General features: G+C 31.2%; 6 protein-coding genes across 7 annotated transcripts in view; 4 read left to right on the top strand and 2 right to left on the bottom strand.

Moving 5' to 3' along the window:
- The first annotated feature begins 6,935 nt into the window (after positions 1-6,935).
- Positions 6,936-12,387, top strand: CCD7 (carotenoid cleavage dioxygenase 7). The gene is made up of 7 exons (XM_088091530.1): positions 6,936-7,734; positions 8,556-8,684; positions 8,797-8,928; positions 9,197-9,472; positions 10,246-10,328; positions 11,149-11,463; positions 12,075-12,387. The coding sequence occupies exons 1-7, from the start codon at positions 6,972-6,974 to the stop codon at positions 12,216-12,218; spliced, it is 1,842 nt and encodes a 613-aa protein (XP_087947656.1). The 5' UTR covers positions 6,936-6,971; the 3' UTR covers positions 12,219-12,387.
- A 14,867-nt stretch (positions 12,388-27,254) lies between these two features.
- On the top strand, positions 27,255-38,038 carry EMB2766 (structural constituent of nuclear pore). Of its 2 annotated transcripts, XM_047303238.2 has the most exons (9): positions 27,257-28,928; positions 31,859-31,952; positions 32,982-33,060; positions 35,194-35,316; positions 35,426-35,503; positions 36,615-36,718; positions 37,145-37,232; positions 37,307-37,405; positions 37,847-38,038. In XM_047303238.2, the coding sequence occupies exons 1-9, from the start codon at positions 27,353-27,355 to the stop codon at positions 37,937-37,939; spliced, it is 2,334 nt and encodes a 777-aa protein (XP_047159194.1). In that variant the 5' UTR covers positions 27,257-27,352; the 3' UTR covers positions 37,940-38,038. The 2 variants fall into 2 exon arrangements, 1 of the variants encoding a protein (XP_047159194.1); XR_015786868.1 differs by lacking the exons at positions 37,145-37,232; positions 37,307-37,405; positions 37,847-38,038 and having other exon boundaries at positions 27,255-28,928; positions 35,194-35,326; positions 36,615-36,677.
- A 1,752-nt stretch (positions 38,039-39,790) lies between these two features.
- LOC124829680 (uncharacterized) lies at positions 39,791-41,969 on the bottom strand. Its single transcript, XM_047303237.2, has 4 exons — positions 41,745-41,969; positions 41,082-41,199; positions 40,627-40,720; positions 39,791-40,175 (listed from the first exon to the last, which is right to left on the bottom strand). The coding sequence occupies exons 1-4, from the start codon at positions 41,933-41,935 to the stop codon at positions 39,919-39,921; spliced, it is 660 nt and encodes a 219-aa protein (XP_047159193.2). The 5' UTR covers positions 41,936-41,969; the 3' UTR covers positions 39,791-39,918.
- An 8,219-nt stretch (positions 41,970-50,188) lies between these two features.
- On the top strand, positions 50,189-55,124 carry LOC124829682 (putative polygalacturonase At3g15720). The gene is made up of 7 exons (XM_047303239.2): positions 50,189-50,332; positions 51,371-51,508; positions 53,053-53,235; positions 53,450-53,657; positions 54,235-54,316; positions 54,401-54,509; positions 54,792-55,124. Exons 1-7 carry the CDS (start codon positions 50,189-50,191, stop codon positions 55,122-55,124), a joined length of 1,197 nt encoding a protein of 398 aa, XP_047159195.2.
- A 3,704-nt stretch (positions 55,125-58,828) lies between these two features.
- LOC148197746 (uncharacterized) lies at positions 58,829-60,557 on the bottom strand. The gene is made up of 4 exons (XM_088115624.1): positions 60,553-60,557; positions 60,164-60,469; positions 59,484-59,675; positions 58,829-59,261 (listed from the first exon to the last, which is right to left on the bottom strand). Exons 1-4 carry the CDS (start codon positions 60,555-60,557, stop codon positions 58,829-58,831), a joined length of 936 nt encoding a protein of 311 aa, XP_087971750.1.
- Positions 60,558-63,113: 2,556 nt separating this feature from the next.
- LOC124829679 (Translation elongation factor EFG/EF2 protein) overlaps positions 63,114-72,089 on the top strand; it is a 16,014-nt gene continuing 7,038 nt past the window's right edge. The window contains exons 1-10 of the mRNA XM_047303236.2: positions 63,114-63,538; positions 64,526-64,747; positions 65,425-65,546; positions 65,638-65,788; positions 67,024-67,095; positions 68,451-68,546; positions 69,705-69,793; positions 69,914-69,980; positions 71,624-71,662; positions 71,817-71,877. Of these exons, the coding sequence (XP_047159192.1) occupies positions 63,149-63,538; positions 64,526-64,747; positions 65,425-65,546; positions 65,638-65,788; positions 67,024-67,095; positions 68,451-68,546; positions 69,705-69,793; positions 69,914-69,980; positions 71,624-71,662; positions 71,817-71,877 (1,309 nt within the window). The 5' untranslated portion in view covers positions 63,114-63,148. The remainder of the gene's footprint in view (positions 63,539-64,525; positions 64,748-65,424; positions 65,547-65,637; positions 65,789-67,023; positions 67,096-68,450; positions 68,547-69,704; positions 69,794-69,913; positions 69,981-71,623; positions 71,663-71,816; positions 71,878-72,089) is intronic.

The raw sequence follows: 72,089 nt of genomic DNA, 5'->3' as shown, positions 1-72,089 counted from the left end.
TTCTTGCTATGTGTTTTACTTTTCCCTTATTTTCTTCATACGGTGGAGGATTTCAGATATATTATAATGCAAATTGTAACTTTTTCTCGTCAACCCTCATAATTAATTTGAAGAGTAATTATGTTTAGCATGAAAATATTTAACAACAAAATCAATGAATTAAAATGGCATGTAGCAAGGTTGCTCATTCTTTTATATATATATATATATAACGAAACTTACATTGAATAAAAAAACGGTATTTAAGTTTTAAGACTATTTTAGTTAATAATCTTCCAAGTTAAGTTCTCTTTATGATAAAATTCTAAACTGAAGTTTGTTTTTTCTTTTATTAAAAGTTGAGTTATAGAAAATATTACTTGTAGAATTAAGGGGAAAATTAAATATAACTGAGTAGATTTTGAAAAAGGGAAAGAGTTCCTAGGCATCGTGTCAATGAAATGAAAATCGTTATTAATTTCAATTTGACAATATGAAAGTTTTTACAATAAGTAGTGTATACTTAAATCTTATCATAGATTAAACTCATGAAATTATAAATTATTCTCTACAGTATCTTTCACTGCACTTTTTTCTTTATTATATAAACAATATTTATATTTCTCTTTTAACTGCATAATTATTATATGAATATATTGTTTAAATACAATTTCTTTCCTAAATATATAATCTCTACTCAACTGCAATTCTCTAAGTGTATAACTCGAAATTGCTCTACCAAGGAAGATTAAGGAAAATTATATTTTGACAATTTAGCACACCCATGAATGATTGGCATACGACAATCTTTTAATAATAAAAATATACAACTATAACTTCTTAGATAAAAGAAACTACTATAATTACTTTTTCAATTAAAAAAAATTATAAAGTAGTTTAGGGTGTAAAATTAAAGACTCTCAACTCATGGAGCACCAAACTAGTGTCGTGAACATGAGCAATTAAAAAAATAAGCTAATTGCAAAGCTATCCTTTGCCTTAATTTTCTTGATGCCGTTACCGTAATTTTCAGGGAGAGTTTTTCTGCAATTTCTATTATAAAAAATTACAAGAAATTAATTTGTTTGAGATTTTGGTTTTAGATTTTTAAAGTATAACAAAATCGTCATGGAAAAAATTTCATAAAACATAAAAAATTCTTATAATATGTACGTGGAAGAGTTGAGATATTATAATGCAAATTGAACCCTTTTTCTCGTCAACCATCATAGTGAGAAGGAAAACTAGCAGGAACATATGTAATACCAAACTAAACATGGAGTTACAATGGTCATGCATCATGATGAATAGACAGGAATGTTCATCTTCCTATTACATAAATGATCATGCAGCAGCCTCATTTTAGTCACTAATTTTTTTCCATCAAAATTATAGTTATGTTGCTTATATATAACACCTTTCTATAATCATTTATGCACAACATTTTTTTTCAATTTTTTTATCTTAACAATCATTTAGTTCCACACTTTCTTTATATTCCCTTCCTTTCACTCTTTGTTAATGGTGGTTTTGCTCGAGGTGTTCAGTAAAATGAAAGGTTGTCAAGTGTTAGGTTGTTATTTTTTAATAAGAGATCTCTAAATTTAAAAAATAAAATTTTTAATAAAAATTAATAAAAATTTAAAAAAATTGTAAGATATAAAAATTGAGTTAATATTTTTTATGATATTTTATAATTTATTGGACCATGAATAAACATATAAAAATATAATAAACAAACTCTGTAACGTCCCGGCAACTCACAGGGACCGTTGACTGCCCCCACAGACCACCACCAGGCTTTCCAGTGTGCTTTGTCCTCACTCGCACACTTTCCGAGAAAACTTCCCAGAAGGTCACCCATCCCAGAATTACTCCAGGCTAAGCACGCTTAACCATGGAGTTCTTATGAGTCAGGCTACCGAAAAAGCAAATGCATTTGGTGATATGAGTAGTCAAATCAATTCCTTTAAGCTATCCTTCAACCGTATAGTCCCATACCTACACAGTCTCCAGATCCCTCTCATTCCGGTGTATGTTCGATTCATTCATGTACCCCTTCCACCGGAAGCCTTGCCAGGAGCCGCTCATTGTCTGTGCCCCCTGCACCATGCTCCCTGCACCGGCGTCACTCCCCGCCCTCGTCAGTGCCCGGGTGTCACATGCCCACCAACTTCCGAATGGTTCGTCCTCGAACCACACCGTACTGGGAGAGGCTAGGCTCTGATACCATCTGTAACGTCCCGGCAACTCACAGGGACCGTTGACTGCCCCCACAGACCACCACCAGGCTTTCCAGGCACACTTTCCGGGAAAACTTCCCAGAAGGTCACCCATCCCAGAATTACTCCAGGCTAAGCACGCTTAACCATGGAGTTCTTATGAGTCAGGCTACCGAAAAAGCAAATGCATTTGGTGATATGAGTAGTCAAATCAATTCCTTTAAGCTATCCTTCAACCGTATAGTCCCATACCTACACAGTCTCCAGATCCCTCTCATTCCGGTGTATGTTCGATTCATTCATGTACCCCTTCCACCGGAAGCCTTGCCAGGAGCCGCTCATTGTCTGTGCCCCCTGCACCATGCTCCCTGCACCGGCGTCACTCCCCGCCCTCGTCAGTGCCCGGGTGTCACAAACTCCATTGCAATCTTTATTAATATTTAAATTATTATTTTCTATGAATATATTTGAGCTTTAAATTATTATTTTCTATGAATATATTTGAGCTGTTAGAAAAATCACAACATCGTTTAGAATATAACCTACTCTCATGTATATAGGAGAGTATCGGAATTATCCAAATTACAATTGAGCACGATTGGGTTGGGTTGGATTTGGGTCCAACAAGACCAATTCAACACAATCTGAATATAATATTTGAAATCCATATTTGACTATGTCCTTTTAGATCCAATTAAATGTGGACGGATGACAGGTTATCTAGATGAAGGTAAGAAAAAATTGAGACGAATAAGGAAGAAGACGAAAATATTCATTACCTTACAACCATGACTTCCTCAAACTTTTCCATTGTTCTCGCTTCTCTTCATCACCATGTCACTGCACTACTAAGTAAAATTGTCATTATGTTGCCACCTACGACATAGATCAAAGAAGATTAGTTCGTTGTCACACAATTGTCCGCCGTGCGTACTTTCCTAAGACGCGACCTTCAGAAATGTGACACTTGTTGCTAATAACCATATGAATCATATGGCTGTTGAAGATATTAATCATATTTCATTTGAAAATCACATTGTTGATTATTTTCATATGAAAAATTATTTTGCATTTTTCAAGGAGGTTTTCTGAAAAGAAATAAACTGAAAGCTTGTTGAGTAGACTTCCAAGAAAGATAGGTGCGTCTCAACAGACAACTTGAGCACCTTATATTTTCCAAACTAGTTTTGCAAATTTCTCAACAAAATTCCTCAAAAAAAAATTATGAAGAAAAACAAATATACTAAATTAAAATAACTAAAGAAAATAAAATAAACCATAGGTAAAAATAAAAAGTTAGTGATAAACAAAAATGACAAAAATAAAATTAAAATAAAAAAAACAAAATAAAAACCAAAATGATAAAAATGCTAACCATGTTTCCTGGCAATTGTGTCAAATTTGATAACGTTGTGGTTAACACGATCAAATTAATACTACTAAACTATAACAACTTTAGTATTGCTAAGATAGTAGCCAACAAAATAGAAAGGGTAAATTCAACCCTAAGTCGGCTCCCAATGAACACGAAATTGATTCTTAACAAACTAGTTTTTTCTAAAAATTACACAAAAAAGTTTAGTAAAACAAAACAATAATGAAGATAAAGATCAATAGAAAGAAATAAATTTATAAAAAGATTTGAAAAGATAAAAACAATGATAAAAAATAGGTTGATTTCACTATTTTTTTCAAAATAGGATTCATAATTGGTTATTTAAAGATTATTGTTCAATTAATTTTTGTCTTAAGTTTTCAAATTAATCAATGTAAGATCTCAATTAATTTATTAGTATTCTCACTCTTAACCAAAATACATTATCAATTAAAAACAAGAACTTTATAGATTAATCATAGTAGATTCAATCAAAGTACATTCTCGATTAAATATTACTATGCTTAATCATGTTTATTCTTTTACATCTTATATCAAGTAAAAAACAAATGAATTTACCAAAGTACATTCTTCATTAACTCTTGTAAAAGTTTCTACCACTAATCAAAGTACATTATCAATTTTTGGCAAAAACTCGTTCAATCACGTGAAAGTTTCTAACTTTAACTAAAGTAAAAAAAACCTTGGACTCATATGATTGATATGTTAGGTAGATTTAACATCATGCTAACTTACTATAATTTAAAAATAATTACTTTTACTTGATTAAGAAGAAAAAGAAATAGATAAAAATAAATCATAAGAATAAAAAAGAATAAACAAATTTATTCATCTAACCTCAATAAACAATATCAAATAAAAGATCTTAAAATATATTTTTCCTAATTACCTTTAATCATAAACATTTATCAATTATCAAAGCCTTTCTATTACCGCAAGATCCAATTTTTGTTACCTGTTCCTTTTTTTGGCTTAGCCAAATGTTTTTACGTTTTCATGCTATGCTTGAATTGACTTCTTGTGATCTTGATTATTTTCTATTTTTGGATTTATCTTTAAGGTGTCATGAAACTTTAACCAATTTATTTTCACACCTCAATGAGCTCAAGCTACACTTACGCACTTCAAAATATCCAAAAAAACATTTATGCAACTAAAAAATTATTTTTAGCATGTTTTTATATCTCATGCTAAATAAACTTAATTATAACAAATTCTAATTAAAATATTCTATTAAAGTACAAAAACCAATTAAGAATCCAATATTAAAAGTTAAATGAAGAAATAAATATGCACTCATCAATCACGCGTCAACGACCTCCGCAACTTTTCCCTGTGCACTCGCCAGAGACCGTCACAAGCTTCACCATGCACCACTACACTTCACTGGAGATTGCACTTCACCTTAGGTCCACCATGCCTTCAACTTTGTCCTATGCACTAGTACAAAAATAGCGTATAACGTCACGCGTTCAACGTCCAACCACAGAATAACCAACGTTAAAAATGAACGATGACATTTTTGTAAATAAATGCAATTAAACGTCGTTTAGAATTGTAATTCGATGTCAAAAAGTTAGTGAATTCAATAAAAATTTGAGCGGGAGATTGAAAATTCATTCACTTTATCTTAGCGCGCGATACCCTCTTCTTTTCTCAAACTTTTCTCGAACGACGAGCATCACATGTAATCTTTCTTTCATTTGATACAAATGCATGTTAATTAATTACTTTATGTATGATTTTTGTTTGTTTTAACCGATTATTTTCGTGTTCTTGTCCTTTATAGGCGCATTCTGCTTTCTCTCTCACTGTGACGAAACTGTATTCCGACGAACCTACCTTTTGAAGGTTAGTTTTCGTTTTCGTTTTCGTTTTGAAGAACTTATTTGTTAAACTTGTTTGTTGTTTGTTTAGTTGAACTTGTTTGTTGTTCACGTTCATAGTTCATGCTTTTTAAAATACCAAACACTGAAATTTGTTTTTTTTTCTTTTTCAGGTCTCGTAGAGTTGTAAAAAAGGATCAGAATTAATTAAAAAAAACAAAAAAAAATTATTAACGTCGAATATTGACAAAATTCGGCGTTCAGTTAACGTCATATATTGATAAAATTCGACGTTGTATTCTGATATGACGTCATTCACGAATTCGCTTTTAAAAGTCCAAAATATTCGATGTTGTACGTGATTTTTGTACTAGTGATGACTAATAGAGTAGTTCCCATTGAAGACAAAGAAGCTATTGTCCTTAAGGTAAGGGCTTGGTGTGAGTAGAAAATGAAGGCACTGTGATGGTGGTGACTATGGCCATAGAAAAAAGTAAAGTTGGGAGAGAAGAAGAGTAGGGTGTTAGCAAATTAGTGATTCCGGGTCGGGTCGGGTATTTAGGAAAATTTAATTAATTTAGTATCTATACTCTACCTTTTCTATTTGCATTTATCCATATAAGTTTATCCATTTAAGCCGAATCCAAATACAACTAACCAAATACTTGTTTTTCTTTTCGAGTTTTATGATTAATGACCACTTTTAGTGACTAAAAATAATTAGTTAATATAGTAACCAATTTAGATATACAAGTTTATAAACTAAAAATTATTAATAATTAAAATAGTTTCTATTGTAAATAAAAAGTTATAATTAGTATCTAAATTCGTAACTAAAATATTTCTATTATGAATTAGTGTTTAAATTGGTGACTAAAAAAATTAAACTTTAAATTAGTCTCTAATTAAAAATTTGGTCTTATTTTTTATCACTAAATTTAAAAAAAAAATTGACGGTTTGAATATTTTTCCCCAAAGAATTTTCTTATGGTGGACGGTTTGAATATTTTTTTCCCACCCCTAATCTAGTAGTTTAAGGCCGTGTATACATTTATAATTAATATTCTCTTCTAGACATATCTTCTGCACTATCATTTCTCTAAATGCACAAAGCTGTATTGCGGCTCTTGTATAATAATGAAATGGCTCCTTCCAATGAGAAAAATAATAGTAGGAGAGGGGAAAAGATCTTGAACTCATGATGCACCGGTCACGACCCAATAAAAATAAGGTAAAACCAAACAAGACAAATTAAATATGTAGAACCAGAGAAAATCAAAATGCTTCATGTCTGCCACTTGAAATACAAGAATTTTGGTGTCCACCACACTTTAAATAATGCTGCCATATACACATACTACCCCACATGAACATTGATCCAGCACAAACCAAAATAACCATGCAAAAGACATTATGGCAAATCTGTAATTAAAGGAAACTCACAGTGCAATACCATACAACAACTATTCCATGTACACATTTATATATAGCACACATTCTTTTCCACCTTCAACAACACTTTCACCAAAGCCATAGTCACTCCCAAAGATGCAGACCAAACCCATCCACAACACCCCAACATACATTCCTCCACCCATTAGGCCATCGCCTCCGGTGCACCAAACCCCCTCCTCCACACCACCGACCAAACCCCGTGCAATATCCATTTCCACACCCAATATTCCGGTTGCCATACCGATTCCACCAACTATTGAACCTGATGACTCCATAGCCGCATACTATGACTACCAATTCTTGTTCATGTCACAAAGATCCGAAGCAACTCGACCCATTACTCTGAGCACCGTGGAAGGTGTGATCCCGGCCGATTTCCCCGCCGGCACGTACTACCTAACCGGACCGGGGCTTTTGACCGATGACCACGGCTCCACGGTTCATCCTTTGGATGGGCATGGTTACTTAAGAGCATTCACCTTTGATAATGTTACTAAGAATGTCAAATACATGGCTAAGTACATTAGAACGGAAGCACATGTAGAGGAACATGACCCCGAGACCAAGAAGTGGAAATTCACACACAGAGGACCATTTTCGGTGTTGAAGGGTGGGAAAAAGGTAGGGAACACTAAGGTCATGAAAAATGTGGCTAACACTAGTGTACTAAAGTGGGGAGGGAAACTCCTGTGCATGTGGGAAGGTGGGGAACCGTATGAGATCCAAGCTGGTACGTTGGATACGATTGGACAATACAACATCATGGATGCTGTTGATTTGGAAAATCATCATGATGAGAGTAGAGGTGGTGATGTTTGGGAGGTGGCTGCCAACATACTGAAGCCTATATTATATGGTACGTATTCATTCACACTTTCTAATTATTACATGTACCTGCATTCGAGACTTTTCTTTCTGCAATATGTAATGAAAGAGATTGATCGGTTGAGTTTAATTAACATACTTATATGATTCAACTTTAGAACTGTTTATATGTATAGTTTTAATCACAATAAGTTCTATTTTATTGAATGGTTTAAATTTTGATAGTAAATGTACACGAATTTAGTAGGGCAGTGGCATAACCACGTATAGTGTAGAAACCTGAACTAAAGAGTTTGAATCGTCCACAGAAAATGTATATGACATGACAAGATGGGCACAACCAAGGTGAAATATTTTTCCATTATTATATTACGAGACACAAGAAAGGTGGCCATGCTGTGTGATTATGGTGTTGAATAATATAGTAAGCAAGTTCAAACTTACCAAAATTAAACAACTTGGGTGGGAATTGGCGGTTGAATGGACATGCAGTAGCAGTATGGGACTCTTGTTAAGCAACTCATTATAGTGTTTCCAATACTTTCCAGCAAAATTTTAAAGAAATGAGATTTAATGACACTTTCATTTGTAATTAAGTTTTAGTGGCACAAAAAGGAATAAGTTTCCAAGCTACACGTTAACTGGAGTACTTACAAGCCGTGAGGCCCCAAAACTAGTTTATTATGACGATAATTCTAGTTGCCGAGGGGAAATTAAATATATATTTTTTCCTGTCACCTTGACATAATAAGCCATGTAACATTGGATTTCGTACAATACTATATAGTCATAGGTTTTATAATATTCTATGATACTAAAATATTTGATTTGTCTTTACTTTATGGAATAAAGGAGTGTTTAAGATGCCCCCAAGGAGACTCTTGTCTCACTACAAGGTTGATTCTAGAAGAGACAGGCTACTCACTGTGTCATGCAATGCAGAAGACATGTTGCTTCCACGCAGTAATTTTACATTTACGGGTAAGTAATAATCAGAAAGACAAATGATTCTGAAAGGTTAAGGTGTTTCTGTATGTTTATCTAGTTTTGGTTTTGCAGTTAAATTTTGACCTATTCTTTGTGTTCTCTGTAGAGTACGACTCAAATTTCAAAGTAGTGCAGAAGCAAAATTTCAGAATCCCAGATCACTTGATGATCCATGATTGGGCTTTCACAGATACCCACTACATAGTGTTTGCCAATCGAATAAAACTCGATGTACTAGGTAAGATCTGATTCGAAAATCTACACAAGATTTTCAAATTTTATATACTTAAAACAGGCCTATATCACAAAGTAATAAATAACAATTTCCTAATTGATATCAATAAATAATTAATGATAAAATCTTAAGCAACGACTTTCAATATGACTAGGTACCCGATATAGTACGTGCAGAGGTAAACAAAATCATTAGAAAATGAAGATCTTGTGTTTGAGGTTATGTGAGATGTTATATGTGAAACAGAAGCTCTAAATAAAATATTTTTCAGGATCAATGGCAGCAGTGTATGGGATGTCTCCAATGATATCAGCATTAAGAGTTAACCCAAGTAAGAGCACATCTCCTATATACCTGATTCCAAGGTTTCCAGAGAAGCAAAAGGGCAAGGAGAGAGATTGGAGAGTACCAGTTGAAGCACCTTCACAGTTGTGGTTCCTTCATGTTGGCAATGCCTTTGAAGTTAGACATCAACATGGGAATTTGGACATCCAAATACAAGCTGCTGCTTGCTCTTACCAATGGTTCAATTTCAGCAAATTATTTGGTATGTCCTATTACTTCCTCAATTTTCTAAAATAATACTATTTTTTTATTTCAAAATACTCTTATTTTTTATCCAAAAATGTCTCTAAATATAATTAAGAACATGAATGTATACTACTATTCTACAGAGGTTTAGAAAATAAATTATAGTGACTAATTATTTTTAGTCATTAAAATTAATCATTGTTTAAAAAATTTCCTACAATGATAGAATATAAATAATATTTTTATATCATTTATATTTTTTCTTAATAGATATATTTATGTTGAGATTAATTTAAATTTTGTTTGGAGATTCCTTTTGTATTTTGTTATACAGGTTTAGTTTGATATCTCTATATAATTTATTTTTGTTTTAATAAATTTATCCATATCAAAGCACCATACCTAATATGAATTTAATTTATAAAGAAAAAAAAACAAAAATAAAATATTGGAAATGTTTTTAGTATAGAAATATTTTAGTTAATATGTCTCAACTTTAAATTATTGTTATTTTAAAATACACCCACATGTGAAAGCAAGGATTAGGATATACTCCAATGTAGATCTGTAAATTTTTAATCTCATCAATAAAATATATTAAAAGATAATATTTAATGTATTCCACATCCAATTAACGTGTACACGGACTCGTTATTCTCTTAATAAATAAATAGTTTTTTTCCCTGGCAAATATCCTTAATGTGAATGGGATGTTCAATAAAATAAGTAGATTTGTTAATTATAAACAAAAGTGTCTCTGATAAAAGCACTATTTGGGCTAATTATCAGGATACGACTGGCAAAAGAGGAAGCTAGACCCTGCAATAATGAATGTCAAAGGTGGAACTGAGTTATTGCCTCATCTTGTTCAGGTATATTAATTAATGCTCTCCTTGTTCCTATTTTTAATAAATAAAAACAATATTAAGAGAAAGAAGATAAAAACAATCCAAGGTATAACCTTAATAAATAAAAAATAATATGAAGAGAAAGAAGGTAAAAACAATATAAGGTATCAGGTTTAGATTCCTTCTGTCTCCCTGTATATTAGTTTCTTACCAAATATTTCACGATTTTTAATATGGAAAATACTACTGACAAACAAAAGTATATATATACCCACTTTAATAATACAATAATATGTTTTAGATTTTAAATTAAAAATAAATAAAATATTATTAAACTTGAGTTGTAAAATGAGTGTTCTTTTTAAGTATAAAAAATACGCTAACTTTTTTCTTTTATATTTTAGTTATATCAACCAAACAAAAGTTTATGTAACATGCCTAAAGGAATATTACGCACCCCATTAATTTCAACCCAAGGGATTTTTATTTTTTTTAATATTTTTAACGATCAAAAGAAAATAGATTCTTTGAGCTATTAATTACTTCACATTTTGTGTAACATTTTATGTGAAACCTAATAATAAAATTATTAAACGTGCAACTCTTTTGAAAATAAAATAAATTAGATCATATAATTATGAAAATTTACTTACAAAATTAGTGAAACTCATTATATGAGATATACTATATATGATATATTTATTCATTAAATGAGAAGGTAAACTATAAGATGCATTCATTAAAATCCACATAAACTTCAGTCAATATCATAACGCGTTGAAACATGTTCACGACATTTAATTGTGTTGCTCTTTTGCACAACATGTTGTACAACATGATGCAGGTATCTATAAAATTAGATTCAGACTACAATTGCCAAGAATGTGATGTGAAGCCCATGAAGAAATGGAAGAAATCCTCAGATTTTCCGACGACCAACCCAACATTTTCCGGGAAGAAAAACAAATATCTGTACGCAGCAACAACTTTAGGATCTCGAAAAACATTACCATGTTTCCCTTTCGACACTGTAGTGAAACTAGATCTAGACAATGATTCTGCACAAACTTGGAGTGCTGGAAGAAGAAGATTCATTGGTGAACCCATTTTTGTTCCCAAAGGTGACGGAGAAGATGATGGCTATCTTCTTGTCGTTGAGGTCAGTATCAACGTTAATTTGTCGTCTACGTTCTTTACTTCATATGGGTATCCATGAATGAAATATTCTCTTCAAAAACGGTTGATAATTATAAAAACGGTTGATAATTATAAATTATAGATGCCTAGTATCACCATGAGGGAATATACCCTAGACATGATTAATGAGAAAGACAAGATGATTTTTTTATATGTACTTAGTACAACATGACATAGAACTTTGTCTCCATTTAAAACCTTGTCAGTTATATATATTTTGTTAAAGAGGTTTAATTAAATATTGAACTGATTTGGGTTTTGGAAATTTAGATTTATGTTTCAAATGTAAAAGTAATCATATAACTACGTTTGACTTGATGAACTAAATATTCAGTTAGTATGAAGAAGTTGTGGGTGGTGTTTTATGACAAAAGGTCTTGCAAGATTTTTATTTAAAATATAAATGTCAAGTCACGTGAAATGAAACTTTTGCATATGTAAGAAAGTATGTTAAATATAGTGAAAGAGAGAAAAAAAAAATAGGGTTTTAACATGTCTCTTTCTTCTTTCTTCAAAAATGATTAGGAATTTTTTCTGATGATGACATATTGACATTAATTGTTTGTTTTGCAGTATGCTGTTTCAATGAATAGATGCTACCTCGTCATCTTGAACCCAAAAAGGATAGGATCAGATAATGCCCTTGTTGCCAGGATCGAAATTCCAAGTCACTTAAATTTCCCTCTAGGTTTTCATGGTTTCTGGGCAGCTAATTAGATAAAACCCTAATTACGTTATTACAAATTTTCTTTTTATATTGAAAATTCAGAAATTATATTCCATATTGATGCAATTGATTGTATAGTTTCATGATACGATTATTTATTAATACGTAGTTGTAAGGTTTTATCTAAAGTGAGCTAGTCATGTAAAGTTGTTAGCAATCAATAAAATATGTGTACAATTCAATTAGCAAGTTTGTCTCCAAATGCATTATGAGATCTATAAAAATTTAAAAAGAGCAAATATCTAAATATTTTCTTCATCTTGCATGAGGATGCTAAGGGACAATATTCTGGTCACGAAAGGTTTAGGGGAAAATAATAGAGTCTCATAAGTAGAGTTGTCATTTGAGCCCCTGGCCCATGGGTTGACCCTGACCCCTTCTAAAATCAAGCCCCAATTTTATAGCTCACTTAATAGGGAGCTTTTTAAAAGCCCCAACCCCTAAAGCCCCACATAAAGTGGGCTGGGGTAGGGTTATGATGGGGCTAGCCTCCAAACTAACTTAATTCACTTTTAATGTTTTTTTAGTTATTTCTTTTATTTACTTTACAAGTTCAATAATTTTCAAAATTTACATGATATTTAATATCTTTTTAATTAAATATAAATGTATAAATATTGATTTTATAAAAACTTATTTAAAATAATTTTTTAATTATAAGTATATTTTAAATATATAATTTTATTATTTTGGAAAGTTAAAAAAGAAACTTTTTATTATTATTTTTATTTAAAAGAAAATGAAAAAAATTTCAAAAAAGAAATTATAAAAGTAACAGTTGAAAATTCGATTTTTCAATAATCGAATTCTGATATCTATATAAATATTTTGAAATATTAATTATGGATAGATTTTAAATTCAAATCTACTGATTGGATGAATTTTTAATATCGGTGTAAAATTTTTATTTTTTATAGTTTGTCATATAAAATTCTTTTGTTGAATGTTTTGTATAGATATATATACATTAAAAAATTAAACCACAAACTTTGTAAAGTTTAAAATTAATTTCACGTAATAAAAGAACTAACTTTTTAGTAAAAATCTTTGTTAGGCAAAATTCTTATAAATATCATATATGTTAGTATACAAGATCTAGATGTAATCCTAGTGGTTATAAAATCAGATTTTTTTTTCTAACCTTTTAGATTAAATTAATATTTTAAAATCATACTTATCTTTATCCAACAAAGATCGTTTTTATTGAATTATTTATCATAATTGAGCCGATTGTAATAAAAAATAATTAAATAATAGATACAATATTTTTAAATAAATATAATGTTATAATTTATAATACTAAAATTAAAATTATTATTGTATTTAATTATTAACATATAAAATAAATAAAAATTATAATAATTATAATAATAAATAAATTACATCAATGTCTCTTAATAAGAAACTAATAAAAAAGACAAATGAATATAATATAAAATATATGAAAAAGACATAAAAAGATATAAATTGATGTAAATGACTAAATTATACATTTCATAAATTTTTTTTTAAAAGAATTATATAACTTTGTAAATAATAAATATTAATTTTATTAAATTTGGAAAATTAAAAAAGTTAAAAAGTTATTAAGTCAAAATTTTAACATGTTCACACCAATTAAAAATAATGTAATTTTGATCACAAATCTTAATCGAATGATATTGATTTAAACTAGTGACAAAATAGATTACCATCTATAAATAAATTCGTTAGTCCATCAAAATTTTACAAATTAAATTAAATTTTTTAACTTTTAAACCTATTTTATGTAGATATCCCTGAACAGTCAAATTTACAAACCAAAATTAAGATGAAAAAATTATCAAAACAAAATTTGGAAATTAAGAAATAATTGTATAAAAGCATTATTATTAAACTAATTAATATAGAAACAGTTATGAAGTAGAAAATTAATTTTATTGGTAAGAAAATATAATTACACATGAATCAATTATGGTTATAAGTTATTACTAACAAAGATAAAATGAAAGCTGGATAAAAAATACACATGATTTGTGATTACTTGTATGATGATATTATGTTTCTGGACGTTAAATTTTGTAAAAAGGAAAGCCCATGGGCTGGCCCTGGCCTATAGGGCTTTAGGGGTTTTTAGCCCTGTGGAATTTTTTAATAAAGAGTTTTTTTGGCCTTGTGGGCTTTTTTGGCCCCAACCCACATGGGTTAGGGCCAAATCTTATTAAAGGGGCTCATTTGACAGCTCTACTCATAAGTGATTAAAAACCAAGAATTGTCGTCGCGAGTCCTGCTTTAAGAGTAGATATAATCCCTGAAAGCATAATTCATAAGTCCAAAAACTATTAAGAAAAACCTATTTAGAATCTCGAAACAAGTCATTACATGAAGCTTAACATGGATTACCTCTTAAAGGCTCCATTCGTGTTATATTTGATACAATTATGCTAACAGAAAACATTATTATTCAAGTAAAATGGATAAAGGGTAAACATATATAACGCACATGTAATTAGTGAACAAGTTGGTAGTTCATCCCAAGGACTACATCTAGTTTATATTTATAAACTATAAAGGATTTCACTAATTAACTCCAACTAATTACAAGTAGTATCACTATTACCTCTCATTTATATGAGTACATAAATTCACTTTTTACTATCCGTTACTTTTCCCTTAAAATTAAACATTGTACAACATTGATAGAGAATGCTCTTTCAACAAGTGATGAAGCTCCATGAAAATGACATGATGTAGTAAAAGCAATTGAAGAAGAGATGATGATGCTTGGATGTTGCGGATTCAATAAGGTTTCCTTGAAGGAGGTTGGATTAACCTTGAAGGGTAAAGAAAAAGAGGTCTAGGTAGAAGACAACTCCTAATGAGAATTTAAGAAAAGTGAGGCTTGCAATTTTGACAAAGTTTTTAGTATATTCAATCAAGTTCTAATTTTATTACAATGGGTGCCTCTCCTTTTATAGGTGAAAAGGCTAGAGTTCATATATTCCTAATTAAGGAGTCTAAAAACATTAAATGAAGAGCCTAAACATTAAATGAGGAGCCCATGCTTGTAACTGATTAGTCAAAGCATTATTCATCTTTAAAGGAGGAGCCTATGCTTGTAACTAACTAGTCAAAGCATTAAATAAGGAGCCTCCTTTGATGTTGACTCCTTCCGAACCAAAAATGAAACTGATTTAGGCACTAATTGCCTTATTAAGGCCCTAATGATGCACTAAGCTACTATTAAGGACACCAAGCCTTCTACACAAAACTAAACAATGTTCTTGGCCAAATACAAGGCCTAAAATGAAACTATATTACATATTTATAAGGTTTAAGAGAAAACAAGATCAAGCTTAAAAACACCATCTTCCACAAGAGTGGAAGTCCTTGAAATTCTTCTTCCTCTTTCATTCTTCAAGCCCTAGCTTAAGTTGATGCTCCCTATAGATAGTTCTCCATTAAAGCTTTGGGATGGTTTCCATCATAAACACTCCTCACAACACCAAATTAGACATACAAACTTAGCAATGTGTGTATTTGTTAGAATCCATCATAAACATCAATATTTGTTTTTGTATTGCATTTCTAAAATTTTTATAAAAGAGTATCAATCTCAAAAAACTTTTGCAATCACACAAAGAAGATTTATACAAACATTTTCTAAGATGAAAGCATAATCATTAAGTGCTCTCAAAGATTTAAAGAATTCTAAAAGTTTGTGTTATGTTGTGATAGAGTTCAAAGTGTTTCTAATGTGGTAACTTCTTTTCATTTGTGTTTTCTGGAATTGTTTCCACGTTTGTGGTCGTCGTATAAACTTTTGAGTGTTTCAGTAATGGGGTTTTGGGTTGTTGGTTATAGAGTAGATAAGGCTAGACTTATTGAATAGTTAAAGAGTATAAAAGGCCAAAATCCTCTTGGGATGAGGCAAAAAGGGATAGGAATGAGATCCTCTTTTATATTCACTATAAGATTGAGGCCGATATCCTCTAAAGTCTAGTAATTGTTATCTTGCTTTGTACAAATTCTTGTGCTAATAAAGAAACCAAATTTTCTTGAGGAAAAAATTGAGATTGGATTTAGGATAACTAATTATTTGAACCAATATCTCTATCACCGTTTATTGCTCTTCGAATTCTTGTATCAATTAGATTTCAAGAAAGTGCATTTTGAGTTTTTGAAATAAAAGAAAAATTTTTGAAACAGTGGACCTTATTTTAGAAAAGTTTTAAAACCAATCCCCCATCTTGATTAAACAAAGCCTACCTCTTTTTCTAACAATTAGCCTCAAAGTTGGGTTTTGAAAGTTATATAAAAATAAATATCCTAATAATTTTTACTTATGGCTTTGCTAAATCTATTTTCATAGGAGTTTGAAATCAAACCACTTTATTACGTGAGAAAAAAATTTAAATTGGAAAAACTGGACTCCTTTGTTTAATATATTGGCTACAAGAAAATGAACAATATAGTTTCTAATATTTTGTAGAGGAAAAAACACCTAGATAGAAGTATATCAAATCATAAAGTGACCAAGATCATTGGATAAGTGATCAAATAAATCTAAATGTTGAAGATTGATGTTGAAGATGATAAAGTGAATTGTGTTGCAAGTCTCAACATTACTTTAAGATATTTTGACTGAAGATAGAATAAGGAAACAACTGATAATTGAATATATTATTGAAACATATATTTGAAGAATACTAAGAATGTTGATTATGTATCTAATTATCCAAAAAAGGAAATATTTCTAATTCCTCTCTAATTGATTATTTTAAAATATTGTCATATGAATATCAATCAATCACGACACAGGAAATAAACTCTACAAATTGAAGACTATAAGAGAAACTTTAGATTATTGAAACCTCAACGTTATGATATTTGAAATTCAAAGTGTTGAAAGGTTGAAAAGGAAAGAAGAGATAATTCACAAGAAGCAATAAACTCTTATTGATTATCAAGAACTTCAAGACTGAAGAATGATGAGAATAGTTGAAGATATGAAGATATACATAATTAACTATGCCTTAACGGTCAAGTGATACAAGTGTAACTAAATACATCAAGACCTAGATAAAGAGGTACACACAAGAGAAAAGAAAGAAAAGATGAAGTGTTGAAACATTATCAAATCCATGCTTGAAGAGAATAGAATAGAGAGATACTAAAAGAGTTTATATTGTCATCTTTATCTTTGTTAGAGAGTGTCATTGGGTTGAGCGAAACCATTTTAAATCCTTCACTATGTAAGTGAACCCTGCGAGCTTTATTATGACTCTCCTACGTAAGAGATTATCATTTTGATTGTAATTTAAGAGTTGTTAAACTTGGGGGAAGATTGAGATGTGATATCAATGTTGGTACTCGTTGCAACTTAGAGTGGTTGATAATCATACTAGTCAAAGCTCTTGATTAGTGAATTTTTCAAGCAGGTGGCTTAAGATATTAAATGTAGTCTCAGGTGGAGGTGAACTAGTATAAATCCTTGTATGCATAATTTTTTCCTTACTCCTTACTTTGATTATATTTGTGATAATATGTCTATGCAGAATGATTGTCAAATGTCTACAAGCCATATTGAAGCCCCCCCCCCCCTCCCAATTCTTCTCTCTCTTCTAGAGTCACTTTGCACCAACATTAAGGATTTGTATATACATAGGTATGGGTTAGACATTTGGAGAAATATTTTATAATTTGCAACAATTAATTTTCAATTTTCTGTAAAAACAAAAGAAAGAGCAATTGAAATTGTTTGGAAAATAAAATCAAAACCTTTAAAAATAAAATATTTTTCACAATTGATTTGAAATCAATAAATATTTCATATATGATTTTTGAAATAAGGAATCATGGTATGTAAAACATGTTTGAAAAACTAAGTGCTAATAGTGAAGCAAATATTAGTATCAATCTAGATCACAAATGCATTTCTTTGATGCAATGCATGGAGTTACAAAAATGACATTAAAAATGTGATAGGTAAAGTGTATATGAATGTCTAATGCATGTATATGCATCTAATGCTCATCACATTGCATTAATCATTCATTCACAAGAGTCATGCCTAAAAAAAGGTTCTCATGTGTCTAAATCTCTCTTCAACGAGAGGTTTTGTGAATATATATATATATATATATATATATATATATATATATATATATTAGTTGATCATCTATTGAAACAAAGTTTAACTCAATAATTCCCTTCTAAACATAATCTTTAATGAAATGATGTTTAATCTCAATGTATTTCGCTCAAAATGCAAGACAAGACGTTTTGTTAAGTTTATGGCAGCATTATTGTCACAAAGTATAGAAATGTTACTCTCATTTATATCCAATTGGTTTTATATCCAAAGGATTTGTGAACAACTGTTGACAAATGTTATATATTATGCTTCAGTAGTTCATAATACAATTGTTGACTTGCTTTTTGTTGCATGGTGAGACTAAATTCCCACCAATGAAGTTACATCATCCACTAATTTTTTTTTTTCAATCTTATCCCCTACATAATTAGCATCATAGTATCCCTATAATGTATAACTTTCTCACTTTTTGTAGCAAAGACCAAGGTTAGTAGTACCTTTTAAATACATAAAAATTATTTTAATAACTCTTAAATGTACTTCTCTTGAATATGCCTATATCTAGTGTGATATACTAACTTGGAATCCTTTTTTTATCCTAGGGATGTATTGGGATGCATTGGAGTCTTCATTTCCTTTACATCTTCCAAATTAAATTTCTTAAGGATTTCTCTTACGTACTTGGTTTCATGGATATAGATATGATCCTTAGTTTGTTTTAACCCTTACGACTAGTCTGAGTTTAATCACTCTTGATATACAAGTATTATAACCACTTCTGGTGTCAACCCTAGAGAATTGTTTAAACTATTTAACTCAACTGAGTTAAACACCAAGTATTCTAATTCTCTTCAAAATGTACAACACAATCAGTGTTAAGAGCAAATACAAATTGGTAACTCTCAAAGAAAGGATAAAAATAATACAATGAAATATGAGATTTTGCTAGAGCTGTCAAAATGGGTCACAACTCGGCCCACCACGGGTTCGAGACGGGTTAGGTTTAAAAGAAATGTTTTTTTTTTATGCGAGTCAGATTTCAACCCGGCTCATTTAAACCCGGCTCATGCGGGTTGAACCTGTGGTGGGCCGGGTTGGCCCACCAATCCACCTACCTAGTTTTATTTTATTAAAATTTAATTTTAATTTTGTAAAAAAATATTTATTATTATTTTTTGCTTGAAAAAATTATTTAAATTTCTTATTTTCAAAATTAATTAAACACTCATGCTGGGAGTGAAATTTGGGAGTGAAATTTGTTTAGATTTCAATTATAGAAAGTTTGTAAAAAACATTTATTTAAAAAAAAATTAATTAAGTGAGCTAGTGAGCCAACCCGTTTACCCACCAACCCGTGGTGGGTCGGGTCGGGTTCGAATTTTTCTGACTCGCTAATAAATGAGTCGGGTTGGGTTGGCTCCTTAAGTGACCAACCCGTGGTGGGCCGGGCCGGGTGGCCCGTTTTGACAGCTCTAGATTTTGCAAAGGTTTTTTCTCTTAGGGTGTGTTCTTTTGGGGGTATTTGGGGGAGTAAGATTTCCAAATGTTAATCTAAACAAAATTCACGTCCACAGTTTCCCTTTAAATTAAACAAGATCTTAGACTCAAATCTTATCTCTCGTTACCATTGTTCTGAATATTTTCAATTGCCAGGGCGCAGGCACAAATCTTTCCGAGAAACAAATTTTGTACAAGACCTATTAACATTTTTGTCTGACGACTATGCTTCTTGTTTATATCCTAAACTAAACTATCTTACATTGCGGAATCACCCTTGTGTTCTCATAACTATCAACTTCTATCTACCCATCCCTTACTGAACTCTTCTCTATCAGGTATTGATCTTCTCAACTAAGTCATCTAGTATCCCTTCAACTAATGATTCAAGGAACCACAAGCAAGATTGACAACAGTTTGCAGCAGGTACCAGAGGAATAGCTGCTGGCAACTAATGAAAGCGTAATTAAACTCATTCAGATTTCAGACCGCAATGGAAAAACTCATTCAAAATATTATTCCATTAACTTTATTTATTTTAATCACCCTCAATCACATTGACCCTTCTATTGTGACGTGCAGCATCAAAATCTGCCAAGTCAAACAATAACCAGTGAATTCTACTTTTTCAGCAAATTTCAAAATGCAAACCTCCTTAATGGTGGCTGAAGTAAACAAACAGGTTATGCAGTATGAAAATCGTATGATAAACTAATCTTTTTTACAGTGATTGTTTTAAAAATAATTTCTACAAGAATTTCTGATTACACCGAGAATGGATAGAAAATAAACTTCAAGAAATTCTGAATACACCCAAATTAGGAACCCTAATCGCGAGTTCATCGCGAATAAAAAACATCCAACCCTCTCGCGAAAATCACCCAACCAAGATTCGCCATCAGCACATCAAACTCTTCGAAACTGCAAGCAAACCCTTCATCGCCAGTCTTCATCACGCCATCAACATCTGCATCTTCTTCAACGCAGAGCAAAGCACCCCTACCCTCTGTCAAATTTTTTTTTTTTTTAAATTTAAATTTTACACGTCATTTAACCTCACACTGCTACGCAATGACATAAACTAGACACGTCATTATGTTTTGTCCAGGGTGGCAGCTCCACCGTTAAAAATTTGACGCCGTAACTAAAAAGGATTAACTTGAATAGTTTTTTCACAAGTTGGGACCCTTTTTAACTTTTTAAAAAAGGTAGGACGAATTTGAACATTCCCTCTCTTTCGAGGGACCAAAAGAGGTATTAAGCCTAAATAGTAGATGGCAAATCTACCCATCTTAGTGACATGATCTCGAAAACTGATCTTATGCAAGAACGTTTTGGAGGAGAGATGTTGAAGGATTTTTTTCATACTAGTATTCGTAGACAGTTTTGATGCATGGCCATTATTGAGTATCATGGTTTTTACTTAGAGGATTTGGAATCATATGTTTGTAGGTTAGTTATTAATTTGATGTACTTGTACTGGAGGTTGTATAGACATTGAAATTTGTTTTGCATTATGAATTAATTTCCCTGTGAAATGTGCGTTCATTAACTTGCACCCTCTTGTCCCTAGTTTAATTTTATCAGGCAGCGTACAATGTTTGGAATTAGTGTAGTTCCATCTGTTCTGTTAGCACTTGGGATGGCTATTTCTCCTGAAAGTTCTCGGTGGCTTTTTTAGGTTGTCCGGTAATATTGTACATTCTCTTAGACCAGCAATCCAAGATTAATAACTCTGTTAAATAATATACCTTGGATTATAGTCTCCTATGGTGTAACTTTTCAAACTAACCATCAACATGCATGTTATGTTATGTTTTAAATCTCTATAGACATTATTGAGATCCTTAAAGCTTTTTAAATAGGTTACTTTTTCCAGTATGGTGGTCATGTATAATGTTAATACCAATACCAAAGATGATGTGTAGTTTCGTGCTAAGTTTGTCATTAATAATTAGTGAAGTTGCAGTAATTGTCTTTGTGTGTCAACTACATCTCATCATTTGATCTTGATTTTTGCAGACAACACCTCATTTCCCACTTCGTTAGGCTTTATAATGTATTACTTTTACAGCAAGCTAACTGAACAGCAAGCTACAGATCCTAACAAAGGAACCTAATTGTTTGACAGCTGTTCAACTTAGTGAAAATGTAGTAGCACTGTGAAGTGATGCCAACTTATCATTACAAATCAGAAATGCAAGAAGAGAAATTCTAAAGTTGAATATTAAAGACCTAATAACATTATGTTGGAAAGTTAAAATTTTTGGCATTGTACTTTTAGACCCTTCTGGTTTTTGTAATGTTTTTGTTTCTATAATGTTAGCTGAACTTGAATCAACAAATACGTCTTGTAAATAAATAAATATTTTAAGTAAAATTTTGGATCTTCTTGTAATGGCAGTCAACTCAATAACCATAACTCTGATTGAAGTAGCATACTAGAATCTTATGCCAACATGCCAAAATTGTTGAAATTGTAAGTGCAGTTTGTGATTTTTGTGTTTACACGTACGTTACCATTTCAAGGAGTGCAGCTGTGGAAGCCTTTATTTTAATATATTGTGAATACTGATTTAAGATTCTAAACTTTTGTGGTTTCTAGTTCATAAAACTTTCAATTAGAAAGAAACTTCCAAGATGCTTAAACTATTAAGAAATACAAATATATTATTCTAAATACTATTATTACATGGATTGCATATGATATATTATTGTCATACATGGCGGGCCTATATTTTGTTAGACTCTGACCGCTGAAAGTGAATAGTTTAGCACTAAATAATCATGTAGGCTATTCCTTTAGGAAAAATTAAAAAAAAAAACCTTTTTTTTATTATTTAATTTTGATGTTATTTAAGTAAAATTGTTGGTTGTAGCAATTATGGGAAGTCGAACTGTAAACCTAGATGATCGAACTATGTACATATCTTAATATTTTAGAGAATTTTATAATTTGCAGCGTAATTCTGTTACATGGACCTCCTGGGACTAGAAAGACATATTTATGTAAAGCATTATTAGTCCAAAAATTAGCAAATCGATTCAATTCAAGGTACATTGATCTATTATCACTACTTTGTTTAGTATCCTAAAATTTGTGACCATGAAATTCTAAAGAAAGTAAATATAGTATTATTTTTGTTAGTAAAAAGGTTGTTGTTTCTTATCACGTTTCTTGTAATTCTCCTACAACCCTTGTTCCTTATTAATTTATTTACTAATCAAGTTGACTAGTCTTTGTTTTAAAAGTGGAGAAGCAGAGCTACTAGTTGGTCCTGAATGATGTTGTATAGAGTTAGTCAAATAAATCCATATAATAGGATTTCACCTTAATCCATGTGAATTGAGGCTAAAAAAGTTCACAAGATTAAAAAAGAGTTTTATTAAAAAAGCCCATAGAATCAAATAATTTCATGAGCTTTTCTTTCTAAGAATTGGCAAATATAATTATATTAACATCATTAATATTAATTAAACAAAAAAAATTTAAAATATAAAAGTCACATAAAACAATAAATAAGTAAATAATTATTGAATCAATTCTTACAAATAAATAATTAACAAAAAAGTATTTTCAACCTAAAACAAATACAATAAATAATTACATAGAAACTCTAAAATTTCAGATATCTAGATAATACTTATGATTTTATTATATTATTTTATTATTATTTTTTCTTTATATATCTAATCACAATTTTTATTTTAATCCTAATTCACAAAATGAAAGTGTTTTATACCGTATATTTTGTGATAAAAACATTGTCGTGTATCATTAATTAAAAACATAACAATTCTAAGATCATGTTTACTAATTAGTTGACTCGTTATCAAGAAAAATATTATACTTATTTTAAAAAACTTTATTTTACATTATGAAAAATTTACTCTCTTTCTCAATGTTTTCTTTTGCAATATTCTCAATTATAGTTTTTCCTAACCATTTTAAATATCGAAGATATATTTAATAGTAATTTGAATTAACTGATCTAATTTTATATATATATATATATATATATATATATATATATATATTTAAATGATAAATATTTAATTATTAATTTCGTTTCTTATTTATTTTATTTATGTTTTAAATATTTTTATGTATGTCTAAAAGTTTATAAATACATATGATTTCTATAAAAAATATTTACTCAATTCTTTCATTTTTATAATTTTTAACATATAATTTTTTTATATTTTTCAGCTTAAATAAATTCAACATATATTATATTTTAACTTTTCAAAATAATGAAATTATATATTTAAAATATGATTATAATTAAAAAATATTTTGAATAACTTTTTATAAAACCAATTTTTATATATTTATATTTTAAGAAAAAAGGTATTGGTAAAAAATTACTTTATTTTTAACCTTAAACAAACTTAACATATATTAAATTTAAAATTTTTCAAAATAATAAAATTATATATATAAGATATGATTACAATTAAAAAATAATCTTAAATAGATTTTTATAACATCAACATTTATATATTTATATAGAAAGAAAAAGAACATTAATAAAAAATTACTTTATTTAAACTTAAACAAATTCAATACATATTACAGTTTTAACTTTTCAAAATAATTAAATTATATATTTAAAATATAATTATAATTAAAGAATTATTTTGAATAGTTTTTTTATAAAATCAATATTTATATATTTGTATTTAATTAAAAAGGATATTAGTAAAATATCATGTAAATTTTGAAAACTATTGAACTTACAAAGTAAATAAAAAAATAATTAAAAATGTATTAAAAATGAATTAATTTTATTTGGGGCTAGTTCATCTTAACGCTACCCAATCTATTTTATGTGGGCCTTGGGGGTTGAGACTTTTAAAAAACTTCCTATTAAGTGGGTTAGAAAAGTAAGACTTGATTTTGGAAGGGACAGAGTTAACTCATGAGCCAAGGACTCAAATGACACCTCTAACGTTGTCTAATCAATATTGTCAACCTCATCAAGTGGGACATTGCTTTGTTGTTGTATGTAGAGAAACTATTTTGCAATATTAAACCGCTTAGACTATCTATGTCCTTTTAGTTTGATAATGCTTTAGTGAGATTATAAACTAAAGAAGTTCTCCCCTTAACTATATCCAAGAGTCTTGCATGTTGAGTATCACTTGACTATAACAATATAGGAAGTTATGGAATTTTGTACGAAGGAGATTGATAATTCAAATTATGAAATTTCCAAATTTAATGATGTTGTATTCTTACCAAGTTACTACACATGAACTATTTTTGTGTGGTTATTGAGTGTGTAATTATGTTTCTTTGTTTCCTACAAGGTAGCAAAACTTTTCCAAAAGATTCAAGAAATGGTAAAGGAAGAAAGCAATCTTGTATTTGTATTGATTGGTGAGACATAAGATAACAAGGTAAATTCCAACTTATTGCTCATGTATTTTTCTCCAATGTTTGCTTAAGTATGTGCTTATAATCATGCAGATGAAGTCGAAAGCCTTATTGTTAGAAAAGCTGCCCTATATTCGGGTAAAATCCTCCACCTCATCCTATCAATAGGAATAAACACACTCTCCCATCTCTACTATTTTGTGAAACTGTTTTCAGGTGTGATCATATTCTTCATACGTACTTAGATATGGAATGTCTGAACTCAAATTTTTAGACCACATACTAGTGACGATCACATACATGGTTGAGGTTTGTTGGGTCTATCAAGGAGGGGGTTCACAGGGGAGACACAAACACCAATGACATCTAAGCCCAACCATATAAAGGATTGACACCACTCTTTACCCAAAACCTTAAGACAATGGGTTAATGGGTCTTCCATCTTTATATAGTGCTATACTTTCTCATTTCCATCCAATGTGAGACTTAGACTCACACTTGGATTCCCAACAATCTCCCTTTCAAGGGTGAGTCCCTTCCACATAGGTACACTCTCCATTCAGTGGAAGCATTCCCAACCAATCACAACCACGAGTAGCCCTTACCGCCGTTCATCTTAACAAAACTCGCTTACCTGAATACTTTGCTATGAAGACTTTCGATATAGGGATCATTATACTCGCCTGAGCCAGTCACCAAGACGAATCATCGACTCTGATACCATTGTTGGGTCTATCGAGGAGGAGTTTCACTAGGGAGACACAAACACCAATGACATCTGAGCCCAACTATATAAAGGATTGACATCACTCTTTACCCAAAACCTTAAGACAATGAGTTAATGAATCTTCCATCTTTATATAGTGCTTTACTTTCTCATTTTTATTCAATGTGAGACTTAGACTCATATTTGGATTTTCAACAAGGTTGAAATATTCTCTCCATGGAAGTTAGAGAAAGCCCTTATATTCACTTATATAGAGATTGAAAATGAAAGTCATGGTAAATTCAGATAGAGCTGAAATTTGAACATGAGGAAAATTTGGTGGGAAAAATTCTTTATGCTTATAAAAATAAACAAAATGTTATATATATATATATATATATATATATACACGTGTGTGTGTGTTAGATTAGTGACATGTATTATCTAGATTTAGTTTGTGTGTGTTATGTTATTATTGTTACTAAAAAGGATTTTATTATAATTGTTAGAGAGAATTTTATAGTTTTTGTTATTAAAAATGATTATGATATTGATGAATTATAAAACCTAAAAGATTGTGATCACTTTTAGTGTTTTATACATATTTTTAATAATTTGATTATACCCTAATATTTTCATCAGGTCTAATATCAGGAGTTTCAATATAATAGATGATTAATTAAATACCAATTTTGATAATTGTCGCTGTCAAATCTTTTAAAGAATATTTTTTAAAAATAAATTATTAAATAAATAATAATCAAATAAATTATTAAAAAATATTCAACCAGTAAAGAACATTTAAACGTTATGTATTGAAATATTAAATAAATTATTCTTTTTATAAAAAATCAAACTAATAAATCGCATTTTTTAAGTACGATTTATTAAAAAATTAAATAAATTATTAAAAAAATTTCAGACCAATAATAAATTATTTGAAAAAAAGAAATAGATAATGCTTACTTGAAGAAGTGGTGTTTATTCACGACCACCTATAAAGAACATTTTTCAAATAATAGTTCTCTGTTAGTGTAATAGACAACACACTGATAAAAAAAAATGGTATCTATACACAATTTTATACTACTGGAAGGATTTTCTGTAACTAAGTTTTGTGACTTAGGTTTTACGAAAGAAGAATGAAAACTCTAAATTTTGAAACCAACACGTCATGGTTTTGTTCTAAATTTTTATTTCCGTGCTAGTAAAAAATTCAAAAGTATAAAAATTGGACCAATAAACGAATGACATATTGATTAAAGTGACATATACTTACATTTATTTTGACATAGTCTAAAATGGTCGTAAAAAGTATTTGTTAAAAACATTGTTTCTTAATTGAAATTTTAGAGTGAGTAGCAAAACCCAGAAACCTAACTACATAAATTGAAAACCCTCTTTTTGAAAACGGAAGACGCTCCTCACTCTCGCATAGGACAGAGCTGAGAGAAAGAGCGAAACAATGGCGGGTTTCTCCTTCGGATCTTCTGCCTCTTCTTCAACTCAATCTTCGTCTTCCTTTTCCTTCACAAACACTTCTTCTTCTTCCTCCTCCTCTTCTCCATTTTCATTTCTTTCATCCTCCGGTCCCGCGTTCTCTTTCGGATCCTCCTCTCTCTTCACCACTCCCACAAACCCTACCACCGCTGCCTCTTCAATTTTCAGTACCTCTAGCTCTGCCTCACCCCTGTTCTCCTCTTCCACCCCCGCAACCACACCGTTCGGGACTTCTTCCTCTTCTACATTGACCACGTCGTTTGGGGCAGCTTCCTCTTCCACTCCCACGCTGTTTGGGGCTGCTTCCTCCGGGGCGATGACGACGCCGCCGTTTGGAGCACCTTCCCCCCCTTCAACAACTCTGTTTGGCGCAGCCTCCCCAGCTCCAACCACTCAATTTGGTGGAACACCCTCAGCTTCAACTCCTCTGTTTGGTGGAACACTCTCAGCTTCAACGCCTCTAACTGGTGTAACGCCCTCAGCTTCGACTCCGTCGTTTTTTACTACGGCGTTTGGGGGAACTGCCTCAGCCTCGACTCCGGCATTTGAGGGAAATGCTTCGGCGTCGACTCCGGCGTTTGGTGGAACGTCACCATCTTTCATTCCGGCGTTTGGTGTAACACCCTTAGCCTCGAATACTGAGTTTGGTGGAGCATCATTAGCTTCCACGGCGCCGATAGCGTCATCCACTTCAACGACCTTGTTTGGTGCAGCCTCCTCAGCGCCTTCAACATCGACGACGCCCGCATCCTCAGCCTCAACGACATCGTTTGGAGCGTCAACTGCTTCGGCGTCGCCGTTTGGAGGGTCCTCCCCATCGCTCTACGGAGCAACATCATCTTCATTTGGCTCAACAACATCCTCTTCCTCAACGGCAGCTTTTGGAGCATCTTCTTCTGCCTCATCGCTGTTTGCAGGATCATCCCCAGCAGCAACGACGCCGTTTGGAGCGTTGGCAGTTTCTTCAGCTTCCTCAGCCTCTGCAAGCAGCTCTCCTTTGTTCCCAGGTGTGTTTGCCACTGGACCCTCTTCGACTTCGACCTCAACGACGATCCCAGGGTTTGCAAAGCCGTCTGCATCAGCTACTACTACAACGGTGTCATCTAGCTCTTCGGGACTCTCTTTCGCTTCTCAACCCTCTTTTGGATTTCCCAATGCTGCTTCAGCTACGGCTTCTTCTTCAGCTTCTTCGGCGGCTTCTGGCGCATTGGCTTCAAAACCACCGGGTTCTTTTTCGTTTACCACATCTTCGGCGCCGCTGTTCTCGACTGTGACGACCACCACGACTTCTACAGTGGCTACTGGCAGCACGACCCTTTCATCTTCTGTGCCTGCCTTTGGTGCTACTACTGCATCTTCTGCTACACCGAGTACTTTGGCGGTTCCTGCTGCTTCTACTGGTGCAGCACCTTCTGCCAGTACAGGATCATCTTTTACAGGATTTGGTGTAGGAAGCACGGCATCCAATGTTTCTCTTGGGACTGGGTTTTCCTTTAAGTCATCAACGACGACAGTTTCTACCGCTACTACTTCTGCATTTGGTGAGCTGTGCAATTTGAATCCTTTTAGAAATATCTGTTTAAATATGTTTGCTGCTATCTTTGAAGTGTATAAACTGTTTTTGTTGTTAAAGTGGACATTCGTTGGTGATTTACGTCTATGATGATATTTTCTTTTGAATCAATTTGATGTATGGATGAATGTAGATTTTTTTCAGCATAAAAAAATGCTCACGTAGACGATTTTTGTCCTGAAATAAGTTTGAAATAGTTTTCAGTTGTCTTCTACTTTCTTTGTTGTTGGTTTTTCCTTGTATTTTGCATTATTTTTCTCTGATTTTGTGACTGTGTGGTGTTATGAACTCCTTGAAGCGGATAGTTCTCATTGAATATGCACATATGGTAGTAACTTTATTATTCACATTATGAGAGCTTTATTGGCAAATCTAAATATCAATAGAAGTAGGTTTCAAACTAGTTAGCATCAACAACACACATTGCCACTTTTTATACCACTACACCAAGTATACTGCGAGATGTATATTACCACAATCCATTCTTGATTTCTCTTCTAATAGAGGTTTAATGATAGTATTTCCTGTTTCCCTATGTCCAACTCATAAAACCCTAGATTTCATGGTGTTCTTACTGAGAATGAGATGGTCTACCTTTGCATATTTTATGGTACTGTTGGAATGTCCTATAACTTCAGAGCGAAAGAACTTGTCACTAAATTGGTCGAGAGTAGTGTATCTATAAAAGACATTTTAATGTTCAAGTCAGTATAATGGTTGAGTAATAAATGTTATTAAGAATGTTCAATACCTCTATAATGTCAACCTATTTATAGAGTATTAGTGGGCCTTGCCTTGGCCAAAATCATAGTGATGATTTTGACATGCCAAATTACATTCTTGGGAGGGATCATTATGAAACATCCTACACGAAATTGTGTTTTTGGGAAGGATCAAACTGAAGCTTCCTTAGTCGAGATGTCTAATCAATATAAAACATGAGTTCTAGTAAAGAAATTTTAGCTCATAAGGTAGATCTAGGCTAGTTGTTAGATAATTGTCATTATCTGTTAGGAACCCATAATTGAAAAGAGAAAGAAGAGTAATATTCTTTATTGTATAAACTGAAAAGAACGCAAAATAGGAGAACACTCTCTCCTCCAAGGGTTTCCCTTTCACAAAGAGCTAGAGCTCAATCTACAAAATATCCAAAAGTGTCCTCCATACCAGAACCCCCCTCCATACTAATCTAAAGATGTATGAAGTTATAGGCATCAACCTTACTGATGATGAAGTTGTAGCTATCACCTTGGCCTTTGACGAGGTTCTTCTTAATGCCTTTGTTGAACATTGGTCTTGGGCCTTAGTGATTAGGAGACACCTCGACTTGGAGCTCCGTAAAGGTGGTTCTAGTGCTAAATCTGAGAAGCTAAATGCTGAAAATGCCTATTTGAGAAAAAGCATGAAGGGCTTGACAGGGAAAAAAAGACCTGGTCATCCTGAGTTGTGGGCCTACATCAATAGATAGTTGTCTTGCAAGTCGAGAAGAACTTGTGGAAGACAAGATGCTAAGAGTCCAAGGACAAAGAGAAGAAGGCCTGGGACGCTCTTGCCGAGATGACCTTATCTCATGATGACGAGAGAATGGTTCACTTGGCTATAGATAAGAAACTATGGGATCTGAAAGCATGCGTGGTCGAGGAGTATGAAGAAGGATTCCCCAAGGCTTTTTGTTAGGTTGCTTTGACATTGGCAAAGACATGTATCAGAAATCGTTGGTTCTTTTAGAACATATTCGTCTAGTTTAGGAGGTTGTTGAGAACAACCTAGCTACCCTTTCTGTGGAGGGCTGGGAGGAGAAGAAACCTAAAATGTACTTAGCAATTTTTCCTTTCTGTTTTTTGTTTCGATGTGTCCTTCAAACTTTTTAGAAGGGTTTTTGGTAAGCGTTGGCTAAGCTGTTTTAATGAATAGAAACTTTAATTTTGTTCTACATTTTTTTTTCTTTTTCAACTTTATGTGGAATAGTTAATCAACTTTGATCGAGGATGGGTTTTGATAATTAATCAACCTATATCAAGGTGGTTCTCGGGAGGGATATTGATAGCTTAATCGACCTTGAACGAGGTAGTTCTCGAGAGGGATTTTTATAACTTAATCGACCTTAATCAAGGTAGTTCTCAGGAGGAATTTTTTAACTTAAACGATCTTGACTAGCCTAGATTTCCAATGTCATGTCATATTTTGGCCCAAGTGTTCTTTTCTCCGGCCTCTTGTACATTTACCTTAAAGCTTAATTCTTTTAAGTTGAAGATGAATAACTTCTTAATGATTTTAACTGTTGGAAGTCCCACATCGACCAGAGATAAGGCCAATTCATACTTTATAAGTGGGTGCAAACCTCACCCTACAAGCCGGTTTTGTGAGGTTGAGTTAGGCTTAAAGTCTGCTACTAACATGGTATCAGAGCCATGGTTAGAGCCTATCCTAGCGACTTTTAAGTGGGTATTCTATTCTTCTATTCACCCGCTATCGGGCCGTTATCGGACTACCCAATTTCTACTATCACGCACGAGATGTCTATACTTCGGCATGAAGGGGTGTGTTGAAAGTCCCACGTCGACTAAAGATAAGGCCAATTCATACTTTATAAGTGGTGCAAACCTCACCCTATAAGCCGGTTTTGTGGGGTTGAGTTAGGCTTAAAGTCCACTACTAACATTAACAATGCTAGATACACTCGATATAGACTTTGTAAGTTTTTGACAAATTCAGAGGTAAAGTAGTGTAAATTTTGGAGTGTCCTGTTGCTGATCTTTTCTATGAAATAGGGGCTCATCTTTGTATTCTTTTTTATCTTTTTCTATTTCACGTTTTAAAATTATCATTCCTCATTCTTGTTAACTTCAATCTCTTTTTAGTAAATTGTTTCTGTTTAAAATATTTTTCAATCTGTAGCGGTGAGCACTACAACCTCTACTTCAGCAATTTTGGGTTCCAGCACCAGTGCAACTCAGGCATCATCTGCTGTTGTTGTGGCTTCTACTACGGGGTATGCATACATTTTGTAGGCTTGTAATTGAGTATTTACTTTTTTTTACCTTTAGTAAATGCTGTTAAAAGTATGCATTTTCTCTTGGTGCACCTTCCTTTCTATCTCTCGTTTTTCTGTTTTAAGTTATGCATCTTCAACATGTTATGGTGATATTTCATTGTTGCTTTCATTCAATTTACTTGTTTGTGTTTTGAATAAGCGCTTTAATGGGTTAAAGGAGGAAGGTGTTCATAAATTACTTTTGACCTCTATTCCTAAGTGTAGATTAGTTAGGAATATTAGGGACTTTAAAAAATAAATTATTGAATATGTTTAAATTATGAATGTTATATCTATCCAGATTTGCAGAATTAAGTTAAGGGGAATCAATTTGAATAAGATCAGATTTATTTTTTAGAAATATCTCATTTTTGTTTCCTTATTTGTGATTATTGGTATCAATTCAAGAAGAGAATATTTTTCTACATGTAAGACTTTATGACATTTGAACAAGCCTTTCATTCAAGATTAAGGGGTAAGAGTGTCTTGGACCTTCCTTCTAGTGCTAATGTTTCAACCACTAGTCCGTGACCATCAACATCACACATCTGAGATATTTATGATTTGATGCTCAGTAGTTTTATCACAGTTTTGTCTTAAAAAGATATTTCGGTAAATTAAAAGAGGAAGGTATTTATAAAATATTCTTGACCTTAATTTTTAAATAATGTGGAAATTTATGTCAGCACAATTTTCATTTTGAATGTTCCTGTTTCTTCTACCACTGTTTTCAGTAGTAGGATTGTGGAAGTACTGCATTATCATGTATTATTTGATGCCCCCTTGGTGCTTCTTATAACCATTTGCTAGTATACTATTCGTAGGACTAATCAAACTCATTTCACTTTGCATTGTACATAGTTTCCTTCTGTATGTTAAACTATTTTGGTTACTGCAATTTATATCTATTCCCAAGTTATGGATGCATAAAGATTTATTAAACATAGGAAGGTGATTTTGATATTTCCTTTTCTGCTTGTCCCAAAGAACTACTTCAACTGTCAGCACTTCAGTTACTGCTGCACCAAAATTGCCGTCTGAAATCACTGGGAAGACTGTTGAAGAGGTACTTGACGTGTCCACCTTTCTTTTATTAACTCCCTACATCGTATTTTGTATATTTTGTAAGTTAATTATGATTATTATTGATAAATGCATTTGGCTTATTTAGTTGAGATTACGTACTTGGTTAGGACTAGAGCTGCCCTTTCATTGAATTATATACTTGTTGGAAATTTCACATCGACTAGAGATAATGTCAATTTAGAGTATATAAGTGGGTGCAAATCTCACCTTAAAGTCCACTTCTTAATTTATTATAAGAGCCATGAGTTAGAGTCTATCACAGTGAGATTTGATGTTTGTTGGGCGTATTGTTCCACTCGTTATCGGGCTACTATCGGACCATCCATTAGTGTCTAGTCCCACGGTGTATATACCTTGACGTGAGGGGGTGTTGGAAGTCCTACATCGATTAGAGATAAGATCAATTTAGAGTATATAAGTGGGTGCAAATCTCACCTTACAAGCCGGTTTTTGGAGGTTGAGTTAGGTTTTAAAGTTCACTTTTTGACAATACTAAAGAAACAAGGATTTCTACAAATGAATACATGACATACTTTAATATATGCAATAGACTTGGGAATAATGCCAAGATGATAGACTTATTTAGTATTGGGTATGATTTCCCATTCTTTTTTGTATTAAATATTGTATATTAAAATTTGTAGCTAGTGTGTTTTGAATTATCTTATGTTATTTGAAAATATATATTGTGATAAAAGTGCTGCTGAGAAAGTGAGATGAAATTTTCTGAATGTGCTGAAGTATACTTACCTCTCAAAAGATCGATTTATTTATAACAACAAAGATTAAAAAAATAATGAATAACAACTGCTAGTCTCAAGAGAACAATTAAAAATCACAATTTCCTAAGTTACATTAAATCATGCTCTCTCTCCCAAGCTGGGTTCCCTTCTTGCATATTATTCTTTCAAAATTTGGTTTGCACAATCCTCTAGTGAGAATATATGCAAGGTAACCTTGTGTACGTACATATAGAGTACAATTCAAACTACAGTCTAGTTTCACTTTGATAAAAAATTTATTGTGTTTCGTTCAATCATAGTGAACAAGATTATGGGTGTTGTTGCGCTGGCTTGAGAGCTCTTATTGGTCGGTATGGAGTTCCTTGCTGGTCAGAGGGAGAAGATCCACCTACAAAAGACTCTCTGATGTTCAAGTTAGTAAGAGAATTTAAGATCTTTATGGATATAGTGAGTATGAAGTGAGTATACCCTTGGGAATACTAGTTGTATTCATAGGATCAATATAGGCCGTGGACTTATGTTCCCATTGGAATAATACTTACCTCAAGTATATAATAACAGTGTAGTTAATAATAACAGAATGATATCTTATCATAAACAATAACCATAATATCAAATTGCTGAGAGTAGTTATGATATGTGGAGAATGTAGATTTGAACTATTTCATAATGAAGAGGCTTAATGGAGACTTTATTGGGCCATACTCTTTAGTATCTATTGGGCCGGGTAGGAATATGATGTAATTAAAGTAAAATATCCTTAGAATTTTCACATTTATTATAGTAGGTTTTATTTCCTTTCCAAGAGAATGTAATTGGCTTGATTGAAATTAATAATATATGTATTTATTCCTCTCATTATTCAAGTTGGTATTAGAGCTCTTGATCTTGATGACATAGTTTTTTCTGCTGCAACTACTGTCTGCTGGCCGCCGCATTGTGAAGACAGTGGTAGGATATAAAGTTTGAGTTTTCTCTTTTTAATGGTTATGGCGACGTTCACTTCTATGGGTACTTTTTTTAACTGCTAAGAGTCTGCTATCTCAAAAACACATTTTGAGCTTAATGTCTCTCTCTTTCCTATAATTTAACTAAATAAAAGCTACTAGTCTCAAGAGAACAATTAAAACACCGCAACTTCCGTAGGTACTTTGAAACAATTTTTCTCTTCAAATCAAACATCTTCCAGGGTACACGCCCCCTACAAAAACACTATTTCCAGCAAGCAGTTCACTTTTTAAATAGGGTTTAACTTGGAGGATAAGATATTCAGTATTTCAGACACTAACATTATTTACAGTGTTTGGAATGATGTTATGTTATTTCTCTCATACAGTCTAACCCCTTCCTAATCATATAACCTCCTGTAGATTATCAAGGAGTGGAATGCTGAGTTGCAAGAGCGAACTGGAAAGTTTAGAAAACAGGCAAATGCAATAGCTGAATGGGATCGCAGGATTTTGAACAATCGTGATGTTCTATTGAGGCTTGAGGTTTCTACATGCAAGCAGCTACTGATAAACTTTTTTAATTATTTTTTACATGCAAACAGGTTAAATTTTGGCAATTACCACTAGCTTATTTATAATGTTATAAATTTAGATTGAAGTGGCAAAAGTAGTCGAGACACAATCAAATTTGGAACGGCAATTGGAGTTGATAGAGACTCATCAACAGGAGGTATTTTTAAAACCAGTTTATTTCTATCTTATTTTTGTAAGTTTTCGGAGGTAATTAATTTTGTTATGGCTGGATGTTCATAAAATCTTGTACTTGTTTCTATCAATAGTGATCTTTGCTTTTACCTAACTAATTCTACTTTATTCTGGTGGTATAATTCTATTCCATTGTTAGAGTTAGAATGTTGCTTTTATGGCAACTTTACAGCATGTTCGTTTTTCTTAGCTTATCGGTTTTCAAAGCAACTATCAATCATAATCTTAATCAGTTCTTTCGAAAATGATTTTTCCCTAATTCGGTCTAACTGAAACACATCCAGCATATTCCTTGACATTAGCATGCACCCAGCATAAGCACACTTTTAAAAGCCACATGCCCACTGTTGGAAAACTAAGAGCAATCAAACAATGCATTTTGGTTTGCACAGACTAAAAAAACCAGGCAGTGGTTTGGTTTAAATTCAATTGGACAACTATTTTCAAATTAAATAAAAACAGGGTTGTTAGCTAGTAAAACAATATTATTAATTTATAATCTTAAGAAAAAAAAATGAAAATAATTCGTTGGAGATATAGCTCAAATTTAAAATTGATAGATTTAGAAATTCAGGAGTGTAGTTCTATTTCTTGAATATGGGGTACTCAATCTCAAGTTAAGTCATGAGGCTCATTGAATCAGTAAAGTTTGTACAGTCAATTTATGATCCTAAAACTATTCAAGGTTGTCAAAGTTGTAGATCCTACCATTGGATAGACTAGTGAGAAAGAAACATAAAATAGGAACTCTTAACTCTAAGATGGAAGAACCTACTTGTTATGTAAAATTATATTTGAAAACATATATGTGTAACATAACACAAATACAGTGTGATAACTATAAAATCTCGATTTCATGGAACATATATATATATATATATATGTGTGTATATATATATATATATATATATATGTATATATATATACATATATATACATATATATATATATACATACGCAGACGCATATGCTCATTGCCACCACAATCTTCAAACATACGCATTCAACAGTTTCCAAAACATTTTTTCAATATCTTTTGTATTGTGATAAAAGCTTTTATGTCATTCCTGTATTAGGTTGATAAGGCTTTACAGAGTATGGAGGAAGAAGCTGAACGTATTTACAAGGATGAACGGGGTTTGCTTCTTGACGATGAAGCTGCATCTACAAGAGATGCAATGTGAGTTTTGGATCATCATTATTAGTTGACTGATTATTATCTGGATTGATCTGCAGATTGTTTGATTTTATATATTCTATATTTTAAGCTTAAAACTATCTTTACCATATTGAATCCAATGTCCATTTTAATTTTCTCTTGTGTGAAGTGATTTTGCTTCACCTCAAACATTTGATTGAATATCGAAGTTCTTATTGTTAGATCCTCTGTAATTTCATTGTACTTGCTCTGTGTGGTTGGTGGTTTAGAATGGACAGAGATTTGCACCACCATAAACTCCATACTAAATAACAATTCACATATGAAATTAAGTTTTCCACTTTATACGATTTCATCTGATTTAGGGTTATATTTCAACTCCTTTCCCTCCTTATCTTCATTGCTGATGCTTTCTGTCATTTTTTGTTTCTATACCTTCATTTGCAGGTATGAGCAATCTGAATTGATTGAAAGGGAACTGGAGCAGATGACTGAACAAATTAAATCGGTTATCCAATCCCTTAATTCAAACCAGGTACTGGTTGTTAGTTGCTCTTTCATTCCGATAAAAGAGCAAGAAATTTTGCTTACAATGGTGTTTTTGTTCAGGGTGGAGAACTTGATACCCTTGATGGAATGACTCCATTAGATGCAGTAGTTCGAATTTTAAATAATCAACTAACTTCTCTGATGTGGATTGATGAAAAGGTTTGTATTTTCCTTTGTGCTGTTTATTGGCATACTGAAAAGATTAATTTGCTTCAATGTCTAGATTTTTTATTTTCTATCTGGTCTAGGTGTATTTTTCTCTATTTTATTATTTCTAAACATTATGCGCCAAATAAAGATGTTTATTGCTTTCTCTGAACCTGTTCTGTAATGCTAGTTGTTAGAAATATGGAACCATCAATTATCAAGAAGTTGTTTTAGAATGCACCAGAGTTTCCTGATTTGTTGAATTTGCCTGATTTGAGGAAATTGAAAAAGGGATTTTCAAAGTTATTGTGGTTCTCTGGAAATTGTGTCTTTCCTTTCGGCAGGAGGTTTTCCCATGAGATTGGAGGGATATGAAGAAGTCTGCATAGTGCATACTTTCATTTTGTTTTTTGCTTTCTCATTCAAATTCTGACTTTGTTCAATCCGCTTCAGGCTGAAGAGTTTTCTTCCCGTATTCAGAAGCTAGCTAACCAAGGTTCTGCTTCAAATCGTGAACCGACGGGTCCAGGAATCTGGATGTCTTGATATTTCAAATTGTACAATATATCAACACTTTAAAAATGACACCTAGAAAATTTTTATTTGTATGCAGATACTATTTTTGTATGATTTTTCTTCCCAAAATTTCGGTATGAACTGTTTCAGAATGGTAATCGCCAACTTCGAAGCCTTAACGGTAAAGAATGATATACTAATTTTAAAGCAGCAACCTTCAACTATGAAAATGGTTTAGACTTGTTACAGATTCTTTTAGGCACTACTGCTACGAAACTGGAGATGGAAATAAAGCGGCAGTTGAAGCATGTCTCCACTTTAGGTTCTAGAAAAATACCTACTAACATTCAACTGAAAAAGAAAAACAGGACATTCCTAAAATCTCTATTAAAACAGGACACTTCAGATTTATTTATATTGTTTGGATGGAAAAAACTGAAAAAATGGGCAAATTTTTTGAATGAGTTTAAAATATATGTAAATAAGTTTTGCAACTCTTTAAAATAATTTAAAAAAATAGTTTGTGTAAGTTAAATTAGGTTTTATGTTTTAGAAATTGTTTAAGCCTTGGGATGTTAAAGTTTCATAATGATAATATGGTTTTATTAAAAAATATTAGTTTGTGTATAAGTTAGTTTAGAAAAGTTTTCAATTTAGTTTTACTTTTATTTAGTTCGAAAGTAATCTTATTTTAATTTAGAGAAAAAATAATTTTCTTTCATTCTTTCTTTTCTTTTTTGGAATGATTAGAATAATTTATTGGATTTCAACTTCATTGATAACTTTCTCTGTATCAATATTGAAAAAGAAGAGAGAATGAAATGAGCTAAAATAAGTGTTACTGATTAGATATTTTATAATGAAATGGAATAATAATTATTGCACTTCATCATTTTGAGAAAATCAATTAGATATAACTTTTTAGTTCCTACTTTATCTTTATACTAAAATTATTATATTATTGTTTTTCATTAAGCTTTTCTTTTATTATATGTATACCCGTTGTTCTTTGATTGAGGTGTTACTCACAACTGGTCGAAGCAATCAAATGGAATAATTTATGAGGGTGAAACTTTTAAAGATAACACAAGAATTTTACAGTAATATTTAAATGTATTCCTTTCATTTCATCCTCTACATGATTAATAATCGAAACACAGCCTTAAAAAAGACATAAAAGTAGACCCACAATCAATGTGTTGGCTACAATCAGTTGAGCGGGGAAAGGGATATGTCGTGGTTGAAAGAGTGGTGACCCATGCAATAGAAGATAGAGGTATGGGTGGCATGGCCACGCGAACCAATAATATAATAACATTGAATGAGGTTTCCAATTAAAAACTCTGATGAAGGTTTTATTTCCCTATCCATAGATGACCTAATCCAACTCGATAGTTGGATTTCATTTATGTTTAAATAAAATCTGACTCAATTTAAACTAATCCAATCTTTTAGGATTGCATGATAAGTGATCTCAAACCCAATCTCAGACCCACTTTTATAATTGTCTTATCAACAAAATGTATTATGTTTTTCTCTTATAGTATTGAATTAGTTTAAAACAACTTATTATAACTTGATTTATTAACTTACTTAAAAATTTAACTTAATTTTTATAGATTTTAATTAAAAATAATAACATTAACAAAAAAGATTTTTCAGAACTTTTACCGAAATTAATCCAACACAATCTAACCCGCTCAATGTAAGTTGGGTTAGATTGGTTTCATATAAAAAATACGACCCAACCCAATATATTTTTAGTGGGTTAGGTAATGGGTTTGGCTAAATCCGCGAACACCCCTATTTACTAAACATAGGTGTTTGAATCTGTAAGAAGTAGGAACTGAAATAAAATTTTCCAAAAGTGATAATTTTGCATAGATGAAAGAACTAACATAGCCTTCTTATAGTACAAAAATAATTACATAAATGGCTAAAAGTTTGCACACGAATCCTGTATTGTTTGAAATCTACAATGAAGTGGTAGTTTAGTCTTTCCATATCCATTACCTTTGAGATCGAGCCACAATTACAATTAAGAGGATTACTATGGAGAGAAGGAATGATGACCTGACTTTTTCATCCATCTGTGATGCATCTGCTGCATCATTTTCCATCTTATGGGATTGAAATAAATCATTCACGAGTAACTGGAAACTTTCAATCAGTTCCAATAACTTTCTCTTTATGACATCCAATGTCCAGCTGAGTATTTGTGTGCCGAATTCATTTAGTTCAGAAATCTCTGGCCTTCTACACTCAACTACATCACACAATACAATGTAAGTCAATTAATGGAATATCTTTCTCAGTAATAATAACTCAACCTCATAAAACAAAACTAGTTTATAAAGTAAGATTTGTGTTCATTTAATATATGATGATTTTGGCATATGACTAGTCAATGTGAGATCTCTAATACACTTCCTCACACAAAGCAATGAATATCTATTGCACAAGATTAAATGAGTGGCCTAATTGAAGATAATATAACAGTCCCAATGAATCTGACTAGGATAGACTATGAATGACTTTGATTACCATTTTAGTAAGTGAGTTTATATCTAATAAGACTTGTAAGGTGATGTTTGTATCTACTCTTACATTCCTTGCTGTTATACACTTGAGAAGGGAAGAGAGAAAGGGTTAAGAAGGGTCTAAATTGGATGTGAATACAAACCTGAATACAAACATACATGACCATGCATACAAACCTGAATCAGGCAACTCTAGCAGCTTTTGATGCAGTACATTGCTCATGAAAGCATCCCAAAGAGCTTTATCAGATGATAATGATACTACTAATCTCTACAAATTAAAGAAACAATGACATCAAATGATTACAGGAAATTAATCAATAGCAAACAACAAAAGTCATAAAAAATTTTAGACAGCAAAAGCAAGAATGAACACCTAGAAAGTTTCACGGTACAATTAGATTGGGGATAACAAACTTAATGAGAAGAATTCCCTAACAAAAGATTAGGTTCAGACACAGTAAATGATTTCCTTCCAAAAAAAACAGCATGCCATCCAAAAGAAATGGAAAATATAAAAGAGAATTCTTTTTATAATTTCAGGTTTTACCCAGAATCATGGATTGCTATGATTTAATTTGAGAAATGAAAATACTTTGTCATGTTTTGAAACTACTAAGTCAAGAGTGAACCTTCACAGCAGGATCAGATTGCAGCAACTGAAAAGCATCATATAGTCTTTTATATCCACGAGATATAACTGTCCTCGAATCATATGACCCTGAGATCTGCTGAAACGCTTGTATAAATCTGGCAACAATTTTGAAAAGGAATGTTCAAGCAAGTTGTTATTGCTTGCATAAAACTCTTACACAACAAAATGGTAAAAAGTAAGCGTTTAACTTCACACAATTAGTGTCATGTTTTCTTGAAAAGTGAGCCTTCTATAACTGAATAACAAATTAATTTCTAAATTCTATAATTTCATATCAAATTGATCCAAAACAAATACAGATTAATATCATACTGGTCTCAAAAATACATTTTAATGTCAAATTTCCACTTAATCACTACATCTTAAAAACAAAAATTGCCCAACAACACTTAACGGCAAACCATAACTATAGCACAAGACATTTAATATGAGAATTTTTGTTAAACAGAATCGGTTCACTCATTCAAACAAAGTATAAATCATATATACTCTAAAAAAATATTCTTTACTGTAACAGTAAAATTGAGTTAAGAAATTAACAGTAACTACAATTTCATTGAATTATATGTAAACGGCATGAAGTAAGGAAAGAGATGCATGAGCAAAAAAAATAAAAAATGAGAAGTAAAATAGAACTGACTGTTGAAGAGCTGAGACTGCATCTTCAACTTCCCCTTGAGAAGGAACTTGTTGTTGTGAGGAAAGTTGATTGTGACAGTGACAGAGGGTGCAAGATAAGGTATTTATAGTTGAAACTGAAGGCTTAAGATTGGGAAGAACGGTTGAAGAAGAAGAAGACAAGTTGGTATGCATGATGTTTCCTCCTCCCATTGATGGTTCAGTTGTTCGTTACTCTTTCTCCATAATCTTCAACCATGGTTGATAATAGGATTGGATGGATGACCATTATTGAATGGGCTTGTAGGCCCATTTGTCATATAACTACTCTTTACAGCCCCCTGGTTTCTTCATCCACCCTCCGAGGTGTTGGAAAAGTTTAAAATAAAACACTCATGCTTTAAATTTTTGAAGAAATCGGAAACCAACAGAAATATTCATTCTAAATTCCATAAGTCTGAATAGATTAATAAATTTTTCGATGATGTAATTTGACCAAATTTTAAATTTCTAGAAAATATTTTTAAATTGTGTAATTAATAAATATAGTATAAATTACGTGATTAAAATAATTTTATATTTTCAGATTATATAATATAAAATGTATTTTTAGATTATGTAATTTAAAATATATTTAAAAAATATTTTAAATTGTATAATTTAAAGTAATTTTTCATTTTAAATTAATAAAATTAAAAAGTATTTTTAAAATAAATAATATTAAAATGTTTTAAATTGTTTGAATGTTAAAACTTGAGTGTTGTTATTTATTTATTTTAATAAATTACTTTTTTTAAATGTTTTGAATTGGATATTTTTATTGAGAAGTTGATGTAGTGACTATATTATTGATAGTTGTTGTTATAACTACTAAATAATTGTCACTTTTCTAATGCATTGCACAAAGAGAACAAAAAGAATATATAGAAAGAGTTAAACTGTAAGAGCCTGAAAAAGTTTAAGGCCGTTGGGCCCTATGTGGGACAGTCAGGCCCATCAGCTTAAGGCCAGCTTAACCTTAGGAAGGGCCTCTCAGAATTTTTTTCCAACTTTCCTGAGCTCTTTCCTTTTCTCTCTCTAAAACCCTTGCCCTAAATGTTTTCTCTGCCTTCTCTCTAAATTTCCAACTCTCTGAACCGTTCAATCTTGGGTTGGAAGGTGCTTAGACGTTCACCACACTGAAGGCTTCCTTTTGAACCGATCGTATTTTCGTTTGGACCGGTAAGTCGTTTTTCCCTTCTCTTTCACTATCTTCGAACCTAGAGCATGCAACAGTAATGGTTGTACGTTACTAGGGGGTGTCGTTTTCCTGTTTCTGCCAAATAAAGCTCTAAGAGCTGTTACTGTCACCACTTTAGTGGTTTGTAGGGTTTGGATTGAGTTCGCGTGTGTGAGATAACCAAAAAGGGGCGTCCTTATGAGCTTGGAAATACAACTCTGAGGTAAGGGGAGCTAGTTATGTTTTGTTTGAACTGTATGGTGTGTATGCTTGATAATTTGTGGTTTGTTACTATTGAGTTATATTCTGTGGTGAGCATGTTGATTTGTATTGGTGAAAATGTGAAATTTGTGTGACCATGATATACTGATGTTTATTGGACTTGGATGAGTTGGTTGGCTGTAAGCAATTTTGGGGGGAGAGGATTGGGAATGAGAATTCTATAATAACGTAACAAGGAGTAATAATTAACTGTACAGGTACTGTTTTAGCTTACTGGAAAGGGAAGTGAGATAGGGAAATGGGGAATTTAGAGTCTAAAACACCATAGTACAGTTCAGATGACTTAGATAAATAACTTGGGACTTGTTGAGAGTATTGTGTTGGTAGGATAGAAGAATCTTAAAAACCTGAGTTGGCACATCCTTGATCATAGAGCAGCCTTGGCCTGGTCCAGTCAGTTGTGACTAGTCATATGTGCTGGCGTCGAAGGTGAGACTGATGCGTTCAGACATCTGATTCTTCTCCGATGACCAATTGGGTTAGGGAGATGTGGTTGAGGTGAAATTCCTGTGTTAGTCATGTTTGATGAGTAAAAGGTTAAGAGAGTATTGTTTTTGGTCCTTTGAGAGGAACTAAGGTAGGGGAGTTTGAGCATAGGTGGTCTTGAGTGCAATTGGACAGTGTGGCTAGCTTGTATGAGGCAATTAGAGCAGGTTAGGGTCATAAAACTGAGTAAAGTCATGTTTAAAATGGTAGAATCAAAATTGGGTCCTTGGGTTAATGAACTTGGAAGTTTAAGTTGAAAACTTGGTAGTAATCACTTTAGAATCATGCTAAGAACGTTTATAATCATCTAGACAAGTTTAATTAGGTGTGATACAAGAATTAGGAGGGTTAGAAGTTGGGGAAAATAATTGAAAATGGCAAGGATTAGTGTGAGTGTGTGATTCTGCAGAATTCACGTTTTGTAGATTATGCAGTGTCGCTATGCGAGTTATCTCGCATAGCGAGACCCTGAAAAGGGTGCTCACTGTCTTGGAAATTCGTTGCGCGAGTTGGTGCGCTGTGCGAATTTCCAGAGGGTGATGCTCATTGTTTTCGGACTCGCCATGGCGAATCTCGTCGCTATGCGACTAGTGGTAGTTTGGGATCACTGCCCATTTAATTCGAAGAGCGAGTGGGGTGCATAGCGAGAGGTTTGAAGTCTGATGTATGGTGCGAATTAATTCGCCATGCGAAATGGGGTGCGCTATGCGAATTTTAGCTGTCCTTTTGTCAGGAAAATTCGCCCAGCGCATCAAGGGGGGTGTGCTATGCGAATTTTAGCTGAAAAACACTCCCCTCGTCAGGAAAATTCGCTCAGCGCACCAAGGGTGGTGCGCTATGCGAATTTTTGCTGTCTAGCCTTGCATCTTGGTGCGTTGTGAGACCTGATTCAATGAGTTTCATATTTTTCCACATCTGTTTGAGCTGTTTGATGTTGTTTGACTGCCTGGATGTATGTATGGTGTTGTTGAGTGGTTGTAAAGCATATGAATGTGAACTACATTGATGTAATTGAGTATGAAGTGGACATCTCAGGGTGAGATGATTGAAAGTGAGGTGTGGGGTGTTGTGGTTGTTCTGTATAACTGTATGGAGCTTTGAACTGGTATGTCTATCCCTACACTCAAAGCATTGTTCATGCTCAAATAGAGAAGAACAATGTAAGTGGTGAGAGTAGAGGGAGGTCCTCGTCTATAGTCTTAGAGTTTAGACATAGACAGATTGGGGGATTTACCTTGCTAGTGTTGGGGAGTGCCAGCTGAACTATGCAAGTGCAAAGACGACCAATAGTTCGACAGTTATACAAATCCGGATGAGTCGTGTAGGTGTGTGAATCGTGGTTTAAAGTGGTATGCCTGGATTGTTCTTTTATATGTAACTGAGCATGATGACATGAATTGACTATATTATATGATTATTGCTTGTTTACCTAGCTCACCCTTGCTTCTGTGTTTGTGTTGTTTGGGTATGTTTCTTTGGCGATGATCATCCACTTGGATGGGAGCAGATGTTGTCAAGGAGGTTCCCTTGGAGCAAGAGCTGGAGGAGAATGATGCTGCTGCACAGTCTACTTAGGATTTACATATTTAAACCTTTGGATATTAAATACTCTAAACTGTCTAAGTATGAAACTCTGTATTATATTTTGGGATGTCACACAAACTAGCCTCTGTTGTCTCTTAATGAATCTAATACAAGAAATGTTGGTCATCAAGCCTCTACTATAGTTGAATTTTTCATTAGTTATCATATAATTATCATTCATTTAATTTATAAACAAATATTTTAAATTAACTATGATAAACTATAACTAATTTGTTTATACCCTCAATTGTTTAAATTAATGCAATTAGGATTCTATTTAGATTTCACTTGTTTAAACGAATGTAGTTGAAATCTTACTATCTTCTTTTTACCTTTATATAGTTAAGCAAAGAAGTATGAAAATTTATATTAATCAAACTAGCTATTTTCACAATGCAGTATCTAATGAGTTGTGGTGAATGTATGTATTGACATAATACGCATGGACTTTGGGTTTATAAAGCAATATGTAAGAATCCCTTTAGGCAATGATAAAAAAAAATTAACAATAGCTTCAAAAAAAGAAAACAATAAGACACAATGTTTATACAGGTTCACTTAAATTTGAGCTAAGTCTAGTTCTCCCTTAAGAACTCTTAAGGGGTTCTATTAATCTTATCAAGATTACACGAGTTTAACCCACTCTTCGTTGAGTATTCTTACACCATTGTTGGTCCCCTAGTCAATACGACTAGTCCGAGTATTCTTACACCACTCTTGGTTTCGAGATTAACCCACTCCTGGTTTAGTATTATATGTCACTCCTGACACTCCTAGACAACACGTCTAGTCCGAGTTTAGCCTCCCCAAGATCAATTCCTAGACAAATGTCTAGACCGAGTTTATCCACTCTTAGTTGAGTATTCTAGCCACTCCTACCAACCCTAGAAAATATGTCTAGTTGTAAGTGTTTTAATTCTCTCCATAATTTACATAAGATCCATTATGAGATTCTTACAAGAAACAGATTATCAACTCTCAAGGAGAGAATAAATTATTAATATTATCGTAGTCTGATAATTGATGATGTTGTTTCTTTGAGCTTGATAGCCATAAAATGGTGTATTTTTTGAAGCTTGATGGTGTAGCTATATTTCTGATGTTTGCTCCTTTCTTCTTTTCTTCTCTCTTCTTCAACTTCTATTTTTTTTCTTCATTTCAAAGGCTTTAAACGTTGTAGGTCTAAAAATGTAGTAGATAGCCAAATGTGATGTGATAACTTCCTCTTCTTATCATCTTCTATTGCTCAAGCTTGATTTCATCATTTTCTTCTAAGTTTAAGATCATCAAACGATGCATGAGTTGAAATGTTATGACCTCTTTTGTGTGTGCTCTCTTTCTTACTTTCTCATCCTCTCATTTCTTTTCGTTTCTTCTTCAACTTTTCATGTCTTCATCATATTTTTTATTTGAAAAGCATATGATTGTATTTTCACTAAGGTGAAGTGGATCATTCTTGAATGTATTTCTTCGTTCACTCTTTCTTTCATCTTTTCTCTCTTCTACATTTTTCTAACTACACTTTCTCTTGGATTGTTCTTCTTTATATATTACTTTGTGAGATAGTCGTTGGATATTGAGTTAACCACCAAGGTAGGCTTGATAGATTTTTCAGTAGCTTGGTTATTCTCAGGTCTATATTGTAGGATAATAGAGCTTTTTCTCATAGCCTTAGGTGAAATTTGAACTTGTACAATTTGGCAAGACAAATGGCTTCAAGGAAACATTTCTAGAATTTTCTTCTTCTTTCGCAATGTATTTTTCTTGGGTATCATGATTCTGATAAATTCTTTATGCTTTATTGATCTCCACAGATATCAAGAAACAAAGTATACAAGTATCGAAGTACTTTTTCGTACATGTATTAAATGTTTTTTGAATGTTGATAAACATTAAGCAGTGTATCGTGTTCAAGACACTGTCATTTTTCATTTCACTAATAAATGTATCATTTATGTTTATTCATCAATTATAATCATAAGATGCTTTTCTTCAAGACTAAATGGTTTAACGGTCACTTATCAGACAATATTCTTCTATATAAGGCTTTGCTTGACATAACACTATTTGGATTGAAACATCTCTTTAATTCTTTGTGTTATAAAAGAATTGAACCTTTATTTTCATAAGAGGCTAACTTATTTTGCTCATATAGTCTATTGAGAGATTTGAAAGAGAGACACTTATTTTTAGACACTATTTATGATTTTCTAATTTATTTAATCAGTTTGATCTAGAAAGCGTTGCTTTAGCTCTTAGCTTCAGACGTTATAGGATGTTTTTTTTACTAGATGCAAGTCTTATGAACACGTTTGTATTCAAGCAAGGTTACTGCTTGGATGCTAGATCATATATATGTCTTTTACTTTAGACGTTACAGGGTATAAATATTTTATTAGACCTCATTTAGATTACACAAAGGATGAACACCAATGAAGACACCTCTCTTGAGTCACACAGGAGATGAAGAAACACCTCCATTAAATTAACAAGAAATGAACACCTCATTTGAATCACACAAATGATGAACACCTCATTGGAATCCCACAAATGATGAACAAGCTTACAAAGCCCAACAGACAACAACACCTTATCATTCAAGAATCACAATTGATGAAATTTAAGCCACTCACAAGAACTAGGTTAACCAAAGTTTGTGACAAAGTTATCTTGCAATTTAGCTTATGTACATGAAAATATAGAGCTCTACTCAATTATAGAAGAAAACTTGCTTTGGACCAGTTTAAGAAAAGCCTAATTTGAAATTAGGTCAAAATATAAAAAAAAAATAGTTTTAAAATCAGTCAAAATAATCGATTGTCAAGAGCTATAATCAATTATCATAAACTATAATTGATTATTCCTATAGTATACTAAAAACAATATTTCTTTGAAATGTTCAATTATTATTAGGAATAATTGATTATTCAAGTGGTTTTTCTCAAAAATACATTTTTCACTAAAATAACTAATTATTGACTAGAATAATAGCTTATTCCAGACATACAATGTTTCTAAGGAGAGTTTTAAGAGTCATCAATGTATTAATTATACATTAGTTTTTTCCACTCATCATTTAAACTCTCTCTTAAATTTATTTAATACATAAATGATATTTTTAAGACTTCAACACAACTTTCCATGTCTTCATTATTGTTTTTGAAATGCAATATACTTTCAACACAATTTCTTAAAAGACTTCCAGATACTTTTAGCTTTCCAAATATTCTTCAAAACTTTAATCTCTTTCTTCATAATTCATCATCATCAAAACTTCCTCTTTATGTGATTTAATGTTGGATACTCATCTTTATCTTAAATCAATAGATTTTTCATTAAATGTAGTTATGAAGAAAACTTGTTTGATAGTATGTCTATCAAAGATAAATTTCGTCTATACGCATGCATTAGATCAAACTTTGTAAAAAAATTGGAAATCTTAAAAACACCCTTCAACCCTATATTTTTGTGTATTTGACCTGTTTTCATATTTTTTATTAGAGTTGTTTCTTTAAAAAGTTTAGTACCTTACCATTTGAAGGGAATATCCACATGAAAAGCATTTGATTGTTGAGGGAACATTCATAATGAAAGGGCAAGATAATAATGTAAATCAAGTCCACACGAAAACATAAAACATTATAGGTTGATCTTGTTGAAATATCATCTTCTCATTTTATAATCCCTAGACTTTCGTAGGAAAAGCTAAAAAAAGGACTAAAGGAAGATTTATAAAACATGAAAAAAAAAGTTACTTTATTAAAATATTTGACCAATTAAAATTCATCTTCATTTTGTTGTCATCTCATTAAGTGTTATCTAATTTGGAAAAACATGAAAATCAATCTTTAAAATGTAAAAAGAAATAGATAGATCATAAAGAGAAATTTTATGAAGGTATTAATTTTTTTTAATGAATAATTAAATAGTCAAGATTATAATTTATATACTCAATATAACTTAAAATTTAAACCTTTTATATATTTCAAAATCATCTAATAAACATAAAATTGGGTAATTTGTTAGGAAAAGGACGATTTTCTTTAAACATACGTTTGTCATACTAACAATACCATATTTAACATATAAGTTCAAAGGTGAAGGAGAACGCAAGTGTTTGATCGATGACTAGTTCAAGCCAATTAAGACAAATGAGGACTTAGACACAGAGGAACACGATATTGCATTTTTTGGAACTGCAATTTTCATTTTCGGTTCATTATCAATACCTAGAATATGGAATTAATGTCTTATTCTGAAATGAAAATGTTTGGTTTTGTAAGACAAAGATGTAGTAGGCGTGAAGATTGAAGACAAACATGAGTGACAGAGGTAGAAACAAGATGAAGGAAAATGAAAAAAAAAATGTGTAAAATACTTTTTAAATTGGTTGTGAGATTAATCAGTATTAATTGGTATAAAAAGTCTTTTATATTGTTTAAATTTATATAACAGTATAAAAAGTTTTTTTATAACTTGCATACAAGTTTTTATATATGATAATTATGTAATTTGAGATTTTTAAAATATGCGTAATATATTCTAAATATATTCTCTGTGTCTTCTCATTATCTTTTTAAATTGATATATTTTATTTGACACTTGATGCTTGCACATTTCGTGCATGAATTATTAATTCTTACGTCTTAACATTAAGTTTTGTGATAGAATCTCTCAATTCCAACCTTACATATTTTCTATTTGTACAGTTTCCTTCCATTGGTAGTGTGTTCATTTCTACAATCTATAAATTATCTTTTTTTCTCCAATATTTTCATATTAGGCTAGCATTCTACATGCCCTGTATTACATATATATATATATATATAGATAGACTTGATGATAGAGAAGGTTATCAGAAGAAAAAAGCAAGAAGATTCGTTTGAATTTGGAAGATGAAACTGTTATTTGTTGCCCTAGGAATGTGTGTTTTTGCTTATTCAGCTTGTGTGTGGGGTAGAATGGAGCTTCATGCAGGTCCAAGATTCAATGTTATTGACTATGGTGCCATGGGAAATGGTGAAACTGATGATTCCCAAGTATGTTTCTCACTCTCCTTTTCTTCTACACTCCAAAATATATCATTAGGTTTAGGTTATTAATATTTCTCATTGTGTATTATTCACTTATTTCTTACAAAAATTGCAAAGTTATCACATTTCTCCTTAAAAAATTTAGCCACCAAAGTGGCTTTCAAAGATCTAATTTTCAGGACTATAATTTTATATAAACATTGATATTTGTTACAATGCCTACTATTTCTTATTCATTATATGACTTAATTAAGTTTGGTTAGGTAGAACTATAATAGAGCTAGCTACTCTATACAAACTCACAAAGTTCCTCTACCAAGGTATAATTTTTTGAAAACTTAATTATATTATTAGTCTTAATAAAGTTTAACATAAATCAAGTTTTAGTTTCTTAAAATTTGTAAAAGTTAATTTTAATCTCTTATATTGAAACAAATTATTTAGTCCATATACACTAGTTATTGAGAAACTTAAAATGATTTTAAAATTACTTTTAACCTTTTCAAACGTTACATTGTTCATTTAATTGAACTAAATCAATTGAGGAGTAAAATCATAACTAAAACATTTTCAATCTACTGTCCTTTTTATAATTATTTTATATCTCGTTATGGTTTATTTATGTTTTAAATTTCTAGCGTTTAATGGATGTTTACGGGCATTTTGAGGATAATTATTTTTAATGAATAGAAAGTGTCTTTTCACTTGGTATTCAAAGACAAGCACCCCAAAACGTGTATTTCCAAATGAATTTGTAACCTGGCTTTACACATTCACTAGTTATTTATGATTAGTATTATATTATTTTCAATTAAACAATAATTGTTAAAATATATTCGACTAATTAATATAAAACAAATTGGAGATACCATTTACTTAATTATAGCCAAAGCCTTTTACAAAACTTTTGAAGTAGTTAATTTCTTTTGTATATGATGTGTTATTTGAACTTTTGATAATGGAAAAAGTGATGCTTTTTTTACTAAGTTAGAATTTCTCTTATTTGATATAATTTAAATCTATTTTGTTTGTTAAATTGTAAAGGCTTTTATGAAAGCATGGAAAGACGCATGCAATGCAAGTTATGGCACTCCAACACTTCTCATACCCAAAGAGAAAAGTTTCATGGTGCAGCCTCTATTGTTCAGTGGTCCCTGCAAGCCTGCAATCCTTCACATTAAGGTTAATAAATACCTTTCTTATTTTATAATCTTTTATTTTAAATATCTTTTTAACTAAATTATAAACCATTCAATCAATGTATTTTAAGAAAGTTATGAAAAATATTTTCTCTAATAAACTGCCTGTGACAACAATATTATAATTTATTGTAAAATTTCGATTATAGTATAAAAAACACTTCACATAATATTTTACGTTACATCGATCAAAATTAAATGCTTCGTATAAAAAATTGAGTACGTTAAATTTTAAATAAAATTTTAAAATTATAAGAAGACTGCTCAGATAATTTAAAATAAAATTAATATTTGAATCGATGTAATACTTCGTATAAATGTCTAATTTTAATTTTATGACTACAAATCATATAAAATAAATATTTATCTGTGCATAAATTATATTGTAACTGTTCCAATTTTCATTAAAAAATATCTAAATTTTGATGATAAATAATGTGAGACAATATATATTTTTTTATGAAATAAATTTATATAAGTAAATTTTAAATTAAAAAAAAAGGGTTTTTACGGAAATCTTCATAAAATAAAGAAGGTTGAGAAAAAAAAATATGCTGCTTAAAAAACTGAGTTTAAATTAAGAATTTCTTTAAAGCCATACAAACTTAAAAATAATTTTTTTTTAATATATAAGATTAAAATAAGGGAGGACTTAATGAGAATATCGCTTAAAAATATTATAACCTGAAGTACTTTCACTGAAGAATAGTTTCTAAAAGTTGAATTTATATGTTTAGGATATAAGTAAATGAAAATGTAATGATATTAGATAAGAAAAATATATTCTTTTTTAATGTTAAGATACTTTTTATCACTTTAATGCATTTTAGATAAACAAAATTAACATAAGAGTAATGGTTTAATTTGTATAGACAATTAAGATATTACAAGAATAATCCTTAAATAATAATCAAATTTTAGAACCAAAAAATAATTAATTACAGACTAATTTAGATACCAATTCATAAATTTTAATATCTAAAATAGTATTTATTATAAATAAAAATTATAATTAATTTGTGAATTAGATTTTAAATTGATTAGAGAAAATATAAACCTTAAATCTTTGATAACCAAAACTTTAGTAACTATATTAGAGACTAATTTAAAGTCTAATTCATAAATTAATTATAATTTTTTATTTAAAATATATAAATATTTTTTAGTTTATAAATTAATATTTAAATTAATTATGCATTTTTTGCCTTTAAAGTTCGATGTTATTTAAAAAAAAAAATCAACAAACAAAAAGTTATCTTTAACAGCACGCATAAAAGTAGTCACAAGAGGAAATATAATAAAAAGGTGTTGCTATCACTGGTGATAATACAAATATAAAGACAGTGAAATTTAAAAGCTACAAGAAAATTGTATGTGTTTAACATAAATAAAGAAAATGGTAAATTATATGTATAGATTGTAACGATAAGGTGCTGGTGATTGAAATTCATAGCCATTTAACTTCATACCTTATGCTGATGACAATGAATATATGTGTAATATGTTACTTATCTTTTTCTTTGGTAGCTTAAGGGAACCATTATTGCTCCAAAGAACATTAAGGATTGGAAATTGGGAAAAGGTACTAGGAAGGCATGGATCCGTTTCAAGCGTATAAATGGTCTTGTTATTCGTGGAGGAGGACAGATTGATGGCCAAGGTGCTCCATGGTGGAATGCCTATTTCAATTCTGAAATTAACAGACCAACTGTAAGTTTCACAACACATTAAAATAACCACTATTTTATCACTATATTTCATGATTTAATGTTTTTCTTTTATTTAATGTGATTCTATAATTATATGAGTTATTCCTCTCATTTTGTCCTGAGATTAGGCAATAAATATATAAAAAAAGTGGATCATTTTATTAATATATATTTATCAGTTCATTAGTGTTATCTTCTAAGTTATATGCATGCAGGCTCTACATTTCAGTGAATGCAATAATCTATTCCTCAGTGGATTGACTCACATCAATAGTCCCAAAAATCATATAAGCATAAACAGATGCAATGGATCCTTCATCTCCAAACTTCATTTTATTGCACCGGATGAAAGTCCCAACACTGATGGGATTGATATCTCCTATTCATCCAACATTCTCATCAAGAATTCTAAGATGGAAACTGGTAAAATTGTTCATCTTCTTTTCCATTTTTTTATTTTTTTCTCAGAAATCTGTATTCATAACCAGACTTTCTCAGTTTGACTGGGATAAACTTTTCTTATAAGCCCTTTTACGATTTTTTTTAATTAAAATTAGTTTATCTATAACTTAATTTGTAGAGGCTAAATTGTTTATCTTTTAACTTATATGCCTACACTGATTTCATTTTTCTATCTTTCTTTGTTCGTAGGGTTTTCTCTAAAGCTACTCAAATGTCAATCCTCTTTTAAAACCAAAAGAGAAAAAAATAAAGTAAACTACTGATTTAGCTGGTAGATAGAAATGATTTTTCTCAATTCAAATTTTTACTCTGTTGAAGCTTTAAACCAAAGACAAGTATTAAGTGAGTTAGTAGCACTGCTCATCTCATGTTCTTTCCATGTTTTTTTAGATGAGAAATTCTATCACACAATTAAATTAAGCAACCTTTTCTAGAATTAAATGACTACAGAAAACACAATGTGAGACATGAAATGATAGAAAGAGAAAAAATATTATTTGGTTAATGAGATATTATATAGTTTTATTGTTTCCTAAAGGGGATGACTGCATTGCCATTAACCATGGATCAACCTTCATCAGCGTAATTGGTGTTTATTGTGGACCTGGCCATGGCATCAGGTAAGTTGAAGTAAATTTCTAGTTTCACATTGATTCAAGTTATTAGGTCAATATCATGAGACTATTTGGAATCCGTGCATGTAGTATTGGGAGCTTAGGAAAAAATGGAGCTCATCATACAGTAGAAGAGATATACGTACGAAATTGCACCTTCAATAGAACCACAAATGGAGCTAGAATCAAGACATGGATAGTAAGAATAATACTATTATATATTTATTGAGTTCATGTTTTTTCTTAATTATTTTTTGTTGTCTTTCTAATGTTTCTTCAAAATACATTGATTTTGATATATATATTAAAAATATTTTTGGTATGTTTTAGAATATCAAAATCAAAGTCCATCAGTTTAATTTAAAGGAGACTACACCGAAAATCCAAGAAAGAATTTAAATTCATATTTGTTATTCTAAAAAAATTAATTAAGCAAATTATAAATGAGTTAAATAAGTTTGATGTTTTGGTGTTAAATCAGGGAGGTAAAGGATATGCAAGAAAGATCACATTTAAGGATATCATACTTGTGGAAGCTAAAAATCCTATAATTATTGATCAACAATACAACCCATATGATAGTGCAGAAGCAGTGAGGGTGAGTGATGTTAGTTATGAGAATGTGAGGGGAACCTCAAGTTCTCCACATGCAATCAAACTTCATTGTGACAAAAACTTAGGTTGCACCAACATTGTGTTGAAGGGGATTAACATAACTACCATTGCTGGAAAGAAAACTTATGCATCATGCAAGAATATAAAAGGGGTGTGCTCTTTCTGTAATCCCCATGTGCCATGTCTTTCTCACTCCTGAATGACCAAATGTAGTTGTTTCCTTTTATGTTTCAATGTTTTATTTTTCTTTCTGTTCTGTACTCAAACGTTGATGGAATAAATGATAGTATAATGCTACAAATTTTACCATTCATTTAGTACCTAATTAATGATATATGAAATATAAATAATACAATAAACATTTCTTGTTAGGTTAGATGCTTGGAAGTAAGGGATGGTGATCTCTTAACTACAAGAACGTTTTAACAAATTAAATTTTATCGCACAATTCATAGTTACTTAGAACACTTTTTAATGTATAAAACCCGAATTGTCTAGTAGAGCAGTAATAAAATTAAACACAAACGTAGTATATACTTGATTTTTATTAGTTTTGAAACGAATTAACATAAATACAATAGACAACAATAGACAGAAGTTTCGTATTTTTTTTATGGCTGTTGAACAATCATTATAGAAAATTCATTTCCTATATTTGTTATAAACATTCGTCTTAGAAAACATTGAAAGATGTTATTAATGTCCATTTTATCATATTTGTATCACGGTTAAAGCTACTAAATGTCATAAAAATTACTACTTTTTACTATGGTTTAAATTACAATGATCACCTAACATTTTATGTGACAGGTATAATTATTGAATACTTTTTATAACACAAAGTACATTTTTCTGTTCTAAACTTTGATTTATTTATTCAATTCCTTACTTACATAACAAACACAATTATTCAACAAAAATTTTCAAATAATATTCTCACTCTCTTTATAAGAAAAGTTGTTGATTGTTATCTTATTTGTTAAATATGTTAAATATGCACCGGAACATAGAGGGAGTGAAAGAAGTTGATTTCTCATTAACAAAGTATATATATACATGAAAAGATCAAATGAATAGCTTTTATTCTCAACACACCCCTCTAAAACTAAACTATGTCAAATCTATAATTGGCTCTAGTGCCACTGCAATATTGCTCTTCATACTCCTTTGGGAATTCTTCCTCTAGCATATATAGTTTCCTTCGTCTCTTCTTTCGATGTTTGTCTCTTCTTTTATCATGCATATGCTTATCTTTCCTAGATCTATTTTTCTTATCATGCATATGCTTATCTTTCCTAGATCTATTTTTCTTCTTCCGCCTATCATCACTGGTGGAACTTGTGTAAGATGATGAAGATATATCCGAGTCAGAATCACAACTACTTCCTAAAAATTTCATGTCTGAATTTGAGTACCATAATTATCCTTCATCCTCAATGTTAACAGTGTCTAAACATTGAACGTCAACAACATTTAGTTTCACCTTGAACGTTCGGTTTATGACAAGAGGAACCTTGATCACAAGTCGTTGTCTTTTGTCAAATATCTCCGTGAGATTTTGATGCATCAACATGGTGTAGCCTTTCTCCAGAAGTTGTTTGAGACTCAATAAGTTGTTCTTCATTGTTGGGACATACAACACATCATCCATATATGCAACTCCGCCATTTTTGCACGCGATTAGGACTTTGCCAATTCCTTCCGCTGTAACCGTGCTATCATCTGCGAATCTCACATTGCTTCTTATACTTGGATCAAGATTCACCCACCACTCTCTCCTTCCTGTCACGTGGTTAGAACACCCCGTGTCCAAGTACCAAGATGACTCATCTTCTGCATGACTCCTCTCACTAGAAAGCAACACGTGGTCTGAAGATTTTTCACACCTGTCTAGCATGGTTCCCATTTTCACTTGATAGCAACCCCGTTCACTTGATATCATGGATCAAATGAATAGACTCTCAAGTGACAATTAAGTTTAGCTTTTATTCTCAACAAAATATAATTTAATAGGACAATAAAAGATTGATGACCTGAAATATTTGACTCATTATTATATAATAGTCATAAAAGTAAAATAAATTTTCGCAAATGTTGAAATGCATTACCTCTGTTCAAGAGTTAGCAATACTCAAATAAATTATGAATTTCATTAAATATATAATATACACCTTCCCTTGAACCAACTTGTCCATATTAAAATTGAGAAACTAACCCTCCAAAAAAATATCAATTACGTATGACCAAAATCCATGTCTATTATCCAAAATCCGTATATAGAGTGTGTTACATACGCATTAAAATTTTATAATTTATAATTTTATAATTTTATAGTTTTATAATCTTATGATCTTATCGTCTTATGATCTTATCGTCTTATGATCTTATGATTTTAGAATAATTTTATGATTTTAGAATAATTTTATGATTTTATAATAATTTTATGATTTTATTATAATTTTATAATTTTATAATTTTATAATTTATAATTTAATGATTTTAAAATTTAATTATTTTAAAATTTAATGATTTTAAAATTTAATGATTTTACAATTTTAAAATTTTACAATTTTACAATTTTATAACTTTATAATTTTATAACTTTACAATTTTATAACTTTACAATTTTATAACTGTACAATTTTATAACTGTAGGTACAATTTTATAACTGTAGGTACAATTCTATAACTGTACGTACAATTCTATAACTGTACGTACAATTCTATAACTGTACAATTTTACAACTGTACAATTTTACAACTGTACAATTTTACAACTGTACAATTTTACAACTGTACAATTTTACAACTGTACAATTTTACAATTTTACAATTTTACAATTTTACAATTTTACAATTTTACAATTTTACAATTTTACAATTTTACAATTTTACAATTTTACAATTTTACAATTTTACAATTTTACAATTTTACAATTTTACAATTTTACAATTTTACAATTTTACAATTTTACAATTTTACAATTTTACAATTTTACAATTTTACAATTTTACAATTTTATAATTTTATAATTTTATATACAGTTTTACAATTTTACAATTTTATATTTTAGAATTTTAGAATTTTATAATTTTGTAATTTTATAAACTGGCTTTACATATTCACTGATTATTTATGATTAGTATTATATTGTTTTTAATTAAACAATACTTGTTAAAATATATTCGACTAATTAATGTAAAACAAATTGGAGTTACCATTTACTTAGTTATAGCCAAAGCCTTTTACAAAACTTTTGAAGTAGTTAATTTCTTTTGTATATGATGTGTTATTTGAACTGTTGATACATGGAAAAAGTGATACTTTTTTTACTAAGTTAGAATTTCTCTTATTTGATATAATTTAAAACTACTTTGTTTGTTAAATTGTAAAGGCTTTTATGAAAGCATGGAAAGACGCATGCAATGCAAGTAGCGTGTTTCATCCTGCACTCCAAATTTTTTTAAAATAACTGCATTACCCATCATTAATGCCCATAATTAAGAGGATTTAATATTTTTTAAAAGAAAAAAATTAAAAGTGGTCAAAGATTCTGGCAGAGATATTATTCCCACTTTCTTTCTCTCATCTCATTCTCAATCTTCCATTTCATTTCTCGAGACTGCCACACAGCACCAGGACCCAACACCAGGACCCTCTCCTCTGCGTTTCCTCTTTCCAGTAGCACCCAGCACACTGTTTTTCCTTCAAATCGGAAGCTTTCCAGTAGCACCCAGCACACTACTTTTCCTTCAAATCGAAAGTTTTCCAGTAGCACCCAGCAGTTTCCTCTTTCATTGTCGCACACACACAGGTTGTCCATTATCGCAGATAGAGGTCGTCCATTCTCGCACAGAGGTTGCCCGTTGGTCGTCACGCGAAGGCCAAAGAGATAGAGGAGTTCATCCAGCACCGGCCAATGCAGAGAAATACTCATTCGATACAATATCTGAAATAGACAATCTTGTCCACATCACATGAAATTCACCCAAAGGAATCATACCAGGGCCATAACGTGCTAATTCACAGGCATAGGGGACACCGTACGTCCCTCTAAGTATGCATCCACATCTTCCCGTACCGAGACCTACAAGATTCACTCGTTCTAATTCTTTAGCTATTAGTCCTAAAGCATATCTGGATACTCGTCCAACAAGTTTTTTGTATTTTATGCCTTTATAAGCTTCACTCATAAGATTCAGACTAATTTTGAACGACGCTTTGATCTTATTATATTGCAACACAATTACATTATGAATGACATCCCAACAAGAACAAAGATCTCCCATATTGTTTCCCAATACTTTCTTTAAGTTCCAATGAGCAGACTCAACCCTAACAAAAATAAATCAACAATATTATCAAATATTCAAATATAGTGTAAACTAATATAACATTAAAACATACTTGTTCGTTATTGTATTCCCTAAATGCATAACTTTGTTTGTCCATGCCTTCACAAAGTAAGTATTGTATGGAATAATCCAAGTATTATTCACATATTCAAATAATAAAGGGCATGAACGACAGGTGTATTCAAAGTGATTCACAGAGTACCCAAACATAGATTCATCTTCACATTCCATGACGTTCTCCCATTCTTCCATTATGACATCCCATGCTTCCTTACAATCAAGTAACATTTTGCACTTTGCTAGTACATTTTTTGAAATATGGAAGCGACATAACAACTGATATGACTGAGGAAAGACATTGCCGATGGAATTCATCAAAGACAAGTCTCTATCGCTGACAATGACATGTGGACCGATATCAGATGTCAAAAATAAACCTCTAAGCTTTTGAAGAGCCCAAGTGAAATTATTTTGACGCTCACTTGATAAGAATGCAAATGCGACTGAGTAGGTTAACCCAATAGATGTCATACCAACAATCTCTAACAATGACAACCAATATTTATTTGTTTTGTAAGTTGAATCCATTAACAAAACAACATTAAATGCATTCAATAACTTGATTGCATTAGGATGTGTCCAAAAGAGGTCACTAACAACTTCAGAATCCTCTGCACATCTACTCCAATGTATGTAATTATCCCGATCCAACATCATCATCAATTGTTGCAGCTCAGTTCTCGACCCTCTCAATGAGCGTTTATATGTATACCTTGCTGTGTAAACTTGTTTTATTGTAGTTACATTATGCTCATTATTTTGTTTCAAAGTCAACAAAATATTTGCTGGTGTTACTTGGGTTTTAGTCAAATCAACAAGTACTTTTGTTCAGTAGGATTTAACCTACCAGCATAAGGATGCCCCATTAAAGTTTTTGCTAAATCGTGGTTATGGTATCCACATATCACTTGTAATACCCACCCATCGCCATTACCAGATGGTTTGCCCCTTAACTGGAAAGGACACTCACATTTTCGGGTGCCATATGCACTAGGTTGGTCGGGTTTGTATTTTCTATATTTTCTGCCTCTTTCACATCCTAGCAACACAAACGTCTTCCTCCCAGGTTGACTGGTAGCTTTATCGGATCTTATAATCACCACACCAAATCCTAGATCATTTGCAATCCTTTTTACCCATTCAATTAAGTTTTAACGTGAAGAAAAAATTTCATTTGTTGTAAAATTATTCGTCAGATCTTCCTTAGCAACCTCATTTATAAATGATGAAAATTTTGATTGCATGGTACAATTTATTTCAGAATCCATCCCATAATGATATTTGTCCATTTAAATTATAATCACCTATAAAAAATAAAAAAGTAATACAATAAATTTAAAATTTATAATTATATTATAAAATCAAAAACTAATACAATAATTATACAATTATAAATTTATGAACAATATAATCTAATTTAAATCAAACACCAAGTTAAATAAACATAAAACTATATAAAAAATTATTAAAAAGTATATATTTAAAATGCATTTTTTATATTAACAACAAATAATAATTATAAAAATAAAGTTAACTAGTTTTATTCAAATTTTATATAAAACAAACCTACTTAAATAATATTCATAAAACAACATGGAAAATTATGAAAAAATTACATATTATCTAATTATATTATAAATTCATAAAAATTATACATATACTTAAATATAATTACAGAATAATAAAATAATATATAAAATAACTACAAATTATATAAATAAATGAATGGGTGTCAAATATCTTAGGAATTTTTTAAATAAATGCTAATTCTTGCTTGTAATAATTGAGTATTTAAATAGGTAACTCAGTTTTTTTCCATGAAAAATGTATGTTCAGCTGAATACCAAACACTGTTACTGAATAAGATAGGCCAAAAATTTTCATTCTCAAATATCGAAATCCGATATATATATATATATATATATATATATATATATATATATATATATATATATATATATATATAATTGAATTTTCATGTGCAACAGGTAACTGAGTTTTTTATTTTAAATTACTTTTATTAATTTTAATAAATTCAGAAAACAAAATTATATCAATTAAAAAATATATAATTTCATTATAGACTAATACAAAATCATAAATAATTTTAAAATTAATAAAATAAGTAAAAGAATAACATAATTAAAATTTTATGTATAACATTAAACATGTATCGGATATTGATATCTGAATTCTCACTATCGGATCTCCAGGTCTGATTCCTATGCATTTCGTTATTCACAATTTGTTTTAAAATCATATGTAAAGATAAAAATTAATTTAAATATTAAAAATAAATAAACTAAATAAGGTAAACAACATACATAATATTTAATATAATCTAAGTTAAATATTATAATCTAGGTTGAGTATCGGTATATCCGAAATTTCATATAATCGGATTTCCACATCCGATGCGCATCAATCGGATCTCCACATCCGATCAACATCATCGGCTATCCGCAGTCGATCAATATCATAGGCTACCCGCAGTCCATGAGTTTATATCGTTTCATTTTCGGTAGCATGCAAACATATTAACGAAACTAAATTACATCTCCATCAATAACAATCCAACCATGAAATCTATCTATGCACACAGATTAAAAATAAATACTAACCTCTTTCTACAGCAAAAACACAAAGAAGAATGAGGTAATCCGAAACTACACCAACACAAAGAGTCAAGCTGCCAATACACCACTCCAAACTGCACACTCGGAACAATACTTCTCTTTAGATAATACTCAATCACTCTCAAGAAAAAAAATATTATCAAAGTCCAGTGAAGAGTTGTGAAAGAGCCGTATGGTTTCTTTATAAAAAAAATGGGATGCAAGAGGTGTAGGGGTGAGGGAGTGCAGGAATGAAGGGTCAAAGGAGTGCAGGGGTGAAAGAGTACAGAGGAGCAGAATACATGTTTCTTAATTGGTGGAAAATAGAGATGGAGTCAATGGTGGTATGAAAATTTTTAATAATCAAAAGATTAAACTTTTAAGCCATTTATTAAGTAAGGACATTTTAGGAAATTAGAAGTGCAAAGGATGAAATCTTTGAACACTCATGCAAGTAATGACACTCCAACACTTCTCATACCCAAAGAGAAAAGTTTCATGCTGCAGCCTCTATTGTTCAGTGGTCCCTGTAAGCCTGCAATCCTTCACATTAAGGTTAATAAATACCTTTCTTATTTTATAATCTTTTATTTTAAATATCTTTTTAACTAAATTATAAACCATTCAATCAATGTATTTTAAGAAAGTTATGAAAAATATTTTCTCTAATAAACTGCCTGTCACAACAATATTATAATTTATTGTAAAATTTCGTTGTTTATCGTATAAAAAACACTTCACATAATATTTTACGTTACATCGATCAAAATTAAATGCTTCGTAATTTAGTTTAAAAACTAAACACAAAACATATATAATTCTAATATTTTCAACACAACTAAAGAATAAAAAATTGAGTACTTTAAATTTTAAATAAAATTTTAAAAGGATAAGAAGACTGCTCAGATAATTTAAAATAAAATTAATATTTGAATCGATGTAATACTTCGTATAAATGTCTAATTTTAATTTTATGACTAAAAATCATATAAAATAAATATTTATCTGTGCATAAATTATATTCTAATTGTTCCAATTTTCATTGAAAAATATCTAAATTTTGATGATAAATAATGTGAGACAACATATATTTTTTATGAAATAAATTTATAAGTAAATTTTAAATTAAAAGAAAAGGTTTTACGGAAATCTTCATAAAATAAAGAAGGTTGAGAAAAACCCTACACCCGCCATGGCACGCTTGTCTCGGTCCTCCGCACCGCGCCTCCTTTACGCGCTCTGCTCCATCTCGTCGCGGTCCCCGGCAGCGTTCCTCCTGGGCGGCTCCTTCCAGCTCCGGCAGTTTTCGGCCGGTAACGTGGCGCGTTCGAAGTTGGAGAAGGATCCATGGTGGAAAGAGTCGATGGAGCGGCTCCGCAACATCGGTATCTCGGCGCACATCGACTCCGGGAAGACGACGCTGACGGAGCGGGTTCTTTACTACACGGGTCGGATCCACGAGATCCACGAGGTTAGGGGCAGGGACGGCGTTGGCGCCAAAATGGACTCTATGGACTTGGAGAGGGAGAAGGGAATCACAATTCAGTCTGCTGCCACATACTGCACTTGGAAGGACTATAAGGTTTGACTTTGTTGCTGTATATCTCACTGTTGGATTGAAGTAGTTAGATAAAGTTGGGGGAGTTGATTATGCTAGTTGATTTCTAATTGAATTAAATTGGCTTGAATTTTGAGGTGTTGTTAGCAAGGTCTTAAGAAATGGTAGGAATTTGGATTATATGGTCGCAAGGGCCTGGTTGGAGAAGTTAAGCTAATTTTAGCTTCGGAGAAGTTAATTTTTTTTTTTCTTTGTTAGAAGTCCTTATATTGAAGAGTTATATGTAAAAATATTTATACCGTCATTCAATTACAGATTTTACGGCGATGTTGAATTTTACAATAACTAATGGTTTAAGATTCTGATTGGTTGAAAGAGTTTAAAAATTGTTCTAGTGACAATGTGTATAATTTAAGCTTCTTTTTACATTTCCAATAAAATTTGAAGAGATGAAGAGTTTGTAACGTTAGCCAAGTTCAAATTGAATCGAATTTTGAACTAATGGAAAACAAGAAAAATAAAAGGAGAATTTAGATTTGTCCATTTGAGTGCTGCTGTTGCTACTAATTTTATTATTAGTATTAATTATTATGATTACTTATTGAGTTTTAATCAATTTTGAAGTGGTGGTAGTGAGGTTATGGAGTAACAGGAATCAGAGTTTGGACTTTGGGTGTTGTTATTATTATCAATATCAATGTTAGTTGTGGTTATGATTATTTATTACTTGTGAAAAGTAAAAGATTGAAGAGTTACTCTGTATTCCTTTGTGCATGATTGAAATGGTAGGGGAATATAGTGAAACCGAAAATTGGTCTTAAATCAAAGCAAATTGTATCTTGAAGTCAATCAGAAATGTTGACAATTTGATGGACAACTTGTTTTTCTTGCTTGTAGTATGCCTATAAGGTAACTGATATATTCTTCTAGCCATTTGAGGAAATGTATTTTTTCCTTTCTTTATCTTGCATATAATTTATATTTAATATCCTGGGTACTGTGTTGTTGCAGATTAACATTATTGACACACCTGGTCATGTTGATTTTACCATTGAGGTTGAGAGGGCTTTGCGTGTCCTTGATGGTGCCATTCTCGTTCTTTGTAGTGTTGGTGGGGTGCAAAGTCAGTCCATTACTGTTGATCGGCAAATGAGAAGATATGATGTTCCAAGACTTGCATTTATCAATAAACTTGATCGGATGGGAGCAGATCCATGGAAAGTGTTAAATCAGGTGCTTTTGAAATTTATGGAAGGCATTGTAGACAACACGATCTTTGTTCATGTGCCATGTACACAATTTTAGTTATTCCCCTTGTTAAGGATATGAGTTGATTATATTAGAGATATGCTTTGATTACATTAAATTGGTAGATATGATTTGATAGAGAAATATCTTACCAAGTATTTCCGATGATTTGATATTGAATTTTGTCCATCATTTATTGTATCCCTTTTACATTCTAAATAAGAATACTCATGTGTGTACCCAACACATGGCATTCAATATATTTCTTCTCGGCCTCTTCCTCCTCAACATGGTACCAGAGTGGTACCATCCTCCTTGATCTAAATCCTTCCAACACCACTTTTACTGTTCCGATGGTGTTTGAGAAAGTGGGTATTTTAATAAAGTTGGTTTTCAAATTCTCTCACAGGTGTTTCTTTATAAACATTGGTCATCAATAAAATTCATCTGTGACCCTGTTTTTTATATGCAGAGGCTATCCTATCTTAATATTGATATTAGCATTATGCAAGTCAAACTTTTAGTTTTATGATTTATTGAACTCTAGATTTATTTTATACTAACCCTGTGCATTTTAAAAATTCTCTCTGCCTTATTTAGATTTAAAATTGTTATCTTTTTGAGGGAATTTTTTGTTTTATTTTTGTTTTTTTATTTTTCAGGCTAGATCTAAGCTTCGACATCATAGTGCTGCAATGCAAGTTCCAATAGGTTTGGAAGAAGATTTTAAGGGACTTGTTGATCTTGTGCAGTTAAAGGCCTACTATTTTCATGGTTCAAGTGGGTAAGTTTCAAAACCTTCTGCATTTTGTGTTCCTATGTAGAAGTCTCCTCTTGCATTATTCTTTTACTTACACTATTGCTGCTTATTGCAGTGAAGAAGTTGTCTCTGAAGATGTGCCTGCAGATATGGAAGCATTAGTGGCAGAGAAAAGACGTGAACTTATAGAAACTGTTTCAGAAGTTGACGATAAACTTGCTGAAGCTTTTCTTGGCGATGAGACCATATCAGCTGCCGATCTTGAGGTGTGTAGAACATTTATTATTTTCATAGTATTTTTGTTAAATGTTTGATTCATTGAGTCACATGAATCATATTTGTTCTACTAAGCTCTATCAATTAGTTTCTTAGCCTGTTGTCTTAAAATACAGAGGACATGATGGTTTGAGCATCCTAGATGTGCATAAAAAAAGTAAGGCATATATATCTGTAGCTTGTGATGGAGAAAAGGCATTATTTTAAAAGAAAATCTATTCAGAGTCCCTATTTTCCCTGGATTAATTTATCCTAACACAGTTTGGTGCAGTTCATCTGAAAATTATAATAATGTTTGTACGTTAATGTTTTAGATTTGCCATTTGCTTTGCCCTTTGGTAAGAGTGAAACAGATTTTTTACAGTCAACAGCAGTACTACTCTCTCCTTTATCATTATCTGTGATAACAGAGTAAAGAAGGGTAAAAGGGTATTGAGATAAGTTTGAAAGGTTAACTAGGCATGAAAATGTAGTGGATTGACATCATTAATTATTTGGACTTTGGTTTGTGTACCATTTGCTAAAGTGAGCAAAAGCCCCTAGTCTAGTTGGGAGCAAAAGGATTTATTTCCAAACATAAAGAGAAGTCTAGGAAAAAGAATAATGGGTTACTGGTTTGAGCTACAAAAGTGACAGGTTTAGTGGTCAACATGTGTGCTTTGTGTTTGGATATATTCATTATTCTAAGGGACAGACGGGAGACTTTGTTAACCGAGTTAGATGGGATAAATTTAGCACCCAAATATATGTGGTAAATTTTGAGTCAGGTAGAATGCGTAGAAGTTGACTCATTTATTTTCAAAAAAGATTTCACTATAGTTGAGACATGCAACTATTCTCACTTTCGTCTTATAATTCCCCCCTAACATATATCTCTCAAAGTCAAAATATTGTGATCTTTTAAGTTATCATGTTTTATTTTTTTTTCTAAAATTTATAAATGCATCAATTTTTAGTTCTAGAAATTAATGTTGATATTAAAGTTGTCATTTAATTTATTATATTCTACGTATCTCTCTCTCTATACACACACAAATATATATAAATATATATATATATATATATATATATATATATATATATATATATGTATGTATGTATGTATGTATTCTAGAAATATTTAGTGTTATATACAGGATATGTTAGCCTCTATCCCAGACATCCTCCCTCAACATTTATTTTTGAATAGTTTCACTATTGTCACTTAATATCTTTTTGTGCGTAGGAAGCAGTTCGTAGGGCTACCATAGCACAGAAATTTATACCAGTATTCATGGGTAGTGCTTTCAAAAACAAGGTAATCATTGAATTACTTTCCATTTGTGTGTTTTTCCTCTGTAAAATGATGGAAGTTATTGCTTTTAGTCTGTATATTGCTGCATAGATATTACCTTTATTATTCTCTCACCTTTATCTAGTTAATGCAGTGTTATTTTTTTTTTCCGTGAGTGACTTAATGTTGTGATTTTGGTGTAATTTAGTTTGGGTCTGTGTATTATGTTTGTAACTGAGGACTTGTTTGGGAAAACAACTTAATTAAGGGCTTATAGAATAAGTGCATATAAGTACTTATACATAAGTTCTTTATATAATTGAAAAGGAAATATGTTAGAGAAACTGATATGATATATTTTATTATTTCTATCTAGTATAAATCTGAATGCAAAGGAGCCTTTATAGAAGCTACCCTTTAAAGCAAAAAGACGAAAACACCCTAGACAGATTTACCAAAGGGGACAGCTGGAAATAACAAAGCAGAGATAGAAACAGTGTAACAAAAAGACAGATAGAGAAAACAAAATCTCTTATTTTCTTTTATTCTAATAAAATAGAGTACAACATTTTTCATGTAAGTTATAAGTTGTTTCCATTAACTATTCTGGGTATCATAAGCTATTTTATATGTTTTTTCAAATGCTTAAACTAGTAATTATGTCAGAAATCCATAACAAGTTGCAAATAAGCTCTTTCAAATGCACATTGAATTCATTTGAAGCTGTGTTGCCTGCAACCTAGTTTTATACACATTCAACTACCATAATGGTGAGTGTGTATATATGATCCATCATAAATGTCATGCCACATTAGGCTTTTTGTGTCTGATAATATTTTGGACCAAAGCTTAACTTAAATTCTGATTACCTTATGACCTTAATAATTAATAATATTATTTTTTAAATTAGCTATTTTATAAATCATTCCCTTGCAGTGGTTTTGAAGTGGAATGTTTTATATATGTAATCACATTACAGTATCCTCTTCTTTTCTGAGCATCTCTGAACTCCTATCTATTTCACTTTTGAAAGCTGGGAAGTTTTTTTTTTTCTTTATAAGGGTTTTGTTCCAGAAATTGTGACATATTTTTGTTTATTTGCATTCTGTTAATATTTCCCCTTATGCATTTATCTGTACTAACTCAATTGCAATGTTGCTTGTATTGTCCTCTTATTATGTAACATAATGAGCATTCTTTATGCTTTCTTAAATTGATACTCAATATTGATTGTGTAAATGATACTATTTTAATTATCTATGCATCCAGGAAAGTGACATTGCTCTCAATTCCCATGCATTCAAGATTTCATCCTACTCATTTCTCGTTAGTGTTGTTACCTTCTATCTCATATTTTTAATCTTCTGTTGCTGGTACAGGGGGTGCAGCCACTTCTGGATGGTGTACTTAGCTATTTGCCATGTCCAATTGAAGTTAGTAATTATGCGCTTGACCAATCTAAGAATGAAGAGAAGGTACCTGATTCATTGAAAGTTGATCTGTCTTGGTTTATTAGAACGTAGTTATTGTGATTGTCATTTTAAGTTTTAAATAAAAGGCCATATTTTTGAATCATGAATTATAGATGTAGTATTGAAATGATAAAATTTACTTTGAACGTGTTCTATGTAATGAAATGTAACTCCATTCAAATAGTGAAAAAAGTATCAATACTGACATGATAATGCATGCATGTGATCTTTAAGAAAAAAACATAATATTGCATGAACTTTAATATTTTATGTAACTACCCAAGAAGAAATGCAATACGAAAATAAAAATTGTCATAATCGAGATTTATATCATGTAAATATAACTCACTGTCTTTTAAAGGAATACTAAATTAGAAACAGTTGAGAATAAAAAGAGAATATAAAATTGGAGGGCATACAAGATCCCTGTTGTGATCTTCTATTTATAGTGATAGAAACTGATACAATGGAAGATGAAAGATCAAAACCGAGGTGCAACTCATAGAGTGCACTAGACTTCTAGGTACAAGACTAGGTACTAATCATGATTTACAACAGATAAATGGTTCCCAATGCACTACTTATTACTTATTTCAACAGAAACCTTTTAAAAGAAGACTAAATTAGAAATGTGTAGGATCCTATTGAGAAAAAAATTTGTCAATTGAAAATTTTTTTATGATTGGAGGATGTAGTTGGGTATTCAGAGGTATGGTAACGTGGTTGGCTGTATGTGAGCATGAAATTTGTTTGAAAGGAATAGAAGCAAATTTTACATTGAGGTTGTGTCAAATCTCACCTAACTCTTCGTAGGGCTAGAGGATACAACTGTCATAGTGACAGGTGGGTGAATAACTGCACAGAAAAGAAACTAACTGACCCACTGTCAAGCGATAGCTATGTAACTAACTGATTGAATAACCGCCTAAAAGATAGTAGGAGGACTTCTTTTATAAAATATTCACACACTGGGCTTTCATGCAACTTGCTTGTATTCTTTCAAAAACATTTACTGAATGAAATAACATTTGTGGATGATTCATGCAAACTCATGATCTGGAGATATACAGTCATATTGGTTTGCGATATGCCTGCATGTTTCGGTTACACTTTTTTATGTTGCTATTTATTGAGTCATTGTAATTTTGTCTTCTTATTTAGGTTGAGTTGCTTGGATGTCCCGATGGGCCACTTGTGGCATTGGCTTTCAAGTTGGAGGAAGGCCGGTTTGGTCAGTTAACATATCTGAGGTACTTGTCACATTCAGAGGCTGTTAACCCATTTCAAACTATTTTTCAGCTTATCTTTTGATTTCAATTTATACCTACATTATGTATAAGTTAATTGTCCTTGTTTTGTTTTGGCTGAAGAATATATGAGGGTGTAATTCGGAAGGGTGATTTTATTGTTAATGTAAACACCGGCAAGAAGATCAAGGTAATTTTATAGCTCTTCACTGTTCTAGCTTGAACATTTTTTTGTCTTCATCACGAGTGTTTTGCCCTGTGGACCTGATTTTCTATGTTCTATATTCATGTTTGTTTTTTTTTCTCTCTCCTCGTGTTCATATCCAAAATAGGTACAAGTCATTGAATATTTTATTCAATATTTTTTTTTTGAAGACCATTCTACGACAGTATTAGTTCAAGTGTTGTCTGTTGTTCTGATATTAATTTAGTTTAATTTTAAAGGAAATCCTGTTAGTTCATGGTTTTAAATCTCAAAGACTATGTGCATGGATTCAAACTTTTACTAGATACTGTCATACATGCATTAAGGAACTCATCCTACATTGAAAGATATTTTATTGAATTTAACCACTCATCTTACAATGAACCTCCCTGCATCTTCTTGTCGGAGGATGTTTAGATCTCTCTTCCTTCTTTTCTTGGATATTTTTAGAACGTCCAAAGACACGGAATTAATAAGTGGACTGTCTAGTAATCCTTAAAAAACTAAACAGTGCAACTAAGATTGGTCCTGGTCTTAGATTTTATTAGCCATGTACATGGCAGGATACATAGCAAATCAGTGACAAATTTGTTGGTGACTCCAACAGCAAGACAGTGGCAAATTGGTTTTTGTGTGGCGGTCCATTGTGGCCGCTTTGGCCATCACAGAATGGTGTCATGAAATGGCCGCTTTTCCTGTTTTTTCTTTTATTGTTGTTTTATTTTGTTTTTTGTTTTTTTCCTCTCTTCTGTCTTATTTATCCTCTCTCTTATTTTACAGTAGTTTTCTTTTTTCTGTTGTTTTTTATCTTCTATTTTTATCGTATGTTTTTTTGAATTTTCTTTTTGTTTTTCTGTTCTATTTTTCTTTACTTCTCTACTTCTCTTTTCTTTCTGTTTTTTTTTTCTTTTCTATTTTTCTCTACCCTTTTCTTTTTTTTTCTTCTGTTTATTTTTTTCTTTTCGGTTTCTTTTTCACCTTTACTGTTTTTTAATGTGGTAATTAACCTTTTTTTTCCTTTTACTTTAACGAAACCCTAAATCTACTGGCAACAACTGATCAAGCCAGTTCAAGACCATCTAATAGAAATCACCCAGGTTGGAAATATTGTCATCCTTTGGATGAATAAAACCTAAACACTACAATTTGTAATTATTGTGAAAAATTTATGAACTGAGAAATTACAAGAGCCAAAGGACATCTAATGGCAAAAGAGGACAATGTTGCACCTTGTCCTAAAGCTCCAAAAAATGTTAGAGAAGAGCTCTGGAAATTAGTTAAGGAGACTGCATTTTAGTTCCCTAAAGGCAAACTGGATTTTACTTATTTTTATTCACACACATATAATATATATATATATATATATATATATATATATGTATATATATATATATATATATATATATATATATATATGAATGTATTTTTATGTATGTATATATATGAATAGATGGATAGATATCTTTTTTTGGTTGGCAATGCTTCTGTCGTAACCTATTATGGCATCTGATATACTTCCATAAAGGATTTTTGAGTTACCGTTAGTATCCATTATCCAATATTTTTCTGCATTACATTCCAAGATTATTGTGAATTTGTGTTTGAATCCTTTCTTTTATCTAATGTAGGTTCCACGCTTGGTTCGGATGCATTCTGATGAGATGGAGGTTTGTTGAATGCTCCTGGAATTTTTTTTTTTAATTGAACATAAACTGCTGGGGTTTTTGTCTTTGGCTATATACGTCTGAAGAATTTGAATATATTCAGTTATTCTATGCCATTTTCTATCAACTTCTAATTGGGTTTTCTAACTATCTGCAGGACATTCAAGAGGCTCATGCTGGGCAAATAGTTGCTGTATTTGGTGTTGATTGTGCATCAGGTTATTCTTTTATCCTTGGTTTAACGTATACATATCTAGATTGCTGAAAAATTCCATGGTGCTTCACAACTTTGAAATGTTCACTACTATTAATCGATTAATAGTTATCAAAATTATCAAATATTGAATTTGATAATAATTTTCAGTTTGACCTTTGTGTATGTTAGAATATTTACCCTAATTATCATGATTATATTGTGTCTAGAGTTACC

The sequence above is a fragment of the Vigna umbellata genome, chromosome 5, assembly GCF_029865625.1.
Source record: "Vigna umbellata cultivar VRB3 chromosome 5, Vumbellata_1.0, whole genome shotgun sequence".
In the NCBI taxonomy this organism is placed as follows: domain Eukaryota; kingdom Viridiplantae; phylum Streptophyta; class Magnoliopsida; order Fabales; family Fabaceae; genus Vigna; species Vigna umbellata.
The sequence above is the reverse complement of the archived record's forward strand: the minus strand, read 5'-3'. Positions and strand labels throughout refer to the sequence as shown.

Excerpts from the sequence above, each read along its gene's own strand:
- CCD7 (XM_088091530.1), top strand. The coding sequence starts at position 6,972 with ATGCAGACCAAACCCATCCACAACACCCCAACATACATTCCTCCACCC. Across the intron at positions 9,473-10,245 it reads CAATTTCAGCAAATTATTTG|GATACGACTGGCAAAAGAGG; the intron begins GTATGTCCTATT and ends GCTAATTATCAG. Across the intron at positions 11,464-12,074 it reads GCTATCTTCTTGTCGTTGAG|TATGCTGTTTCAATGAATAG; the intron begins GTCAGTATCAAC and ends TTTGTTTTGCAG.
- LOC124829682 (XM_047303239.2), top strand. The coding sequence starts at position 50,189 with ATGAAACTGTTATTTGTTGCCCTAGGAATGTGTGTTTTTGCTTATTCA. Across the intron at positions 50,333-51,370 it reads GTGAAACTGATGATTCCCAA|GCTTTTATGAAAGCATGGAA; the intron begins GTATGTTTCTCA and ends TAAATTGTAAAG. Across the intron at positions 54,510-54,791 it reads CTAGAATCAAGACATGGATA|GGAGGTAAAGGATATGCAAG; the intron begins GTAAGAATAATA and ends GTGTTAAATCAG.
- LOC124829680 (XM_047303237.2), bottom strand. The coding sequence starts at position 41,935 with ATGGGAGGAGGAAACATCATGCATACCAACTTGTCTTCTTCTTCTTCA. Across the intron at positions 40,721-41,081 it reads AATCTGATCCTGCTGTGAAG|AGATTAGTAGTATCATTATC; the intron begins GTTCACTCTTGA and ends TTTAATTTGTAG. Across the intron at positions 40,176-40,626 it reads GCTAGAGTTGCCTGATTCAG|TTGAGTGTAGAAGGCCAGAG; the intron begins GTTTGTATGCAT and ends TGTGTGATGTAG.
- LOC148197746 (XM_088115624.1), bottom strand. Across the intron at positions 59,676-60,163 it reads TTAAATCCTACTGAACAAAA|CGATAGAGACTTGTCTTTGA; the intron begins GTACTTGTTGAT and ends TGTCATTGTCAG. Across the intron at positions 59,262-59,483 it reads GAAGATGAATCTATGTTTGG|GGTTGAGTCTGCTCATTGGA; the intron begins GTACTCTGTGAA and ends TATTTTTGTTAG.
- EMB2766 (XM_047303238.2), top strand. The coding sequence starts at position 27,353 with ATGGCGGGTTTCTCCTTCGGATCTTCTGCCTCTTCTTCAACTCAATCT. Across the intron at positions 36,719-37,144 it reads GCATCTACAAGAGATGCAAT|GTATGAGCAATCTGAATTGA; the intron begins GTGAGTTTTGGA and ends CTTCATTTGCAG. Across the intron at positions 37,406-37,846 it reads TGATGTGGATTGATGAAAAG|GCTGAAGAGTTTTCTTCCCG; the intron begins GTTTGTATTTTC and ends AATCCGCTTCAG.